This window comes from Perca fluviatilis, chromosome 2, assembly GCF_010015445.1.
Source record: "Perca fluviatilis chromosome 2, GENO_Pfluv_1.0, whole genome shotgun sequence".
NCBI classification, from domain to species: Eukaryota; Metazoa; Chordata; class Actinopteri; order Perciformes; family Percidae; genus Perca; species Perca fluviatilis.
The window spans coordinates 150,124-222,212 of record NC_053113.1 but is presented as its reverse complement, the minus strand read 5'-3'; the positions used below and the strand labels follow the sequence as shown (position 1 = coordinate 222,212).

The 72,089-nt window shown below is 41.6% G+C and overlaps 3 protein-coding genes across 3 annotated transcripts in view; 2 read left to right on the top strand and 1 right to left on the bottom strand.

The window, feature by feature from the left end:
* Positions 1–25,923: 25,923 nt before the first annotated feature.
* chp2 (calcineurin-like EF-hand protein 2) lies at positions 25,924–35,824 on the top strand. The gene is made up of 7 exons (XM_039791647.1): positions 25,924–26,051; positions 27,668–27,740; positions 28,662–28,742; positions 29,128–29,252; positions 29,341–29,402; positions 33,122–33,244; positions 34,526–35,824. The coding sequence occupies exons 1-7, from the start codon at positions 25,985–25,987 to the stop codon at positions 34,577–34,579; spliced, it is 585 nt and encodes a 194-aa protein (XP_039647581.1). The 5' UTR covers positions 25,924–25,984; the 3' UTR covers positions 34,580–35,824.
* An 11,239-nt stretch (positions 35,825–47,063) lies between these two features.
* On the bottom strand, positions 47,064–63,621 carry LOC120553352 (cytochrome c oxidase subunit 7A2, mitochondrial). The gene is made up of 4 exons (XM_039791684.1): positions 63,472–63,621; positions 50,237–50,323; positions 48,277–48,361; positions 47,064–47,286 (listed from the first exon to the last, which is right to left on the bottom strand). Exons 1-4 carry the CDS (start codon positions 63,484–63,486, stop codon positions 47,228–47,230), a joined length of 246 nt encoding a protein of 81 aa, XP_039647618.1. The 5' UTR covers positions 63,487–63,621; the 3' UTR covers positions 47,064–47,227.
* An 8,359-nt stretch (positions 63,622–71,980) lies between these two features.
* LOC120544598 (ribonuclease S-7-like) overlaps positions 71,981–72,089 on the top strand; it is a 30,678-nt gene continuing 30,569 nt past the window's right edge. The window contains exon 1 of the mRNA XM_039778471.1: positions 71,981–72,089. This exon is cut by the window's right edge and continues 203 nt beyond it. The gene's annotated coding sequence lies outside the window, so the exon portion shown is untranslated.

Sequence of the window (72,089 nt, the reverse complement as noted above, 5' to 3'; positions counted from 1 at the left end):
GTCTTGACTGCTGTATCCCTGGATGCCTTTGTTGCCGTGGCCGCGCTGCATCAGTCAAGTTGTATTTCTCTGCGTGGTGTTTTTAGTATTGTAGTGGTGATTCAAATTATAATCCTTTAACACAGCGATCTGTTCTCCGCAAACTAAGCACACGGCTTTACCTTTGACTTCAGTAAATAAATACTTAGAAGTCCACGTTTGGTTAAAAATTTGGCGCTCTGAATCGACCTCTCTTTCTTTCCCACGAGCTGACATTTTTGAGGGACAACAGCTCATTCGCGCCCATGCTAACGTCTCTCGTGTGCTCCGTGGTCCGGGTCAGACACATTGCAGTTCTTCTTCTACTAATTTGTAATTGCGACTTGCAACCAGAGAAGAAGAAGTAGCTGCATACGTTCGCACAAAAAAATAAAAAGCAACAACAAAAAACAGTCGCCTTCAAAATAAAAGCAATGCAGGTGTATTCCATGCATGATGTACACTTATTTACGACTTGAAAGATGAGAAAAAATCCTCTGCATGTTCTGCAGTGTGACTTTAGTTTGCTGTCACATAAGTATGTTGTTGCGTATCATTGCACATTTGTAAGTTGGTATATGGAAAACCTGGAGATTTCTTAGTGGGTATACGCAGTATACCTGCCTATCACGTAGACTACACCACTGTTAACAACGTGTTTAAAATGTTACCTTCTCTGGATTAGAAATGAGGATGGAAAATGCTCCTGTGGGTCGGATTAGAGCAGGGGTGTCAAACTCAACTTCACTGAGACCCTGTTTACACGTTCATGGTTATTTTTTACAAACGGAGACATTTCCCTTCGTTTACACGCAAAAGGAGAATTCGCCTCTGAAAACGAGTCTTTCTAAAAACTCCAGGCCAGAGAGGAGATTTTTTAAATCTTTCGTTTGCACGTAAACTGAGACAAACGGAGGTTTAGGCAGCCAAGAGAGAGAAAAAGAGGAAGTGATTGGTTGCTTTTGTTGCTATTTTCGGGATTCTGATTGGCTTACGTGGGCTTGAGCTTCTCTTTACACCGCCAGCTACAGGTCTTGTTACACCGCCACCTACAGGTCTCGTTACACCGTTACACTGCCACCTACAGGTCTCGTTACACCGCCACCTACAGGTCTCGTTACACCGTTACACTGCCACCTACAGGTCTCGTTACACCGCCACCTACAGGTCTCGTTACACCGCCACCTACAGGTCTCGTTACACCGTTACACTGCCACCTACAGGTCTCGTTACACCGCCACCTACAGGTCTCGTTACACCGCCACCTACAGGTCTCGTTACACCGCCACCTACAGGTCTCGTTACACTGCCACCTACAGGTCCGTTACACCGCAACCTACAGGTCTCGTTACACTGCCACCTACAGGTCTCGTTACACCGCCACCTACAGGTCTCGTTACACCGTTACACCGCCACCTACAGGTCTCGTTACACCGTTACACTGCCACCTACAGGTCTCGTTACACCGCCACCTACAGGTCTCGTTACACCGCCACCTACAGGTCTCATTACACCGCCACCTACAGGTCTCGTTACACCGCTACCTACAGGTCTCGTTACACCGCCACCTACAGGTCTCATTACACCGCCACCTACAGGTCTCGTTACACCGTTACACCGCCACCTACAGGTCTCGTTACACCGTTACACTGCCACCTACAGGTCTCGTTACACCGCCACCTACAGGTCTCGTTACACCGCCACCTACAGGTCTCATTACACCGCAACCTACAGGTCTCGTTACACCGCAACCTACAGGTCTCGTTACACTGCCACCTACAGGTCTCGTTACACTGCCACCTACAGGTCTCGTTACACCGTTACACCGCCACCTACAGGTCTCGTTACGCCGCCACCTACAGGTCTCGTTACACCGCCACCTACAGGTCTCGTTACACCGCCACCTACAGGTCTCGTTACACCGCCACCTACAGGTCTCGTTACACCGCCACCTACAGGTCTCGTTACACCGCCACCTACAGGTCTCGTTACCCCGCCACCTACAGGTCTCGTTACACCGCCACCTACAGGTCTCGTTACACCGCTACCTACAGGTCTCGTTACACCGCCACCTACAGGTCTCGTTACACCGCCACCTACAGGTCTCGTTACACCGCCACCTACAGGTCTCGTTACACTGCCACCTACAGGTCTCGTTACACCGCCACCTACAGGTCTCGTTACACTGCCACCTACAGGTCTCGTTACACTGCCACCTACAGGTCTCGTTACACCGCCACCTACAGGTCTCGTTACACCGCCACCTACAGGTCTCGTTACACCGCCACCTACAGGTCTCGTTACACTGCTACCTACAGGTCTCGTTACACCGCCACCTACAGGTCTCGTTACACCGCCACCTACAGGTCTCGTTACACCACCACCTACAGGTCTCATTACACCGCAACCTACAGGTCTCGTTACACCGTTACACTGCCACCTACAGGTCTCGTTACACCGCCACCTACAGGTCTCGTTACACCGTTACACTGCCACCTACAGGTCTCGTTACGCCGCCACCTACAGGTCTGGCGTGCTCTTGACTGCATTGACGGCATATATAGGGTACGTGTAAACGAACACTTTTCTGAAAACTGATAGCTGTGCACGATGTTATTTTTGAAAACGGAGAGGTTGTCCGTTTATGAAAATAGCCGGCCACGTTGAAACGTAGCATAAGGGCCATGGTCGTAATGACGGCGCCGTTGATGACGGCGCCGTTGATTACGGGAAGGTGTTTACGTAGGTGGAGCGTTCAATGCAGCAGGCTGTGAGAAAGTGGACATGAATCTGGTGAGCAGAAAAAGTTGTTGTTGGGCAGTACTTTCAGTCAAAAGAAGGCCATTCAAGTCCAACATGTTCAATTTGTTCAATGCCGATTCGCTCTCATCTCGCCCAATCAGGGCGAATTTCGTCTCCATTCAAACTCAATGAAAGCTACGCACACACTAGGCACTGTGCTCAGCGAGGAGCAGGTTGATGAAAGATGAGAAAAAAATCCTCTGCATGTTCTGCAGTGTGAGTTTAGTTTGCTGTCATATAAGTATGTTGTTGTGTATCATTGCACATGTTTAAGTGGGTATATGGAAATCCTGGAGATTTCTTAGTGGGCAGTACGCAGTATACCATGCCGATTCGCTCTCATCTCGTCCAATCAGGGCGAATTTCATCTCCGTTCAACTTCAATGAAAGCAAAGCGAAATTTCGCTGTGTGGAAACCTAACGTTAGAGGGTAGGAATAAACAACCAGTATTGTCATATGGGTTTGGAGGACTTGTTGACACATACCAAACATATTCATGATCTGACGAGCATATGTTGAGATATTTAGGGTTAGTTGTGACTGTGCAGGTTAACATTAATTTTCTTCAGTATGCTTAGTTTATAAAGTACTACATGGCTTGGCGCCACCCCCTCTGTTAGAGTTTATTAAATACAGACAGACTCGGATCACCAGAGCTGCTGTAAACAGGGACTGTGAGGTTCCTTTTAGAAAAACCTATTACACACTACCCCCAATTATAAGGGAATCACCCACTCTGGCCACCTTTAAGAGCCAAGTAAAGGTTTCGCTTAGAGCAGGGATCTTCAACAATGGGTCCAGGACCCCTAGGGGGTCCTCAGAGTCAATGCAGGTGGGCCTCCAAATTATTGTTAATTTCTGAAAGTAAAAAAAAAATAATTAAAAAGTCTTAACATGAATTCAACATATAATTAGCAAATATAAATCTCCACTGCTCACTGGCCTATAAGGTAGTCACTAAGGTAGCCATCCACAAATGTGATTTGCCACATGCATGTTTAACAATAAAACATGATTTATAAAAGCATGCCAACAATTATTAGGCTATTTTAATAGCTTAGTATTCTATGCCAAAAAGCATGTATAAAGGCTTTAGGCCTTCCTACATGTTATCTCAGGCCCAGTTTAATATGCAACTTCATTTTATACAATATATGTAGTAGGGGGTCCCTGCTTCAACTCTCTTTCAGTTAAGGGGTCCTTGGCCTAAAAACTGTTGAAGACCCCTGGCTTAGAGCTACCCAAAGGTGCAACCAACTCTGACTGTATGTTGTACCGTATTAGCCCAGTAGAGCATACTAATGAATTGTGTCTCCGTTTTAACACTTACTAATGAATTGTCCTGTTTTCCTTTTTGTTTCTTCCTGTTTCTCCTCGTTTTATATAGCAAATGTTACTACTGTTTATCTTTGGTGCTTTTTATTGTAACTTTAACCTGCTTAATGGACTGCAGATGGAAATTAGCCTTTGGGCTACAATCTGGCATTGTTTACGTGTACTGTTGTACATGTTCATCAAAAGTGGATTGTCCTGAAAAAAAATAAATAAATAAATCAAAAAAGAAAACTGTAACATGACAGTCACACAGTTTCTCTCTCCTGTGTTGAGCAGGAATTTTTACTCTCATTACCAGCCTGGCAGGACTCTGTTAGAAGCCGGACTGCAGAGCGTCACCTCTCATTTGTCTCTGGAAACAATGGCACAGTTATATAAGCCCATTCTCCACATACTTTCATAAAAAAATAGGTTTTAACGAGACACAATTTTTTTTTTTGCCTTTTACGCAGACTTAAGGCCAGGACACATCAAGCCGATTATCGGCTGTTGGACAGTCTGGCGAGGTCAGTGACTCGAGTCTGTTTGGTGTGTCCCGTGCCGTCGTCAGCCTGGGGGGCTGTCGGCGTTCATTTTGGCCGACCTGACATGTTCGGTCGGCGGCAGGGAAATCGGGACTCACCCGGAAATGACGAGCGGAATGAGGTGACTAGAGTCTCTCAAAATCTGACGAAAATCTATTAAACTTTGTTGATCTGAAATGAAGACAGATTCAGCAACTGCACGGCCTATTTCTCTCTTAAAATGTTTTCAGAAACATGTTTCGGTGAACTATTTTAGTCCAATATGAGATCGTATTCTGAACGAGCCGCCATGACAGTCTGGCTTTGAATTTCCGGAGAAAACAAACCATTGTGACGCGTTAGTCCAATCAGCTGCCGGTTTTCATTTCTTGGGCAACAATACAGATTAGCGCCGCCTGCTGCTATGAAGATGTATTATGTCTCGTCTCCTCTCGTCTTTTTGGTCTGTTCTGTGGCAGTTTTTATGGACCTCGGGGACGCGACTGATCATATCGACGGGGTTTCTGTCAACGGTCGCCCGTCGGCTATATGTGTCTACACCATTACTCGGTCAAGACATCAGTCCTTTCTGACATCAGCTGCTGAGTTGCGCTCAGGTTGATGTTATATATATATATATATATATATATATATATATATATATATATATATATCTTATACTTTAACACGACTGTAAATAATCTCAACTCAAAGGTCTGCCAAAGTTTATTTTCAACTTTACGGAACAAATGGAGCTACGTCACATTCTGCGTCACCTTCAAGGAGTGAAGTATCATCTGATTTTAACCTAAACTACAACCTTTTTCTTAACTTAACTAAGTAGTTTTGGTGCCTAAACCTAATCAGGACCAGGACCAGGACCGTTACGGAAAACGCTCCTGTGGGACATGTAACAGCCAAAACACACCGGGCACGGAAGCGCTGCGAAGCGCAGATAATTTAATTTCGGCATCCATGTTATCCAATCTATCCGTTCATACTGGTTGAGATCAGGCGTAGAGTGGGCATCTCCTGTATTTCTTCCGCGACCAACGAGCAAATGTGTCAAGCCAGGCAGGTAATCAACAAACATACAGGAAGGCCACAGTGCAGCTGGATACTTTACAAAGTAAAACGAATTTCAAAATAAAACACCCAGGTTCATGAGGATTTGGGCTGTCTTGACTTCTCACACACTTTAGACACATCAGAGCCACGTAAAACTGTAGATTTCCATATTTCTGGACCAACTATAGTTGGTCCACAAAACACACAATCAAACAGAGAGAGAGAGAGATAGAGAGAGAGAGAGAAACAGAGAGAGAGAGACAGATAGAGAGCGAGAAACAGAGAGAGAGATACATAGAGAGAGAGAGAGAGACACAGAGAGAGAGACAGAAAGCGAGACACATAGAGAGAGAGACAGAAAGAGAGAAACAGAGAGAGGGACAGAAAGAGAGAGAGACAGAAAGAGAGAGAGAGAAACAGAGAGAGACAGAGAGACAGAGAGAGAAACACAGAGAGAGAGAGAGACAGAGAGAGAGAGAGAGAGAGAAACAGAGAGAGAGACAGAGAGAGAGAGAGAGAGAGAGAGAGAGAGAGAGAGAGAAAGAGAGAGAGAGAGAGAGAGACAGAGAGAGAGGAGGATTGTGCGTCAGGCACGAATCTACACTTTGCGGCTATTTGCGGCGCTTCAGCGTGCGGTGTGTTGTCACTGTTAGAGGGTAGTAATAAATTACCTATATCGTCCTATGGTCGGAGGACTTGTTGCAATAAAAACAAGCCAAATTTTAGATTTCCGAAGTTTATCTTCTAAAAGTTATCATATCTGCTATTGAAAAAGCTTTGGCCACAACAGAGCCACGTAAAACTGTAGATTTCCATATTTCTGGACCAACTATTGTGCATTTAAATTAGCTTAAGCCTAATTTATGGCACTGCGTTAAATCCGACTCTAAATGCTGACTCATTATTCTGAAGCCACTCAGAGCCATTCGCAAGCCATTGTGCAATCAACATTTACTTTATAAGAACATAGCTCTATCGCCACCTTACATAATGTAAAAAGTGAGATTTTCACGTTTTGTTTGAGTATAAAGCAGGTTGAGGTGCTATATATATATGTATATATATATATATATACATATATATATTTTTTTTTTTCGTCCAATAGACGAGCGACCGTTTTCACCATGTGACATTTGTTTACAATGTTCGGTGTTTGACAAAGTGCAGTGTGAACGCAAACCTAAGCAAATGGAAAAAAAATTTGCAACTCTACCCCGAAATCGCATTGAGTCTACAGAACTATAGGAGTAAAAAAATGTCCTTTGTTGGACTGAAAGTAGTCTATATGTGCCCAGGTTGGCTCAGTAGGTAGAGCAGGCGCACATATACTTGGTGGTTTATGCCTCGAGCTGTGACGATTTCCTGCATTTCTTCCCCTTCTCTCTCTCTCCAATCGGAGTTTTCTCTCGCACGACTAAAACTACTTTTGAACGTACACACGTTCCACCAAAACAAGTTCCTTCCTGAGACTGTTTTACAGAAGCACCGTGGCTCCGTCTGGCGCTTAGCAAGCGCTTATGTTTAAAGAAATGCCAATAAACAACGTTTTTCTCCCATCCAGGCTGTGTGGACTAGCCAGACCCTCCTCCACGGCGCTGTGAAAGAAGGTCTGGCAATGCGAGACTATACTGAGGACTGAAAGTCTTTGTAGAACCTCTACCGTTGGACTCGATAATCTATAATTAGTTTCCAAGTATTGGTAGTTTACCAACAATATTTGCTGAATGTTGTTTGACATTGTAGCATTCTTCCTGATCCATGTTGTAACCTTCCCCCTGCACTCACAATACCTTTAAAATACTTTTTGCTGCACTCGGTTCAGTATTGTTTGTGTTATATCAGAGCCTAGGAGCCAGTCGGGGGAGTTGGAAGTGGGTCAAAGTTCACTCAGCCAGGAGAACTTCATTCATTTCCTATTGGCTGTCAGCCAACACACACTCTGACATTTGTTTGGTTTAATTAGTTATGAAAGTCGGAACAAAAGCCCAGTGAGGCTGAAGAGCGAAGCAAAGTTGTGTCTGTGTCGGCCTGTGATTCATAAATCCATCAACGCTGATCGCCTGTCAATCAATCAACCAGAGTAGAAGCAGCTGTGACTTTCATATTCAGAAAATGCTATTGTCTGTCATGACAGAAAGAATCTTCTTTGTCCTCTTCTAGAGTTTTTCTTACAATGCAGCTCGAGTTTTAGCCTGGTTCCAGACCTATATTTAAACCCAGTCTCAAGGCAGTTCTTGAAATGGTCACGTAATTTAATCTATTGATTCTTTTACACGGACACGTTTATCTTGGGGGTTTTTTTTCGTGCTGGTCAGCACGTTTGTTAGACTAATATTTTAAGAGTAACTACGGTAGAGAGTAGTATGAAAGGACGAAAATCCGTCCCGTTCTTCTTTTCCTAAACCCAACTGTCCCGTTCTTCTTTATCTAAACCCAACAGTCCCGTTCTTCTTTACCTAAACCCAACTGTCCCGTTCTTCTTTATCTAAACCCAACTGTCCCGTTCTTCTTTACCTAAACCCAACTGTCCCGTTCTTCTTTATCTAAACCCAACTGTCCCGTTCTTCTTTATCTAAACCCAACTGTCCCGTTCTTCTTTATCTAAACCCAACTATCCGTTCTTCTTTATCTAAACCCAACTATCCGTTCTTCTTTATCTAAACCCAACTGTCCCGTTCTTCTTTACCTAAACCCAACTGTCCCGTTCTTCTTTACCTAAACCCAACTGTCCCGTTCTTCTTTACCTAAACCCACTGTCCCGCTTCTTCTTTATCTAAACCAACTGTCCGTTCTTCTTTATCTAAAACAAAAGTCCCGTTCTTCTTTATCTAAACCCAACTGTCCCTTCTTCTTTTAAAACCCAACTATCCGTTCTTCTTTATCAAACCCAACTGTCCGTTCTTCTTTATCTAAACCCAACTGTCCCATTCTTCTTTATCAACCCAACTGTCCCGTTCTTCTTTATCTAATCCTCCCAGTCTTCTTCTTAACTGTCCCGTTCTTCTTTACCTAAACCCACTTCTTCTTTACCTTAACCCACCCTTCTTCTTTATCTAAACCCAACTGTCCCGTTCTTCTTTATCTAAACCCAACTATCCGTTCTTCTTTACCTAAACCCAACTATCCGTTCTTCTTTACTAAACCCAACTATCCGTTCTTCTTTACCTAAAACCGCCTGTCCGTTCTTCTTTCAACCATTCTTCTTTATCCAATAACTATCCGTTCTTCTTTATCTAAACCCAACTATCCGTTCTTCTTTATCTAAAACACCCAACTATCCGTTCTTCTTTATCAAACTCAACTATCGGTTCTTCTTTCCTTAACTGTCCGTTCTTCTTTACCTAAACCCCGTTCTTCCTTTCCTTCCATTCTTCTTTATCCAAACAACTGTCCCTTCTTCTTCCTTCCATTCTTAAAAACCCAACTGTCCGTTCTTCTTTATCAACCCAACTAAGTCCGTTCTTCTTTACCTAAACCCAACTGTCCGTTCTTCTTTATCTAAACCCAACTGTCCCGTTCTTCTTTATCTAAACCCAACTGTCGTATTCTTTATCTAAACCCAACTGTTCCGTTCTTCTTTTATCTAAAACCCAACTGTCCCGTTCTTCTTTATCTAAACCCAACTGTCCCGTTCTTCTTTATCTAAACCCAACTGTCTCGTTCTTCTTTACCTAAACCCAACTGTCCCGTTCTTCTTTATCTAAACCCAACTGTCCGTTCTTCTTTATCTAAACCCAACTGTCCGGCTTCTTTATCTAAACCCAACTGTCCGTTCTTCTTTACCTAAACCCAACTGTCCCGTTCTTCTTTATCTAAACCCAACTGTCCCGTTCTTCTTTACCTAAACCCAACTGTCCGTTCTTCTTTATCTAAACCCAACTGTCCGTTCTTCTTTATCTAAACCCAACTGTCGGTCTTCTTTATCTAAACCCAACTGTCCCGTTCTTCTTTTATCTAAACCCAACTGTCCCGTTCTTCTTTATCTAAACCCAACTGTCCGTTCTTCTTTATCAAAACCCAACTATCCGTTCTTCTTTACCCCCAACTATACCGTTCTTCTTTATCCAACTGTCCCGTTCTTCTTACCTCAAACCCACTGTCCCGTTCTTCTTTATCTAAACCCAACTGTCCCGTTCTTCTTTACACTAAACTGTCCTTTTCTTACTTAACTATCCGCTTCTTCTTTATCACTAAAACCACCCCTTCTTCTTTATCCTAAACCTTCCCGTTCTTCTTTACCTAAACCCAACTGTCCGTTCTTCTTTATCTAAACCCAACTGTCCCGTTCTTCTTTATCTAAACCCAACTGTCCGTTCTTCTTTATCTAAACCCAACTATCCCGTTCTTCTTTATCTAAACCCAACTGTCCGTTCTTCTTTTCCTAAACCCCACTGTCCCGTTTCTTCTTTACTAAACCCAACTGTCCCGTTCTTCTTTTCACTAAACCCAACTGTCCGTTCTTTTCACCACCAACTGTTCCCCTTCTCTCTTTACCTAAACCCAACTGTCCGTTCTTCTTTATCTAAACCCAACTGTCCCGTTCTTCTTTATCTAAACCCAACTGTCCCGTTCTTCTTTACCTAAACCCAACTGTCCCGTTCTTCTTTATCTAAACCCAACTGTCGTGTTCTTTATCTAAACCCAACTGTCGTGTTCTTCTTTTCCTAAAGCATAGCTCGTTAGCTCAGCAAGCAAGCAGCATGTCGGTAAAGGATATTTGCCGTTTGTGTAACGAGAATTTAGGAATAAAAGACCCCATTTCAGGTTCCCGGTCCATATTCCAAAAGAAGGATCCAAGAGAAGAAAAAGCATTAGCGAGCAGCTAACAGAATTAGGGCTACCGCTGTCTGAAAATCCTGGTTAGCTGATTGGATAAACCATCTGTCTATCACCACCTATGTTGGTGATAGACGCTTCTCGTTGCGTCACACCTAAACCCGCCTCAAAACCAACGCTGATTGGTCGGTCGTTTGGCGAACGGCTCCAAATATTCTCTATCTGAAGATGCCAGACTGATCTGGAGTGGAAAACTGGAGCTCACCAGATCAGGACGGTCTCACAAGGCTACCAAATAGCGGCCTCTTGGCTGAAAGTCCTGTGTTTTGTTTGACTCATCCATCCTGACTTCCTCCCTACTATGGAAGTGAAATAATAGATTCAGCATTGGAGGCAGATCCTCCTTCATTCCTATGAGAGTTGGTCAGTGGCGCATGAAGCCAAAAACCATCGTCATGGAGCCAAAAATTACCTGGATGATCCATGCTGCTTCAAGCCCATAGAGCAGGCGCACTAGTGACCTCCTCCGGCTGAGCTGGCTACTTCCTGTTTAGCACTTTGCTTACTTGAATGGGGATTAAATTATTTAACTAAAATGAACTGAAATATGGCTTTCTTTTTAACGACCTCATTTTGATTACCCAAAAATAACACGGATGGATGATTCCACACAACGTGCTTCACAAGTACATCAGAACATCGGACCTCTACTTTCATTGAATTTGGGGTGTTTTGTTAAATTGTTTTGCATTTGAAAGAGAAATTGAAATGTTTCGAAACAGTATCCTGACTGAACGTTGACCCTTCTGTGATTGTCCTTCCTTAAATATTAGTCTAAATAATTCATAATTTCAGGTTTTTTTTTTAACTCTAACTATATCAGAACTATGATGAAAGAACGTTGAAAAAAGTGACAAATGTTGGAAAAAGCTACAACGCTGAAAAAAGTGACCTAAAAACCCCAGAAAAATGTGACCAAAAAAACCCATCTAAAACATCGTCAAAGGTGACAAAAACTTCTTTAAAAAAAAGTGACAAATAAATTGGAAAAAAGTGAAAGAAATACATTGGAAAAAGCGACAAAAAAACTTGTTCAAACCAATAACAAAAACATAATAAAAAAAACGCAGAAAAAGTGACAAAAAATTGGAGAGAATGTGACAAAAAAAATGTAATCAAATTGACAAAAACGTCCAGATAAGTGTAGAAAAAGAGCAACAAAATGTTGAAATTTCGACCCAGAAAAACACAAAGTTGCACAGTCAACGGAAGTACAACACAAATGAGGTTTATTGACCATGAAATCCAAAAAGTGTAAATCTAGTAATGAGTTGGTGTTAGTGGTGTTTATACATGGTAGTGAAAAGAAATGTAAAATGGCAAAAATTGCCAAAAACATTGAAAAAAGTGGCAAAAGCGTCCATAAGTGCACGGTCCAATGGAAGACAGCACAAGGGTTAATCTTGCTGCTCTTCTTGACTTTCTAAATGTTATTGGACCGAAGGGGTAAAATTCTGATAGTGATTCATAGTCATTTCAGATGCCAAAGGTTGTCTTGTGCGCTGGTATCACAGGGCCACTGATCTAACTGCCTTATTTAATGAGTTCAAAGTGAACAAAGGTTGTACATATGTACGTATTTATGTATCACATGAACTCTGTGACACCTTATGTGTATGTCATAACCTGCCTGATCGGAGCTGTTTCATTACACTGTAGTTCTAACTGAGTGAGCCGAAGGTGTGCTTACTGTGTGGTTATGATTGCCGTGCCACGTGGCTCATTGTTTAATCTGTCACCTTTTCTACCCGCCCACGTGTCACCTGCCACCTGCCACCTGCCACCGCATACCGAACATATCTGCACTTTTATTTGCATGTCTGGAAATCCCAGAGCAGATCGAGAGCGAGAAGGAGAAAGGGCGTGGATTCTAGGAAACGGAGACAGAAAGCAGGACCAAACTAGACGCCATTATGGATGACAGAGGGAACTTCAAACAACATATCTTTGTACAACCTTAGATAGATAGATAGATAGATAGATAGATAGATAGATAGATAGATAGATAGATAGATAGATAAATTATTATTGATCCCAAAAAAATGGGAAATTCCAGTGTTCCAGAAAAATATCACATACACAGCACACATACAGAATATACATGAAATAATAGGATAAAATATACATGAAATAATAATAGGATAGAATATAAGAACAAATAATTTAAAATATATACAAGTTGGGAATAAAAATGTACAACTGTTTAACTCGTATTGATAAAGCTGTAGATAAACCTATTGTGCAAGATGCACTTATGCCACGTTGTATTTACCTGGGAACTCGGAAGCCGGAGCTGGGAATGACGTCATACCCGAGTTGAATGCGTTCTATTTAAAAGTCGGATTTTCATTGTTTTCATTATAGCCCGGTTAGCTATTTTTAGCAATACCAGTTGATAACAACGCATTACACCGTTTTTTTGTGCATGCAAACAGCATAGCAACATGTCCACAGATAGAAGTTGGACATGCCTGTGTGAATGACTGATTTAGTGAGACACAAATGAGACAGAAGTGCTCATAACTTTATGTTACTGCAGCTTTCACAACTGTTGATACAGGGTGCAGCCAAGTCTTATCTAACACTCAGTGATGAGGTGTTAAATAGTTTGATTGCCTGTGGCAGCAATGATTTCCTGTAGCGGTCCTGTAGCCTCTTAGAGAAGGTGCTCCTTTGTTGGACCAGTGTTGGGGGGGGTGGAGAGGGTGGTCGGAGGTATCCATGATAGACAACAGTTTGTTCAGTGACCTCCTCTCCACCACAGCTTCAAAAGGTTCCTGTTTGCACCCAATGACGGAGTCAGCCTTCCTGATCAGTTTGTTCAGTCTGTTTGTGACCTTGTGAAAAATACAAAACTGTTTCTCTTTATTTCTAACGTGTTGAAGAAACTGTTGAGCTACGGAGATGTTGGAGAGCCTCAAAAGAAGAAATGAGTCTAAACTCTGGTTTCATCGAAGTTTGTTGCTTTTTTTTAATTTTTTTTGTCACTTTTGTCACCCTATTCTTGCCTAACTTCCTTCCTTCTTTGTCTTTTTATAAGATAAGATAAGATAGACTTTATAAATCCCACACTGGGGGAATTCCTGTACTACAGCAGCAAAAAAAAAAACACATCAGAATAACACAAACAAATACACATTAAGTAGACATAGGAGAAAAAATATACATAAAGTATAAGAAATAGAAAAATGGAATTAGTTATAATAGTAATAAAACAAACGTATTTACACAATAAACACCCTTATATAAACAGACATTATATAAACACAGATATACAGATGAATAGAAATGACATATTGCACAGTCGGAGTCAACTTAGAGTGATAAATAAATAAATACATATGCATATTGCAGGATATTGTCCGGTGCTGGCTCATATTGCAGAGACAGCTAGCAGTGCTACATTATGATGTTGCATTAAAGAGTCTGACTGTTGCTGGAATGAAGGACCTGCGGTCAACAGATTCTCGCTCCCATCTCGTAAAATACGGACGCTTGGTCAGCTGCCTTAGTCGTTGTTATTGACGCTAAAATTCGCATTTAGTGTCATGTAATGCGTTTTAACTAAACGTGCTTGGTCGAGACTACTGGTGTCCCTTTTGAGGCAGTTATGTTAAAGGTCCCATGACATGGTGCTCTTTGGATGTTTTTATATAGAGCTTAGTGGTTCCCTAATACTGTATCTGAAGTCTCTTTTATATAGACCTTAGTGGTCCCCTAATACTGTATCTGAAGTGTACTTTTATATAGACCTTAGTGGTTCCCTAATACTGTATCTGAAGTCTCTTTTATATAGACCTTAGTGGTCCCCTAATACTGTATCTGAAGTCTCTTTTATATAGAGCTTAGTGGTTCCCTAATACTGTATCTGAAGTCTCTTTTATATAGACCTTAGTGGTCCCCTAATACTGTATCTGAAGTGTACTTTTATATAGACCTTAGTGGTTCCCTAATACTGTATCTGAAGTCTCTTTTATATAGACCTTAGTGGTCCCCTAATACTGTATCTGAAGTCTCTTTTATATAGGCCTTAGTGGTCCCCTAATACTGTATGTGAAGTCTCTTTTATATAGACCTTAGTGGTTCCCTAATACTGTATCTGAAGTCTCTTTTATATAGACCTTAGTGGTCCCCTAATACTGTATCTGAAGTCTCTTTTATATAGGCCTTAGTGGTCCCCTAATACTGTATGTGAAGTCTCTTATGACCTCATAAGATTCCTGATTGGTCCATCTGAGCTTTCATTTTCTCAAAGGCAGAGCAGGATACCCAGGGCTCGGTTTACACCTATCACCATTTCTAGCCACTGGCCACTGACCATAGGCAGGTTAAAAAACCTCATAAAGTGAAATTTTCATGCCATGGGACCTTTAAAAAGGTCGTGGGTGGGCTTACGCTTCCGTGACTCGTGGGAACGGGAAGGTTAAAGAAGAAAGCGACTGTAGGAAACATGGCGAACTCGTCCTGGGTGGAAGTCCTGTGTTTGACCCATCCACCCCCCGAACCAACCTCCCTATGCGGAATTTTTTATTCTACTTTGTCGCTTCAGACGCTAACAGCCACTGTCCAAATGTCCGTATTTTACGAGCTCTCCTTTTTGCACTGAGGGTGCAACAGTCTGCTGCTGAAGGAGTAGTTTTTGTAGTAGTTTTTAGCACTTTTTAAAAAGCATGCTCCCGGACGAAGCAGGGGGAATCATCGTGATAACTTTCACATTCCCTAACCCTTGAATATGAGGGTCTCCCTCTACTCACAGCTGGGTGTATTGCAGTACCTCTGAGGACATTGCGATGTGTATTTATGTGTAAATGGCTCCATCTGGTGTCCATGAACAGACTGACAGTGTGCAGTCAGTTTAAAACTGTGTTTCCCAACCTTTGGGTGTCACAGTATAACCGGGGGTCCTCAGGGTCCTACCCTATAAAATTTTGGACATCAGTCACTTCATTTCCTGCATTCTGGGGGATTTTTCTACATCAATTTGTAGTGCAAATATTTTTATTTATGTAAAAACATTATAATGCGTATTCAAATAACCATCACGTGTTACGAGTTTTCGTTTTTTAGGCAAGAACAAAGCTGTTGGAGAATGGAGACCTTGTTAAAGCCAGAAGCTTCAAAGTTTGCTTTTTTATTAATAAGGGAGAAAATTCCACTAATTAACCCTGACAAGGCACACCTGTGAAGTGAAAACCATTTCAGGTGACTACCTCATGAAGCTCATTGAGAGAACACCAAGGGTTTGCAGCGTTATCAAAAAAGCAAAGGGTGGCTACTTTGAATAATCTAAAATATAAGACATGTTTTCAGTTATTTCACACTTTTTTGTTAAGTACATAATTCCATATGTGTTCATTCATAGTTTTGATGCCTTCAGTGAGAATCTACAATGTAAATAATCATGAAAATAAAGAAACACATTGAATGAGAAGGTGTGTCCAAACTTTTGGCCTGTACTGTATGTTGATTGATAGTTTACGTGTTGAGTCTGTAGTGCAGAGGTTGCGATTTAGGACGCGACCTGTGTTTCGTAGATACATCTGTATGCAGTATTACTTTTAGATACAAAACTTAAGAACATGGATATCGCGTGCGCCATAGATACGTTGGAGGAAGGAAAGGCAGTGTCACAAACTCAAAGTAGACAAACAGGCCTATGAGAATCTCACCAAAGACCAACCAACCATTGTTGATTGGAAAGTAAGACTAGCGCACGAAACAGAGGTTGAAAACCTAAAAAGAATTCTCTTGGATGAAAGGTATGGGATATCAAATTTTAAAAAATCAGTTGAACGCCTAAAAAAACTCAAGGTGGTTGTGTCTGATGAGAACTATCTTCTTAATAAAGAGGTTCACAGCCTGAGAAAAGTCGTTGATGGTGCACGTTATAGGAACTTTGTTATCGACGCTTAAGAGAAGGAGCTCATGGAGCTCCGTAAAATCTTTTACACAACCATTGAGCGTATGTGAATTCAAAATGCTGTCCTCAAAGCAGAAAGGAAGGCTCTAAGAGAAGAGAATAAGCACCTTAGGGAAATTATTGAGAATAAAAGTAAGACCGAAAACAAGGATCTGAATGAGCACAGAACACAGAACACAGAAAATGACCTTCTCCCGATCCATAGCTTAGAAATTGAGAACAGTAGAGAAAGATCTTCCCTGCAGCTAGGAGAAATCCTCCCGGAAAAGCGTTCGGTTTTTAAGAAGCTTAAGGGTTTCATCTGACATGGGTCCGAGTCAAAAAGCAAAGACGAGTCCAACAGAATAGGCGCAAAAAGCAAGGTTGAGGCAGATTATGGGTTGTCGACCAGCCTGGCGACAGGTTATTCGGACATGGATGTAACCATTATGGAAATCCGAGAAAATAACCTGCTCCCAATAAATAAAAACTCACTCCAAGAAAATGACATGAATTTAAAAATCAAAGTCTTTGAGGAGAACACTAGAGAAAGGGAGACTGATCTTCCAACGCAGGCAGAGGTCTGCGCAGGACAAATCCTCAAAAACAACGGTTTGGTTTTGAATAAAATTAGGGTTTTCTTTACACATGGACTCAAAAAGATACTTAGTAACACCCAAGAGTCACACAGTAAGAACACAAACAGGAAGCAGGGCAAGTCAGATAAGGAGTTAAATAGCAAAATAAACTTCCGTGGGTCGAAAAAAATGTCTCCAAAAGCAAACGAGAGACTTGCAGTAAAGTCTTCAAGCAGGAGGAGTCAGATAATGAGTTTTCGACTGCTAGTGAGGATGAACCACAGCCAGGTTGTTCACACATGAATATCGATGGATGAGCAACCGAAAAGACCTACAAGACCTCTGAAGCCTGTCGCGGTAATATCGACAAGAAACATGAGGAGTCAGAGGAAGATTTTTTCGACAACCGGTGATGATGAAACTCAGACGGACAGCTCTCGTAAGAGTGATAAGTCAGACGGTAAAGACAGCGAACATGAGGAGTCAGAGGAAGAGTTTTCGACCACCAGTGACGATGAAAGCCAGCTGGACAGCTCTCGTAAGAGTGATAAGTCAAAAGGTAAAGACAGCAAACATGAGGAGTCAGAGGAAGAGTTTTCGACCACCGGTGACAATGAAAGCCAGCCGGACAGCTCTCGTAAGAGTGATAAGTCAAAAGGTAAAGACAGCAAACATGAGGAGTCAGAGGAAGAGTTTTCGACCACCGGTGACAATGAAAGCCAGCCGGACAGCTCGTAAGAGTGATAAGTCAGACAGTAAAGACAGCAAACATGAGGAGTCAGAGGAAGAGTTTTCGACCACCGGTGACAATGAAAGCCAGCCGGACAGCTCTCGTAAGAGTGATAAGTCAGACAGTAAAGACAGCAAACATGAGGAGTCAGAGGAAGAGTTTTCGACCACCAGTGACGATGAAAGCCAGCTGGACAGCTCTCGTAAGAGTGATAAGTCAAAAGGTAAAGACAGCAAACATGAGGAGTCAGAGGAAGAGTTTTCGACCACCGGTGACAATGAAAGCCAGCCGGACAGCTCTCGTAAGAGTGATAAGTCAAAAGGTAAAGACAGCAAACATGAGGAGTCAGAGGAAGAGTTTTCGACCACCGGTGACAATGAAAGCCAGCCGGACAGCTCTCGTAAGAGTGATAAGTCAGACAGTAAAGACAGCAAACATGAGGAGTCAGAGGAAGAGTTTTCGACCACCGGTGACAATGAAAGCCAGCCAGACAGCTCTCGTAAGAGTGATAAGTCAAAAGGTAACGACTGCAAACATGAGGATTCAGAGGAAGAGTTTTCAACCACCGGTGACGATGAAAGCCAGCTGGACAGCTCTCGTAAGAGTGATAAGTCAAAAGGTAAAGACAGCAAACATGAGGAGTCAGAGGAAGAGTTTTCGACAACCGGTGACAATGAAAGCCAGCCGGACAGCTCTCGTAAGAGTGATAAGTCAAAAGGTAAAGACAGCAAACATGAGGAGTCAGAGGAAGAGTTTTCGACCACCGGTGACAATGAAAGCCAGCCGGACAGCTCTCGTAAGAGTGATAAGTCAAAAGGTAAAGACAGCAAACATGAGGAGTCAGAGGAAGAGTTTTCGACCACCGGTGACAATGAAAGCCAGCCGGACAGCTCTCGTAAGAGTGATAAGTCAGACAGTAAAGACAGCAAACATGAGGAGTCAGAGGAAGAGTTTTGACCACCGGGACAATGAAAGCCAGCCGGATTTCTCTCGTAAGAGTGATAAGTCAGACAGTAAAGACAGCAAACATGAGGAGTCAGAGGAAGAGTTTTCGACCCACCAGTGACGATGAAAGCCAGCTGGACAGCTCTCGTTAAGAGTGATAAGTCAAAAGGTAAAGACAGCAAACATGAGGAGTCAGAGGAAGAGTTTCCCGACCCGATGACAATGAAAGCCAGCCGGACAGCTCTCGTAAGAGTGATAAGTCAGACAGTAAAGACAGCAAACATGAGGAGTCAGAGGAAGAGTTTTCGACCACCAGTGACGATGAAAGCCAGCTGGACAGCTCTCGTAAGAGTGATAAGTCAAAAGGTAAAGACAGCAAACATGAGGAGTCAGAGGAAGAGTTTTCGACCACCGGTGACAATGAAAGCCAGCCGGACAGCTCTCGTAAGAGTGATAAGTCAGACAGTAAAGACAGCAAACATGAGGAGTCAGAGGAAGAGTTTTCGACCACCAGTGACGATGAAAGCCAGCTGGACAGCTCTCGTAAGAGTGATAAGTCAAAAGGTAAAGACAGCAAACATGAGGAGTCAGAGGAAGAGTTTTCGACCACCGGTGACAATGAAAGCCAGCCGGACAGCTCGTAAGAGTGATAAGTCAAAAGGTAAAGACAGCAAACATGAGGAGTCAGAGGAAGAGTTTCCGACCACCGATCGACAATGAAAGCCAGCCGGACAGCTCGGTAAGAGTGATAAGTCAGACAGTAAAGACAGCAAACATGAGGAGTCAGAGGAAGAGTTTTCGACCACCGGGACAATGAAAGCCAGCCAGACAGCTCGTAAGAGTGATAAGTCAAAAGTAAAGACTGCAAACATGAGGATTCAGAGGAAGAGTTTTCAACCACCGGTGACGATGAAAGCCAGCTGGACAGCTCTCGTAAGAGTGATAAGTCAAAAGGTAAAGACAGCAAACATGAGGAGTCAGAGGAAGAGTTTTCAAAACCGTGACAATGAAAGCCAGCCGGACAGCTCGTAAGAGTGATAAGTCAACAAAAGGACAGCAAACATGAGGAGTCAGAGGAAGAGTTTCGACCACCGGTGACAATGAAAGCCAGCCGGACAGCTCTCGTAAGAGTGATAAGTCAAAAGGTAAAGACAGCAAACATGAGGAGTCAGAGGAAGAGTTTTCGACCACCGGTGACGATGAAAGCCAGCTGGACAGCTCTCGTAAGAGTGATAAGTCAAAAGGTAAAGACAGCAAACATGAGGAGTCAGAGGAAGAGTTTTCGACCACCGGTGACAATGAAAGCAACCGACAGCTCGTAAGAGTGATAAGTCAAAAGGTAAAGACAGCAAACATGAGGAGTCAGAGGAAGAGTTTTCGACCCCGGGTGACAATGAAAGCCAGCCGGACAGCTCGTAAGAGTGATAAGTCAGACAGTAAAGACAGCAAACATGAGGAGTCAGAGGAAGAGTTTTCGACCACCAGTGACGATGAAAGCCAGCTGGACAGCTCTCGTAAGTGATGATCCAAAAGGTAAAGACAGCAAACATGAGGAGTCAGAGGAAGAGTTTTCGACCACCGGTGACAATGAAAGCCAGCCGGACAGCTCGTAAGAGTGATAAGTCAGACAGTAAAGACAGCAAACATGAGGAGTCAGAGGAAGAGTTTTCGACCACCAGTGACGATGAAAGCCAGCGCCGACAGCTCTAAAGAGTGATAAGTCAAAAGGTAAAGACAGCAAACATGAGGAGTCAGAGGAAGAGTTTTCGACCACCGGTGACAATGAAAGCCAGCCGGACAGCTCGTAAGAGTGATAAGTCAAAAGGTAAAGACAGCAAACATGAGGAGTCAGAGGAAGAGTTTTCGACCACCGATGACAATGAAAGCCAGAAAAAAAAAAAAAAAAAAAAGAATTTTTTTTTTTATTTTTATGAAGAAAGCCTGGGCAGCTCTCCCTTAAAAGTGATAAGTCAAAAGGTAAAGCCAGCAAACATGAGGAGTCAGAGGAAGAGTTTTCGCCACCGATGACAATGAAAGCCAGCCGGACAGCTCCGTAAGAGTGATAAGTCAGACAGTAAAGACAGCAAACATGAGGAGTCAGAGGAAGAGTTTTCGACCACCAGTGACGATGAAAGCCAGCTGGACAGCTCGTAAGAGTGATAAGTCAAAAGGTAAAGAAAGCAAACATGAGGAGTCAGAGGAAGAGTTTTCGACCACCGGTGACAATGAAAGCCAGCCGGGAAGCTCTCGTAAGGAGTGATAAGTCAAAAGGTAAAGACAGCAAACATGAGGAGTCAGAGGAAGAGTTTTCGCCACCGATGACAATGAAAGCCAGCCGGACAGCTCGTAAGTGAATGATAAGTCAGACAGTAAAGACATCAAACATGAGGAGTCAGAGGAAGAGTTTTTGACCACCGGTGACAGTGAAACCCGGCGCCGACAGCTCGTTAAGAGTGATAAGTCAGACAGTAAAGACAGCAAACATGAGGAGTCAGAGGAAGAGTTTTCGACCACCAGTGACGATGAAAGCCAGCTGGACAGCTCCGTAAGAGTGATAAGTCAAAAGGTAAAGACAGCAAACATGAGGAGTCAGAGGAAGAGTTTTCGACCACCGATAATGAAAGCCAGCCGGACAGCTCTCGTAAGAGTGATAAGTCAGACAGTAAAGACAGCAAACATGAGGAGTCAGAGGAAGAGTTTTCGACCACCGGTGACAATGAAAGCCAGCCGGACAGCTCTCGTAAGAGTGATAAGTCAGACAGTAAAGACAGCAAACATGAGGAGTCAGAGGAAGAGTTTTCGACCACCGGTGACAATGAAAGCCAGCCAGACAGCTCGCTAAGAGTGATAAGTCAAAAGGTAAAGTCTGCAAACATGAGGATTCAGAGGAAGAGTTTTCAACCAACGGTGACGATGAAAGCCAGCTGGACAGCTCGCTAAGAGTGATAAGCCAAAAGGTAAAGACAGCAAACATGAGGAGTCAGAGGGAAGAGTTTTCGACAACCGGTGACAATGAAAGCCAGCCGGACAGCTCTCGAAGAGTGATAAGTCAAAAGGTAAAGACAGCAAACATGAGGAGTCAGAGGAAGAGTTTTCGACCACCGGTGACAATGAAAGCCAGCCGGACAGCGCTCGTAAGAGTGATAAGTCAAAAGGCAAAGACAGCAAACATGAGGAGTCAGAGGAAGAGTTTTCGACCACCGGTGACAATGAAAGCTAGCCGGACAGCTCGTCAAGAGTGATAAGTCAGACAGTAAAGACAGCAAACATGAGGAGTCAGAGGAAGAGTTTTCGACCACCGGTGACAATGAAAGCCAGCCGGACAGCTCTGAAGAGTGATAAGTCAGACAGTAAAGACAGCAAACATGAGGAGTCAGAGGAAGAGTTTTCGACCACCAGTGACGATGAAAGCCAGCTGGACAGCTCTCGTAAGAGTGATAAGTCAAAAGGTAAAGACAGCAAACATGAGGAGTCAGAGGAAGAGTTTTCGACCACCGATGACAATGAAAGCCAGCCGGACAGCTCTCGTAAGAGTGATAAGTCAGACAGTAAAGACAGCAAACATGAGGAGTCAGAGGAAGAGTTTTCGACCACCGGTGACAATGAAAGCCAGCCGGACAGCTCTCGTAAGAGTGATAAGTCAAAAAGTAAAGACAGCAAACATGAGGAGTCAGAGGAAGAGTTTTCGACCACCGGTGACAATGAAAGCCAGCCGGACAGCTCTCGTAAGAGTGATAAGTCAGACAGTAAAGACAGCAAACATGAGGAGTCAGAGGAAGAGTTTTCGACCACCGGTGACAATGAAAGCCAGCCAGACAGCTCTCGTAAGAGTGATAAGTCAAACGGTAATGTCGTCAACGATAGATCAGAAAATGACTCCGAAAACACAGGCGATTACGACACTAGCAGTGAGATTGAACCACAGTCAGGTTGTTCGCATATGAATATTGATAGATGGGCAACCGAAAGGATCTACAAGACCTCTGAAGCCTGTCACAGTAAAGTCATCAAACAGGAGCAGTCAGAGGCAGAGTTTTCAACCACCAGTGACGATGAAACTCAGACGGACAGCTCTCGTACGAGCGATAAGTCAAACGGTAAAGTCGTCACCGATAGATTAGAAAATGACCCAGAAAACAAAGGCGATTCCGACACGAAAGACATCGAGAACAAGCAGTGCGATTGAACCACAGTCAGGTTGTTCCGACATGGATTTAACCGAGAAGGAACCCCAAGAAAATTACGTAAATGTAAAAATCAAAGTCTTCGAGGAGAACACTATAGAAAGAGTGATCGACCTTACAACACAGAGAAAGGTCTGCTCTGGAGAAATCCTCCAAAAGAACTGTTTGGTTTTGAAGACAATGAAGGATTTCTACACACATGGAGTCACAAAGACTTCCAAAACCATCCAAGAGTCCTGCACTAAAAACATTAATAAGAAGCAGAGGGAGTCGGATAAATTAAACTCCCACAGATCTAAAAAAGTCTCCAAAAGCAAACGGGAGTCTGACGGTAAAGTCATCAAGCAGGGTGAGTCAGATGATCAGTCCTCAACTACCGAGGACTACGAACCACAACCTGATATCAATGGTGAGCCGCAACATGACTCCAAAAACAAAGGCCAGTCTCACAATATTGATCTCGATTGGGAGTGGTGGGAGTCGAGTGATTTATTCGTTACCGATGGATCAAAGACTAACGCTAAAAGCAAAGCCGATTCCACCGATACCGGCATTGACTTGAATTGGTGGGGGCAGGATGATGAGTTCAGTAAAGTGTGCCAGTTCCTCCAAGGCGAGTCCCTTAACGACATATACAAGAAGCAGGGGGAATCGAACGAGAAAAAAGTGACTACCGGTGACAACAAACACCAGCCAGAAAGCTCTGATGTGAGTATGGATGGCTAGACAGCCTACTTGGGAGGTGTCTCGAGTCTATTTTCGGGATTCAGAGGCCAAACTGTGATATTTGTGTTTCAGTAGATGGTATGTGATATACCATCTACTGAAACATAAAACTAATCTCTCTGAATTTCAACAATAGAAGAGTAGCTACATTTCTGTGTGGAGATGTTTTGGCCTCTGAGGCTACATTAACATCGCTACGTTTTGGTTTAAAAACTAATATCTTTTGCTACGTTTACACTGTGCATTCCCCCCTGTTCTGGTGTTTCCCCCTCTCATTCCCCTGCTCTGGCGTTTCAAACTCTCATTCCCCCTGCTCAGATGTTTCCCCCTCTCATTCCCCCTGCTCTGGCGTTTCCCCCTCTCATTCCCCCTGCTCTAGCGTTTCCCCCTCTCATTCCCCCTGCTCTGGTGTTTCCCCCTCTCATTCCACCTGCTCAGATGTTTCCCCCTCTCATTCCCCCTGCTCTAGCGTTTCAATCTCTCATTCCCCTGCTCTGGCGTTTCCCCCTCTCATTCCCCCTGCTCTGGTGTTTCCCCCTCTCATTTCCCCTGCTCAGATGTTTCCCCTCTCATTCCCCCTGCTCTGGTGTTTCCCCCCTCTCATTCCCCCTGCTCTGGTGTTTCCCCCTCTCATTCCCCCTGCTCTGGCGTTTCCCCCTCTCATTCCCCCTGCTCTAGCGTTTCCCCCTCTCATTCCCCCTGCTCTGGTGTTTCCCCCTCTCATTCCCCCCTGCTCAGATGTTTCCCCCTCCTCCTCCCCTGCTCTAGCGTTTCCCCCTCTCATTCCTCCTGCTCTGGTGTTTTCCCCCTCTCATTCCCCCTGCTCTGGCATTCACCCCTCTTTTGGTTGGTAATCGGCCACAAATGGAGACCTTTGGCAACATCAACATTGGCGCCCACGTTTCTCCATCCTGATTGGGTCGTTCTCTGAGACTAAAGCTACTAACGTTACCATGGCAACTATCAGCAGTGGGCGGAGTCTCCACGCTGCTTCCTGTTTATGTCCAGTATACCAGAATGATGATGAGATATTTTGGTTTGGGCGTTTTAGTGTAAACAGAGATTAGTTCTTCTACTGGAGCTAAAAACACTTTTGGCCCAAAACTCTGCTTAAAAACCAAAATGTAGCGATGTAAATGTAGCCTAAATCTGCTCGTGTTTGTGTGGGTTTACCCCGGGGTGCTCCGGTTTCCTCCTTCCATAAAGACAATGAAAATAAAAAAAAATGCTTTTTTCAAATAAAGGATGAAAAAAAATAATCTATATGTCCTCCATTTCCACGAAAGGGAAACCAGGTTTAAAGGTGCCCTGCCACATGTATTTCATTACTTTGTGGTGATGTCTGAAGGTCTACCGTGGTTACTCTGTAACCTTGGTTACCTTGTTTCAAGCCATTCTAGCGTGGTATAGAAAGCCTGCAGGAAGACTCAGCTCGATTTGTGCCAGTTCTCATTAATATTCAACAAGCTAAGCTGTTTGACTCTGATTGGCTAATAGCTAGCCAGCAACATGACATCAGACTGACCAGCTTTTGTAATTGGTCTGATTTCTCCGCTTATTTCTTTTCAGTGGCTAGAGCTGACAGAGGAGGTAGCAGTTCATTTTCACATTCACAACATAACACAGACACAAATGGACCTAACAGATTTCAAAAAGAAGTAAAAACGGTTTTGTGTAGCAGGGCACCTTTAAAAAAGGTATTGTTTAATTTATTTGGTAATAGCAAACATGTAAAACAATTGTCAAATAAGTAGAGTTAGATTAGGTATTAAGAGGCTGTTTTTATTTAAATGAATTTAAGAGAAACTGATGATTTTCAACCAGTTTTGTACGTGGACAGTACATGCAAATGAACCCACGCAGCAAATATCATGCAAGGAATGGATAACATTAATGTGTTCAGAAACACACAGAGCGGTGGGAGAAGTATTCCCATCTTTAACTGAAAGAGTTTTTTTTCAACCTGGACCCTATTTTCCAATGCATTGTGGGTTGACAGCAGCAACAATTCACTTAAACACAAGAACACACAAAGCCAGTACAAAGAGACAGGCATATTTTCTGTCACCAGTGTAGCATTAAAGAAATGGGGATTTAGCAAGCTAGCTAACTAGCCAGTCGTTAATGAGTAAAATGAAAGGTCTTGCATGTCGCAGACTTATTCTTATTCTTATAGACTTAGACTTATCACTTATTCCAGGTTAAGGACGCTCATTGCTCAGAGAGTGCCTGTTAGGTGAGTAGTGATTGGCTCAGCAACGTGTCTGTCAGACACAGAGATACAGTCCCCCTGCTCAAAGTGCAGCCAGAAGCCTCCAGGAATTAAAAACAGACATCAGGGTTGCGCTTTAGCTGCAGGATGGGCTCCAAAAGCTCCAGCTTGAACAAAATCCCGAATGCACAGGAGCTCATGCAGGAAACTGGCTGTGAGTTTCAACTTTTTTGACTTTAGTTGCTTGGTTTTGGTGTGCAAAATCTTAAGACAAGGAACAGTTTGTGGCAACTAAAAGAGAGAACAGATCAGCCCTAGTCAGTCAAGTCACTCCTGAATCATGAATCTGTTATTGTGTTTTTTTTTTTTTTTTTTTTTTTTTTTTTTTTTTTAGATATAGAATTTTTTTTTTTTTTTTTTTTTTTTTTTTTGTGTGTTTTGTAATATAAAAAAAAAAGGGGGGGTTTGTGTGGGGGGGGGTGGGAAAAAAAGCAACAGCTGTGAAACATGAAGCCACATCACAACAGATGTTTCCTGCTGCAATTTATCTGACTGAAAATGTGCATTCCTGAGTTTGCTGACACTTTTACATATGCACACATCTTTTCAATGTTTTAACTGTTCTCCTTGGGTCAAATTAGACCCGTTTACAAAAACTTTCAGAAAAGAACATTGGAAAAAAAGTGACAAATGTTTGAAAAAGCTACAAAAACGCAGGAGGAAAATCGTCAAAAACATAGCAAATGCTGACAAAAAATTAGGAAAAAAATTGGAAAAAAGTGAGAGAAAAAACATAGGAAAAATTAACAAAAAACGCTGAAAAAAGTGACCAAAAAAATCGGAAAAAGTGATAAAAAAAACCAACACCAAAGGTGACAAAAAGTTGTTTAAAAAAGTGAAAAAAATGTGAGAGAAAAAACATCAGAAAAAGTGACAAAAAACTTTTTTTATAAAATCGACAAAAACGTCAAGAAAAGCGTAGAAAAAGAACACCAAAATGTTAAAAATTTCAACCGAGAAAAACACAAAGTTGCACGGTCGACAGAAAGACAACACAAGGGTTAAGAGACAAAAACACGAAAAATAAGTTCTTATACACTAAAACAGTCTCTGGATGTGTTGTTATCTGCTGAGGAGTGTGTCTCTGGCCTCTCTGATAGCAGCAGGGGGAGTGTTGCTAAACTCATCAGCGTTTTATCTGCTGCTTATCCCAGTTTGTGTGTCAACAGCCTCAACTGTCCACACTGATCCAGATAACTGTGCTGCTTTAGCTGCAACTATCTCCAGTTGTGCAGAAATGTGTTTACTGTTCTATTAAAGCAGGGGTGTCAAACTAGCCAGTCGTTAATGAGTAAAATGAAAGGTCTTGCACGCCGCAGACAGGCTGACTTATTCCAGGTTAAGGACGCTCATTGGTCAGAGAGGGCCTGTTAGGTGAGTAGTGATTCAGCTACACTTAGGCCTTCATTACACCTTACAAAAAGCGTGGAGGTTGTCGATATGACTAGGTTAGATGCATGTAAATTGTTCTTTTTTTTTTGTTTACTGACTGGTTTTCGGCCCCCCCCACACACACACACACACACACACACACCCGGATCCCACCAATGCAGTAAAACTGCACATTTTAGAGTGGCCTTTTATTATGGCCAGCCTACAGCCTGTGCAATAATCCTGCTGTATAAACCTTAAATCCGACCTGCTGCAGTACAAACCAGTTGAATATAAAAGCTTGTGATTATAAAACATGTTCTAACTTTTCTGGTTTTGCTGATGTAATGTTGGGTTATTGATTCGTCTGTAATCAATCAAAGGTTTTCTGTGTTTCAGTCTCCGCTGCTCACATCCTTCGTCTGTACGAGAGGTTTGAGTTTCTGGACGTAGACCAGATGGGAGAGCTCAGGTCGGTGGACATCTGTGTTTTAACCTTTAATTATCACATTGGAAGCAAAATGTCCACGTGGACACATTCTGTGTGAAAGGTGTTTGATCCTGATGGGTTTGGGAAACAGTCAGAGGTTATTCAATAATTTTTTCTCCCGTATTTCTCATGTTTTATTTGACAAAATGAAGAAAAATCGGTGCCATGTCATTTCTCCGACAGTGTCAATAACCCGAAAAAGTCCCTTTGGTCCCACAGCCCACTAGTCCGACGTCCACCAGCGATATTACGAATCCAACCATGGCCACGCCAAGACCCACCCTTCAGTAGCATTTATTGGCCAGGCGTCCATGCTTAGGCAAGGTAACGTATAACCCCATGTGTTCAGGTCCTATCCCCTGACCAATCAGCTATCCTAACCTTAACCACTCGAGGTGAAATGCTTAACCCCAACCAATCAAGCTGCTTCGTAGGGCGGGTCATGGCGTGGCCATAGTGGGATTCGTAATTTCGCCACCAAAGGGTCGTCGGACTAGTGGGCTGTAGGACCAAAGGGAACTTTTTGTGTTATTGAGAGGTCGGAGCAATGGAGCGTCGGAGAAATGGACAGTCCCCGAAAAATCTGAAGTTTCTTTGAGGAACTTGCATCTGCAACATAATGAAACACACATTTGTGCACCCAGGCTAATGACCGGTGGTAGGAACTATTTCACAGATACTTAAAGTATACATAAAGTTACTTATAAAGTTACTTATAAAGGTCTAACTTCCAACATCCTCTGCAAAAATCCAGGATGAAGGTTCTGAATTAAGTTTATTCAACTTTTTTTCATAATAGCTGTTCCTAATATTCAACTGAAGTATTCTGAAATGATTTCAGACATCAGTTATGTTTCTGTATCTGTGTGATATATTCTCTCTGTTTGTGTTTGTGTGTGTCAGGCCTGAGGATTTCGGAGCAATTCGGGAGTTGTCCATGAACCCCATCGGAGACAGAATCATCAGTGCCTTTTTCTCTCCAGGGTGCAGCAGTTTGCTAATGTTACCCCATTTTTATACTGGATTAGATCAGATAATGAAATGACAACAATGTTTACTTACAAAAACGTTACTTTAATATGAACACTGATTAAGTTGCAAAGCACGCATAGTGTAAACCATCGCTGAGAACATGATTTAATTTCTGTATTGTTGTTTTTCAATCATAAAACTGTCTGAACTAACAATGCATAAATCAGAAGATAAAGTCAGTACTTTTGTGAACACATAAACTTTTAATCCTTCAAACGACAAACTGTAACACAACTGGAGTTATGAGAGCAGTTTATAGTCCATCCTGTGTTTGTTAATAACGTTGAACAGGAAACAGGAAACATTACTCATTACTCTTTCCGCTCTCTTTCTCCAGAAAGGAAACGGTGGACTTTGCCTCCTTTGTTCGGATTCTGGCTCATTTTCGTTCCACAGAAACCAACCGAACCAGAGATGGAGCACAGCCGGAGCCGGCCAACAGCAGGACCAGGAAACTCAAATGTTAGTCCACTTTGGTTTGTTCTGCTTAAACTTTTCTACTTAGTGAGATGTGATCCACTAATGTCCCTCTGTCTGTCTGTGTGTTCAGTTGCTTTCCAGTTGTATGATCAGGACAGAGATGGAAAGATTTCACGAGAAGAGCTTCTTCAGGTCTGTTAAACTCATAACTGTGTATCTGCACAACTCTCTAAATAAACACCTTGGAAACAAACAAATGGTACGACTCACACTCTGAAAACTGCTCCAGACCGATGGGTTTCAGGCACATTTATTTAATGGAGCATATGATTACTTCACTATATTAGATATTAGATATAAGAGTACTTTGCAATGCAAAAACAGTGCAACTTCAACAAAATATTTGCATCTTTCCTGTTCCGTTCATCTATATGATTAGTAATGTAGAAAAATGACCCTACATGAGGTTAAACAAATGGGGCTAACGGTGCAAAGTTTTAAACAGCCTCCTCGAAGGCATTTGATATTATTTCAAGTTACAAGACATCCACCACTAATTATCCTTTAAAGCAATCCCTTAGCACAACTAAACTATCGGTATCAATGGGAATGACAGAAAGATATAACAGTGTATCATCTGCATATACATTGAAATATATTATGTATATAGAGAAAGGAATTGGGCCCAGAATCGACCCTTGCGGCACACCACAATTATGTGTTATAGACAAGGAAATTAAGCTTCTAAGTTCCAGAGAAAAGCACCTGTCAGAGAGTGAGATTGCTTTCACACCTACCTTGTTTGGTATATTTAAAAACGTTCATATAAGCTGGTAAATTCACTGCACAGAGAATTGATGTGGTGTGTACTTGTGTCACAGGGAGAGGTGGACCTCACATTAGGAGAAGTAATGAATTCACTACAACCTATCAGTAATGCTGGTAGTCCGGTTGGTTTAGGGCAGTGTGAAAGTTCATCCCAACTCTGGTGCGGATCAAACAAACAAACTCTGGTCTGCTGAAAATCAGGGCTCTGGGTTCGCTTCCAAGTGAACTAGAATCCGGTTCACTTCAGGTGAGAACGCGATCCGACCCAAATACAGGAAGTGAACTAAAACCAGAGCATTAACTAGCCTGCAGTTTCAACCATGCATACAATTTACAGACTTATGTATGATTTAAGGAACGATAACTTTCAGATCCATAACTTGTTATGAGCACACATCGCTGGTCGTCTGGGTGACATCATCCGTCTGTGTGACATCATCATCTCTCCCTCTCTCTCTTCTTCTCTCGCTGTCTGCCAGCTGCTCATTGTTCACCTTCTTCTTAAATATTACAAACACTAAAGCAGAACCAGAAAACCCAAGACGCTATAACTTTGGTGTTGCTCCATTATTTCTTAGACCAGAAGTGTCAGCGAGTTTCGGATATTCTGTCCAATAAACAAATGACCGTCTCGATCGCGTGACGTATGTTTACAGTGTTTGGTGCGTTTGACAAATGAAAAATGCAACAGTGCTGCAACTTCACCCCAGAATTCCACAGAGTCCACCAAACTATAGTAGTGAAAGCACCCTGAGGATAATGAATAGATTTTAACTACTTAAAGGTGCCCTAACCAATGTTGGGTGACGTTACTTCTTGTTGACGTTCAAAGTATTGTCAAACAAAACGGAGGCTAGCTTGCCCCTCCCTCCTCCTCCCTTTCATGCTTCCTGAAACAGTCATGAACGCATATTGTGGAGTTAGCCTACATGCTAACGCTGCTGCGGTGATGGCTCAACCAACTCCTTATTGGCTGGAACACTGTTTGTTATGTTTGGTGGTGCAGAGGCCCGTTCCAGAAAGCAGGTTTAGTGAAAACTCTGAGTTGGTTAACCCTGAGATGAGGGAAACTCTGGGTTTTCCGTTCCAGAAAGAGAGGTAACTTAACCTCAGAGTCAGTTACTATGGTAACTGAGTCTGTGAACCTAACCTGGTCGGGAGCAGGTTTTCTTCAAGAAACCTCGAGTTTCTCTCAGTCTCCTGACTGTGAGAGAAACTGGGAAAAAAACTTGAGTTTCTCTCATTCTCCTCCCTCTCAGAGGGAGGGGAAACTCATTTCCTCATTCATTCATTCAGTCTGTATCAGGCGCATTTTAATGCAGTTTGTTATCTGCATGAATAAAAAAAACGTATTGGTTTATGTTAGGCAGACTATAAAATGTTTTTTTCTCAAACATGTCGTCCTTTTGTCGACGATCCCGTTGATGAATAAGCTGTATTAATTCACAGAGAGTTTACATCGGGAGATGATATTGAGTCCCAACTATAGATGTTTTTTCTTTTCCACATAACCGATTTGAGTGGTATTTTTTATCACAGTCTATTAGGTATGCAGATACCTTATCCTTCCACTAGTTCAACATCGTGGACAGGCTTTAACATCCCAGCAGATTCTTTGTGTCGCATTTCGTTTTTTGCAAACAGCAGTTTTCTTTATAACAGCAGCGGATCATACTGTAATAGTAAAGCCACTGTATGTAGAGCCGTCAGAAAAGTGTGATTGCTCTGAAATGTTTTTGTAGTGTTCCCTGGACACAAACCAGTGAGAGCCATTAAAAAGAAATAAATGATTATAAATTATAGTTCTGTTAATGATCATGGTCCTGCAGCCTCAGAATGGGAAAGTATAGTTTACTTTACGCCCGCAGGATTGCACCTGAATAAAATCATAGGTGTAGCCTACAATTCCAGTTTTCACCAGTAGCCTAATATTATAAGTTAACTGTGATTAAATATGAAATTAATACACTGTTAATGCGTACGCATTGACTCGAGCAGCAATTTTCTCCCACACCAATTCTCTCTCTCTCTTGCAGCAGCCGCTGTCTTGCTTTTTTAACGAAATGCATGTTCAAACTCGCTGTTTGTGCGCATGAGTATTTCCGCCGACCCGTTTGTTTGTGGTTGTTACCATGGTGAATTGTAGAATCATGGCTCCATTCATGCTGCCTTATGTGCACGCACGTAACCCTGAGTGAACCTACTCCGAGCTGATTGAACCAACTCATATAAGCTGTTCTGGAACCGAAAACTCTGAGTTTTCCATCTCAGGGTAAATCAACTCAGAGATCAGGGTTAGACTCAGAGTTTGTTAAACCTGCTACCTGGAACGGACCCCAGGTTGGCGCAGTTTGTTTTTGTTGCCGTTTGTGGAGCCTGGGCTGTCTACAGAGACCACGTTTTTTTTGTGTGTTCAGGGGACAGGCAGCTAGCAGGTAGTGAGGAGATGTTTTTTACAGTGTGTTCAGGGGACAGGCAGCTAGTGGATAGTGAGGACATTTTTTTACAGTGTGTTCAGGGGACAGACAGCTAGCAGATAGTGAGGAGATGTTTTCTGTATGTGACAAAAAATTTTGTAAGCCTAAAAAACGCATGACATCGCTTAGAGCCCCTTTACCCCTAATGTTGTCCTCGGGTCAAATTTGACCCATTTTCAAAGTTTCTATTTCAGAAATATGGGTTTCATTCAACCAAAGTGCCCAAAATTAACATTAAGAATAATAAAATGGTTGCAAAACAGTATCCTGACTGAACTTCGACATAAACCAGTTTGTGATAATCCATCAACATATGTTGCTCTTATCTTAACTATTAGTCAAATTAATGTCTGCTTTTTAAACTCAGAAATAAGGTATGATTTCATATAAATTAGGTTTATTGACTGTGAATTCCAAAAGTAAGTGTATAACTAGTGGTAATTGGCTGGAATGAAGTTGACTTAGAAGATGTAACACAGAATTGGGTGATCATTTATACTTTATGAACAGACTGGCTCAATTTTGACCCAGGAAGACAACACAAGGGTTAAGAAGCAAGTCGTTTCTGGATGCGATGATTGACCGGTTGCTAACTGTGACTGACAGGTGCTGCGGACGATGATGGAGATGCAGGTAACAGAGGAGCAGCTGCAGAGCATCGCCGAGCGAGCCATCCAGGAAGCCGACCTGGACCAAGATGACGCCATCTCCTTCGACGAGTTCAGAAAGGTGAGAGTGGTAGGGCTGTGCGATATGGAAAAAATCAAATATCACGATATTTTTGACCAAATACCTCGATATCGATACCACAATGATATTGTAGTGTTGATTATTGGTGCTTTCACAAAATATTTACATAATGAGATTTTTGATAAATAATCATCAGTAATATAGATATAATGACTTAGTGGGTAAAGGCAAATAATAGAACAGTTACAACAGTCTGGTAAGTTCAGAAAATGACATCACTTTACTGTAATGCAGCCTTTAAAACCAGGAAAAGAATAATGCCATATTACGATATCACGATATCCAAAATCTAAGACGATATCTAGTCTCATATCACGATATAATATCGATATATTTCCCAGCTCTAGAGAGTGGTCGACTAAATTAGGGACCAAAGAGAAAATTGGGGATATTAATCTAAACCTAAACACTTTAGATTTTAGATTTAGATTAAGATTCAACGTTATTGTCATTGTGCAGAGTACAAGTACAAAGACAACGAAATGCAGTTTGCATCCAACCAGAAGTGCAAAAACAAGCAGAAAAGTGCAATGTGATATACAAGTATTAGACAGGTGGGGCATAGGCAGGACAAGAAATATATTGCAGTGTTATAAGACCACAATACATATGGTTATGTAATATGAACACTGTATGGACAACATATACAGATATGTGCAATGTAGTAGCAGTGACATACTAGTAGTAATAATAATATAGATATATGCAGTGTATTAACAGAATATATAATAAGAGAAACAGTATAAATATGGATATTCTGAATGAACCATATAGACAGATATGTACAGTGTGTACAGCTATGTGCAGTGTGGTACCATTATAAGAGTAGTAAGAATAAGTATGTGCAGGATGAATAGTATGAAGAGCAGTACAATATGGCTATGTATAGGTGTAATTACAGTATGTACATGTGTAAAAACATAAATAAATAAACAGTATGGGTGGGGTAGGGTAGTGCAAATTATTTAGTGCAAAATATTTTTGTATTTAAGTAAAAGTACTTTTGTGAGGATGAAAACTCAAAGAGAATTTGTTTGCTGAATTAACTTTAACTAAATAATGAAATAAACTTGTTATACTGTTATAAATTATTATTAACATAGACGATGCTAACATCAACACAAACCAACAGCTTCCAGTGTTTCCAAATACTCAAATACTGAAATATCATCAAATTAACTTGTTTTCATCTATGGTAGGAAAAGTACTTATCATACTTTAAAATTAATATTAAAATGATTACTTTTATTTTGTTTTCAGTCAATGGAGAAAGTGGACATCGATCACAAGATGAGTATTCGCTTCCTGAGTTAAAGACAAGGCGTCAGTCGTCTTGTTGTCTTTCTAAATCCTGCTAGAGGAGACAAAGATGGAGACACAACAAAGTGTGTAGTGATGTTTTGTCTTGTAAATTCAGTTCACAATATTGTAGAAATATATTGGGTTTAGAATAAGAATGTCCTGTAGCCTGGGATGGCCTCGCTGTCTCCTCCTGATACATTTCATAAACATTTGGAACAGAATGCACCTAATGAAATATCTAAAAGTAACAGACAATCTTTAGGCCATGAGAGAAGAATAGAATGAGAGCGATCCCAAGGCTAGCGCGAAACTTCTCTATCTTCTCGGAGACAGAAAGTCTGAGTGATATCCAACCGATTGGCGGCCCAGACGCCATGGCGGGAGGAGGAACCTGAAGATGAATAAAAGAATAGGGAAAAGGAAGGTCCGGTGTAAGACCCGGAGAGACTTTGTTGGTGGCTATGGAGAGAAAGTCTTGAAGGAGCGGCTGATCCATATGCATATGGTGGTCTGCTTGCAATATCATTTTACTAAAGATTGTTATAGTTTAACTGAACGAATCCTGAGTATTCATTTCCTGGTCTGCCTTTCAATGTTCACAATAATTAAAGGTGAAAACTTGAGAAGTGACCGGTGGAGTCAAAAAGACTGGCTATTTGAGCCGGAGTAGAATCGGTCGCATCTTTTCCTACAATATGAAGAGAAACAAGTAGGACGGAAGAAATCAGAGTCAGCACGGACCATCCACGTGCAGCCCAAATACCGTATTGACCCGAATATGACACGCCCCTGTGTTGTCCGCTTTTCTGTTCACATGAGGAGAGCCATAGACCCCGCGGATCCAGGCGACTACACAGACCAAGTGTCACTCCTCGTGTGAATAGCCCCTTTATGCTTCAAAAGTATTATGACAAACTTGAGACTTTCTTCACTTCATATGAACACCATATGTGTTATTCATGGCTCAATTCAAACATTCTCTACCTGTTCACTACCGTATTCTTTTTTTTCCGAATTAAGCTCCCATCGTGGTCCACCAGGAGAGGGTGGACTTCACCTTTCTATGGGGGAGAAAATCTAATTTTTGAAAAGGTTTTCAGTCTGAGAATCTTATGAAATGTTAAAATGAATGTTAAGGTTGGAACTGTCCGCCTGTAATGAAGTATCTTTGTGGTTTTTAGTAATAACTAACCAATGCCGATGCAGATTTTGGCTCATGAATATCAAAACACTAAATAAACAAGTTGTCTCCAGGCACATGTTATTATTATTATTTCAAAGATGTCAGGACCATCAGGATGTGATTATCACTTACACATTGTCAGCTGTGTTAAATCTGAATGTTGATCACATCCCATTGGTTCTCGCCTGTTCTGGTTGGCAATCCATTTTTACTGGGAACCAACAACAAGATGAGGCAACTGCTCACTAGATGCCATCACACCAAGACCCTGGGTCTGCCGAGGATTCTTCCTAAAAAGGGAGTTTTTCCTCGCCACTGTCGCATTAGCCACTGCTAATGCTTGCTCTTGGGGGAATTGGGTCTTTGTAAATTATAGTGTGGTCTAGACCTACTCTATCTGTAAAGTGTCTCGAGATAACTCCTTTTATGATTTGATACTATAAATAAAATGTAATTGAATTGAAATTGAATCATCATCATTCAAAGCTGGAACCACTTTATTTAGGGATATAATAATGCGGGTACCGGTGCACACTTTTGAACAATGTTGCCTTTAAAGGCCTTGTGGTGAAGTGAGTATGCTTGTTTGTAGAAACCAATAAGGAAACTCCAAGGCACTCTCTTTTAGAAAAATACTAAGCCTTTATTTATGGCTTGGTCATCATAAATCTTAAAGTACTCCGACGCGTTTCGGCATACAAGCCTTCGTCAGGGAGTCAATCAATTTCCAAAGCAGGAAGAGACCTTCTTATAAGCTTTCAAACAGACCAATCGACAAACGCAACCAATCAAAAACCTCCCTTTTGGTAGAGGGAGGTTCAGAGTTGTAGGATTATAAAAAGACCACTAGATGTCCTCCTTGGTATTAAAAAATTGTAGTATTTGACTACAACCCAAGGTTACATTCAAAACATGCACAGCACAAATACAAAAAGAGAAAGAGATAGACCCAACTGACAAATAAACAATGTGGTTTTAGAGAAAAACACTCAGATCAAGTTCTTCATTTAGGCCTGGATAACTAGTAGCCTGCAGTTTATCAATCCAGAAACTTTCTCTCTGGTTTAGTTGTTTTTGTCTGTCCCCTTTCCTGAGTCACAATGGAATATGATCAATTCCACAGATCTGTACGGTCGATGGATCACTATTATGGTGTTCCCTGTAGTGCCTCGCCATAGGATAGTGTGGTGGAATTTTTCTCACAGCAGCAGAGTTTAGTAAATATCAATGATAAAAATGAAAACGAATAAAGACTGTTTGAGAATTAAACCAAAGTCTGGTCTTTGAGCATTTATTATATTTTGCAAAATATGAGAATACAGATTCAAAGGTACATGCAGTACAACTGAATGAGCATTACTAAACTAAAATCTAAACATCACATCATCATATAGTCAAAACCTCTCTCAAGCCACCCCTCTAACTTTATCTTTTAGCCTGGCCATAGTTGAAGAAAGGACATCACAAAAAGTCAAACCATCCTCACCTTCCTCCCTGCTCTCTGTTCCCTACATTAGCCTAAACAATAGTTTATCTCAGGAGGCAGTAGGAGACACGGTTTGTGGCCTTCTCGACTTTGTCTGCTAAAAAGTTAACCAAAATGAGAAGCTAGAGTTCATGACTGCAGCTGTCCCTCTCTGGTCTTTAAGAGTCTAAGAGGAAGGAACAGCATTTTGTGGAGGTTTAAAACAATCTTTAAGCAAATGGTTAAAATCATTAATCCATAATGGTTAAAATAAAATTTGCCATCACAATAGTTCATGTTGCCCGTGCGAATTGCATATTTATGTTCTACCAAACGGTCCTGTAAACGCCTCTTAGTCCTTCCTATATAGAACACTTTACATTCAGGGCATTCCAGTCTGTATATAACAAATACCGTTTTACAGCTTATGAAGTGGTTGATAGTAAACTGTTTTAGGGATACAGTATCAACAAAGGTTTTATGCTGTAATACATTTGTACAATGATTACAGTGTTGACATTTATATGACCCTTTGGGTTTAGATCCCAACCAAGTTTGTTGGCCTTCTGGTTTCAAATGGCTGCAGACCAGTTTGTCTCGAATTGTAGGACATCTCCTGAAAGTGACCAAAGGTGGCTCAGGAAAAAGCTGGCCAAGCGCCTCATGACTTTCAATAATACCCCAATTTTTTCTTATTATTCTCTTAATCTGGTCTGCCTCTGTACTATATGTGGTAACAAAAATGGGTCTATCTTTTGTTGGTTTAGGTGGATTTCTTCTAGAAGTGATATCCTATTTGCAGATTTAGCCCTGCTGTATGCTTCCTGGAGGGTTGTGTTTTTATAACCCCGTTCCTTAAAGCGTGACGTCATCTCTTTTGCTTTACACTCAAATGAATTGTCTAGGTCACAAATTCTCCTGACTCGCTGGAATTGTCCGTATGGAACATTTTCCTTCAACCACTTAGGGTGAAAGCTTCTAGCATGAAGAATAGTGTTCCTGTCAGTAGGTTTTCTAAACACTGAAGTGTGTAGGGCCCCATGATCGTCTTTGAATAAGGTCAAGGAAAGTAATATAATCTTTACTGTATTCCAAAGATAGTTTAATGTTGGGGTTAATGTTATTCAAATAAACATGGAACTCTTTCAAATCTGACTCTGAACCAGACCAAAACAAACAAACACCATCAATGTAACGTCCCCACTAGATAATGTTTTTAAAGAAGGCATTCTTTTCCTGGTTTAAGACAAAATCTTCCTCCCATTTTCCCAGAAATAAATCTGCATATGATGGGCTGTAACAGGCCCCTATAGCACAGCCTTTTATTTGTTTAAAGGTCTTATCCTGGAAGATGAAGATATTATTATTCAATGTCCATTTAGTTAATGACAATAAAAAATCAGTGGGTGGCATTTCCGACTCAGATCTCCTACTTAAAAAATGTGTCAGAGCTGCAAGACCCTGCGTGTGTTCAATATTCGTATACAATGCTTCTACATCCATAGTAACTAGATATGTATCAGAGCCTATGTTTTGTAGTTGTGTGATCTTATTCAGAACATCTGTGGTGTCTTGGACAAATGCTGGGAGTGAAGACAGACAGGGTTTAATAAAATAGTCAATGTACTTAGAGACTGATTCAGTCAGACTATCATTACCAGAGATAATAGGTCTCCCTGGAGGGTTATCCACACACTTATGGATTTTGGGTAACATGTAGAATGATGCCACTCTTGGGTTTTCATTCCACAGAAAATCAAGTTCAGATTTAGAGATCCAGTCATTGTCTTTGGCCACATGTAGTAGTTGTTTCAATTCCTCTTTAAGAGACTCAATAGGGTTAAATGTCAGTGGTTGGTAAAACTCTGTGTTGTTTAATTGACGAAAAGCCTCTTTTATGTACATATCCTTTCCCCAAATTACCACCTTTATCTGCATTGTTGTTGTATTGTCAGTTCGGAAAGTTACACAAATTTGCCAACACAGCCCCCCAAATCCAACGTCAGCAGGCTGCAGAGTTGACGACGCTGTTCCACAATCCAACAAGCACTTTGGTTGCAGCATATTGACACCTTAAAGGGATAGTTCAGATATTTGGAAGTCTGTTTATATGATCTACTTCTCCATAGTCAAGTGTGTTAGCTGCAGTAGATGGTGGTGGTGGCACGGCACAAGTTTGGAGAAGCAGGCAGGAGTACCAACACGCAAGCTAAGCAATGTCCTGCTGTGGACGGGGGCAGCAGCTAAACGCATTTTAGATACCTAAACACATCTATATCAGTTTAATTGTATGCTATATTTATAATATTTCCAGCTATTACCTTGCTGTCAGACAGCCCTTTACGACGGGGAACTGAAGCCGTTATCTCTGCTCTCTTCAAAGCCACCAATTCAATTCAATTTTATTTATAGTATCAAATCATAACAAGAGTTATCTTTACAGATACAGATACATTAGGTCTATACCACACTCATTTACAAAGACCCAACAATTCTAGTAATTCCCAACAGACTACTTTCACAAAAACAGACATTTTACCTACCTTAATAGAGCAGAATTCGGAAGTTGCTGCTCTACCGCTGCCTCCATCGGTTAGTTTTGCTAGTTCCTAACCCTTTTAAACACCAAAGTCACACAATAACAGAAACTAACTAACCGATCGAGGCCGCAGTGTTGGATGGGGTTGAGTTTCCCATACGCACCCTTTAGCCCTCCCCCAGAACATTTCATCCATACAAATAACCCCAATTGTGGATTTTTAGAGTTTACAATCCAGTTAACTGTGTTAGAAACTGTACAGAAACTATAATTTCTGTAAAATTAAATCCAATACATGGCAAAGCATGTCGAAGTTAACACTGCCAGACTCTCAAAATACTGGAAACAGCCCATAAAATACCTCCCAAATTCAAAGTCAAGTTCTTCACACCAAACCGGGAAAACCATATCTTAATGGAGCTGGCTTTGCACATGGGGACATTGTGATGTTGAAGGGGCCCAAAACAAACTGTTGGTTCAAAGTTGGAAGAACACCATTGTCTAAAACACCAAACTCAAGGCCTGGGGGCCAAATCCGGCCCATTGCAGATTTTGATCAGGCCCGCATATCAATTTAGGTTCTCAAATATGTTTTTTCTTTCTTAGTTGTTCACCAAACCAAAGAGATGGAAAACTGTCTTTTCAAACTGTCATTACATGACACTCAAAACAGAGTTTGGCAGGTTTGCTGACTTTAAGAGACTTTTCATTTTCAGGGTGTAAAAGCAGGTTGCTGTGAGTCAGCTGTGTGGTAGCCATGCTGTTAAAAATGTAATCTTTGTTTAGCTTGATTTGCTTGATTCTATGATAGCTAAAGAACCTTTTTTTGCTGACTTTGGTAGGGCTTTATGTACACGAAAATGCAGCAAAATCGTCATGGAAAAAGTAAAAAAGCACATGTCAGGCTCTTGATGTGATTCTTATTATGCAGTGTGGCCCTTAGTGAAATTGAGTTTGACACCCCTGGTCTAAAATATCATTGTATGCTCAAAATGTTTCTTTCATGGGATCTAAGAAGGTTTACAAAAGTATTGTAGAGTTTGTAGACAGGGCTGTCCACATACTTTTGTGTAATAAGTATGTGTTTTTAAAGTTGAATGTAAAGTTAATTCACGTAAAAGCATTATCACAGAAATAGTGTCCAGTTGGTGCACGTCCTGCTTAAGACCACTAGGTGGAGCCATTGCTAAACATTTCCTCTTCTTCTGGCAGCCAGCGGTAGCGGTGCGTAACAGCTGGAGAAGATCAGACACCTTAAACTGCCATCCCAAACTGTGATCCCACTTCATTTTGTTTCATTGGGAAACTGATTTAATTTGTCTTGGAGCCACATCTGTCAGCATCTATCAGGAGGTTCTTCTGCTGTGTTTGTACTTGTCACTGCTATTTGTACTGTAGGCTGAATGTTAAGATGTTGGAAATGTTTCCCTTTGTGTGGAGCCTGAGCCCTGAGACTCTGTAGGTATTCATCTCACGCAACCATGTCCTCCTCCTCCTCCTCTCCTCCTCCTCTGGATGAAGATCAGTGAGTAAGATGAGTGATCTGAATGAAAACATGCAGACTGAAGAGAATATGGACCCTAGGGGTGTCACGATTTCAATTAAAAATTTAAAATGGATCGAAATGAATTTTCGGGTTTGGACTATCAAAGTCAGAAGCAGAATTCCTCTGCTGCCACAAGCTTATCTATCGCTGCAATCTCCCTGCTGTTGAAAAGGCAGGTCTTGGCTGATTGACGGGTGTTGGCAGCATGCTCTTTTCATCAGCCCTAGGTGTCACTCAGGGTCCTGGGGGACTTTAGCAACTAGCTTAGATTGGATGTTGTGTTCGTGGCAATGGAGAGGTGTTTGTGCCCTGGGCACAATTTACACTTTACAATCATGCTGTTGACCTTTCGCGCAACTAATTTGAAGTAATAGGCCTCCGCGGTGGAGGAAATTAGGGAGGCAAAATACTTTTCTGTAGTTGTCGTCTCAACCTCAGACCTGTCCGACGTTCATCAACTTACTTTTATTTTCAGATTTGTTGACAAGAAAGGGAAAGTTGTTGAGCGTTTTCTTGCTTTTGAGCCAATTGAAAGCCACACAGGTAAAAGTTTGGCAGAATGCGTTGTTGCCATCGTTGAGAGCTTAGGCTTCGAGCTGTCAAATTGCAGAGGCCAGTCATATGACAACACCAGTAATATGTCTGGAAAGTATATTGTACTTCAAGCACATCTAAAGAAGAGAAATCCTTTAAATCATTGTGAACCCTGCGTAGCTCACTCCCAGAATTTAGTTGGAGTCAACACCATAGAGGCAAGCAGCCCAGAAGTTGTAAATTACTTTACCATGTTGCAGTCACTGTATAAAGTATAGCCAGCTCAGATGAGGAAAAAAGAGACACAGACATGAAGCAGGGGTGCTGTGTGCGTTAAGTAGAAATATCTAGAATTTTCATTTATGGCCTTTTTCTGGGACATAGTCCTTGACAGATTTCAAGCAACAAGCATAATGCTACAAAAAAGTGACATCAACATTTGGACAGCGGTGAATCTACCTGAGTCATCGCGTGAGTTTGTTTCCACACAACGTGATCAGTTTGATATGTATGAAAAACCGTCTCTGAATGTAACAGGTGTGGTCCACACCTACAAGTGAGAGCTACAGTGAAGCAAAAAATGGAAAACCTTTGGAGATGAAGGGAGTGAGCCTAAAGCCCGGGACACACAGGGCCGATTATCGGCCGTGGGACAGTCTGGCGAGGTCGGTGACTCGAGTCTGTTCGGTGTGTGTCCCGTGACGTCGTCAGTCTGGGGGGCTGTTGGCGTTCATTTTGGCCGCCCTGACATCTTCAGTCTGGGGGGGGGCAGTCGGGACTCACCCGGAAATGGGGAGCAGGATGAGGTGACTAAAGTCTCTCAAAATCTGATGAAAATCTTTTAAACTGACCTTTGTTGATCTGAAATGAAGACAGATTCAGCAACTGCACGGCCTATTTCTCCCTTAAAATGTTTTCAGAATCATGTTTCGGTGAACTATTTTAGTCCAATATGAGATCGTATTCTGAACGAGCCGCCATGACAGTCTGGCTTTGAATTTCCAAAGAAAACAAACCCACGTGACGCGTTCGTCCAATCAGCAGCCGGTTTTCATTTCTTGGGCAACAATACAGATTAGCGCCGCCTGCTGCTGTGGAGATGTATTAGGTTTCTCAAGTCGGTGTCGCCTCAGTGTGTCCCGAGGCAGTTTTTTGGACCTCGGGGACCCGACTGATCTTCTCCACTGGCTTTTCTGCCGAGGGTCGGCCATCTGGCTGGTGTGTAACCACTTTAAAGAAGAACCAAGCAACCTACATGATGGGAGGAAGAAATTCCAAATAGGCACGTTTTATGTAGTCATAGACAAACTGGTCAGCTGTCTTGATCATCACCTGTCCGCCTACAAGGAATTGACGGATATGTTTGGAGTTTTGTTCTTGCCAGAAACAAAACAAGCAACAGTGAGGTCACAAAACGCCAATGCACTACTCTGTGCATATCCATCAGACCTAAACAGCAGCTTTTGTCAACGAGCTCATACAATTCAGATCATTCATGTGTGAGCAAGACAAGTTGCCATCAAAGATGCTGAGCACCGTGTTGGAACTTGGCCTGCAATCCGTCTTCCCTGATGTGTACGTGGCCTTGAGGATGTTTCTCACTTTGCCAGTGACAAACTGTGAAGGGCAGCGCTCATTTTCCCACATGGCGAGAATTAAAAATGAACTGAGAACGAAGAAGGATGAGTCCACAACGCTTGAACTCTCTAGCAATTCTGGCAATATATTCGGATCTGGTCAGAGACCTGGACTCTACTGAAGGTCGTGGAGGAGTTTTCAAGGAGAAAGGCCAGAAAAACAGACTGCTGCATAATGTCCCAGGCAGGAAAAGTCCCTTTTGCAGATTAACTGGTGGATTTCCACTTTAACTGCCAGTAAGGAGGGTGGCCAGGATGGGAGGTGATGCAGCTGTACCCAACCTAGTAGACTGTTGATCATCTGTTTCTTCATGAAGGGAAGAGAAGGTCAGTGAGAGAAAACTCTGTTCTGTTTCGATGTGGCTCAATTTAGTGTTAATGTGACATTTCTTTGAAGAGAGAGAGAGAGAGAGAGAGAGAGAGAGAGAGAGTTATTATGGCATTGATAATATTGCTGTTGCTGTTTCTTATTGCATAGCTGATAGATGTGGAGATTGTTTAATATTACTTGTGCAGCCATGTGTTGAAATTCAGGTTGTGTTTGCTAGCAACGTGCAATGCCAGTAAACAGCCTAGCGCTGTGGAGCCACGTGCTTAGCTATTAAAGGTGTATTGCTCCATTATGGATGTGTGTGCTGTAATAGATGTATGTGGCTTATTCTCAGTTTGTGTTACTGAGCAATAATATGTTATATTTATGTTAATTATTACAGAGAAATTAATGTCATTCTTAGTATTGTTTCTTGTTATATGCTATTCATAGTAAGTCAGATGTTTATTAAAGGGCATTATACCATGGTCTGGGTGAATACTCGATTCTGATTGGCTGCAGTGTGTCCATTAAAAAGTGATGTAGGACACCTAGTAAAGGAGTTCGGTGAAACTGACTGTTTACTGTTCTAAATGAATGCGCTACATTTAATCAAAAAGGAAATGTGGATTTATTATTTCCAACTCATCCTCTGAACACCACAGGATGGCGCTAAAACACACAGGCTGCAAGAAGTAAGTTATACCATAGACTTAATATATATTATATATACTATATTATGTCTATAAGTTCTACTGGCCCTCTGGACTGACTTTGTTTCACAGAGAATAACGTTATCTCACATCCCGTTCACTGTTCAGCCCGCTGCTTCAGGCTGCGCCGCTGCAGCCGACAGTAACGTTACACATCGCGGATCAAATTCTTCGTAAAAGTCGTTATATTGTTTTGGGGACAATGACATGGCTGGATAGCTAGCTTGTCTTGTTGTTCAACATACTGTCAAATTATTTCTACTACTTTCCAACTGTACACAATGTTATTGACTTTGGATCTTGCTAGCATATCACAGTACATTTTAACTGACTGATCTGATCTGTAGGACATTTTTAAAAGTACTTTCACTCAGGGTTTGACCAGCCAACATGGCTAGTAGATTTTTAAAGTTACCAGCCAATCAGATGTTCCACTAGCCAAGTTTGTTTTTTCCTAACTAACTTCTACTACTCACTTTCAGCTCCTCTGGTTTAGCTCGTAATCTATACCACGCACGCTAGGCACGTAGCCAACGGTGGTATGACACGTCATGACAAAGTGTTCAGGGGAAATGTAGGATTAGAGCTACAAGCAGTGATGCCAGATAAAGATTACGTTTCCAAGCCAAATGCACACACAAAACCAGCCAAATGTCTTGGTGCAAAACAGACCAATATGGAAAAATAGGCCGATTCAAAGCTGCCAAAGTTAATTTTCACGCGGATTTGGGGGATTGGCTGGTGTCAATTTAAAGCCCTGCTTTCACTTTTACTCAAGTGACATCTTGCAGTTCCCTTTCCATCCCCTGCTGAACTGATCCTGGATCTGCTGTCTCTGTACTTCACAAACCATCTTCTCATCTCAGTCAGAAGCAAGTTTTAAACAACAACAAGACAATAATAAACTTGTGGTGGTGATGGTGCAATGGATATGACACATGCCTTTGGTGTGGGAACCCTGGGTTTGATTCCCACTGTGATACAGTGCCTTGCGAAAGTATTCGGCCCCCTTGAACTTTTCGACCTTTTGCCACATTTCAGGCCTCAAACATTAAGATATAAAACTGTAATTTTTTGTGTGAAGAATCAACAACAAGTGGGACACAATCATGAAGTGGAACGAAATTTATTGGATATTTCAAACCTTTTAAACAAATTAAAAACTGAAATATTGGGCGGCAAAATTATTAAGTTAATACTTTGTAGCGCCACCTTTTGCTGCGATTACAGCTGTAAGCGCTTAGGGGTATGTCTCTATCAGTTTTGCACATCGAGAGACTGACATTTTTGCCCATTCCTCCTTGCAAAACAGCTCGAGCTCAGTGAGGTTGGATGGAGAGCAGTTTTCAGTTCTTTCCACAGATTCTCGATTGGATTCAGGTCTGGACTTTGACTTGGCCATTCTAACTCCTGGATATGTTTATTTGTGAACCATTCCATTGTAGATTTTGCTTTATGTTTTGGATCATTGTCTTGTTGGAAGACAAATCTCCGTCCCAGTCTCAGGTCTTTTGCAGACTCCATCAGGTTTTCTTCCAGAATGGTCCTGTATTTGGCTCCATCCATCTTCCCATCAATTTTAACCATCTTCCCTGTCCCTGCTGAAGAAAAGCAGGCCCAAACCATGATGCTGCCACCACCATGTTTGACAGTGTGGATGGTGTGTTCAGGGTGATGAGCTGTGTTGCTTTTACGCCAAACATAACGTTTTTGCATTGTTGCCAAAAAGTTTGATTTTGGTTTCATCTGACCAAAGCACCTTCTTCCATGTTTGGTGTGTCTCCCAGGTGGCTTTTGGCAAACTTTAAACGACACTTTTTATGGATATCTTTAAGAAATGGCTTTCTTCTTGCCAGATTTGTAGTGGTCTGATACTCCTTCCATTTCAATATTATCGCTTGCACAGTGCTCCTTGGGATGTTCAAAGCTTGGGAAATCTTTTTGTATCCAAACCGGCTATAAACTTCTCCACAACAGTATCTCGGACCTGCCTGGTGTGTTCCTTGTTCTTCATGATGCTCTCGCGCTTTACACGGGACCTCTGAGACTATCACAGAGCAGGTGCATTTATACGGAGACTTGATTACACACAGCTGGATTCTATTTATCATCATTAGTCATTTAGGTCAACATTGGATCATTCAGAGATCCTCACTGAACTTCTGGAGAGATTTGCTGCACTGAAAGTAAAGGGGCTGAATAATTTTGCACGCCCACTTTTTCAGTTTTTTATTTGTTAAAAAAGTTTGAAATAGCCAATGAATTTCGTTCCACTTCATAATTGGGACCCACTTGTTGTTGATTCTTCACAAAAGATTACAGTTTTATATCTTTATGTTTGAGGCCTGAAATGTGGCCAAAGGTCGAAACGTTCAAGGGGCCGAATACTTTCGCGAAGGCACTGTACATCCACCAATGTGTCCCTGAGCAAGATGCTTAATCTGTAGTTGCTTCAGACCTCTGATATACAGCAATTGTAAGTTGCTTTGGTTAAAAGTGTCAGCTAAATGACATGTAATGTAACTTCAGCCAGAAACTACAGACACAAAAAATGAAAACTCTGCACATGTTGAGTTTAAACTTTTCTTCACACTTTTTTACATATTAATCGTTGCCATGTTGAAAGCAGGACAACTTGTGATTACATCCGATCAGAGAATTGTACACAACAAACATTAGTGTTAGACGGAGGCGAGCATTGCTCTCCACGCAATAGACGGAGCCCGTTCTTCGCTACGCTTTCTTCTGTGGCATTGAGGCAACGAGCAGCCAGTACAGAGAGTAGCAGGTTCCTGTAAAGAAGACAAACACACGCATAATGTAGCGGACTTAATGTTGATCACTTGCCTTCACTGTGTATTGATTTTTAATATACATTATATTCATTAGTTTATTTTTATACTGTTGATTGTCTCGTTTTAAAGCAACACGCCGACTTATTGGGACTTTGTCTTATTCACCGTATCCCCCAGAGTTAGATAAGTCCATACGCACCCTTCTCATCTCCATGCGTGCTGTTACTCTGTCTGACACCCCACTGCTAGCCTAGCTTAGCACAGATCCTGGAGGTAACCGGCTCCATCTAGCCTACTGCTCCCAATAAGTGACAAAATAACGCCAACATGTTCCTATTTACATGTTACAAACAAACCGGGAACTATATTCTCAGTAGGCGAAGCACTGCTACTCTCTGCTACTTGGGCGGAGTGATTTGCTCGCAGCACCTGAGAAGCCCCGTGGTGAGGAGCAGAGAGTGCAACAATGGTTTTCAGGTGTTTTCAAGTAGCAGTGCTTCGCCTTCTGAGAATATAGTTCCCAGTTTGTATACAGTTAGAAGATGGCTGTGTCTCATGTGACCTTGTTATTTGTACACGCTGTGACTATACAAATCACAACATGTAAACAAGAACATGTTGGCGTTATTTTGTCACCTTTTTTTTTTTAAAGATTTTTTTTGGGCAGTTTAGGACTTTATTTCCACAGAACAGATGAAGATTTGAAAGGCGAAAGAGAGAGGGGCGAATGACGTGTAGCAAAGGGCCGCAGATCGGAGTCGAACCAGCGGCCGCTGCGTCAAGAAGTAAACCCTCTATAGATATGTGTGCCTGCTCTACCAACTGAGCTAACCCGGCGACTTAAGTGTCAGCTTTGAGAATGTTGCAGACCAGCACATTTCAAGTAGTTGCAGGTTTCAGCTGTCTGCTTGCGAAATCTTTTGATTCTGAACTGGACTTGAGAAGAATGTCTTTCAGACCAAACTGGTGAATTTCTTCGCAGGTTACCTCCGAGAGTTAGCGTCATGGTCGCCCGGTAGAGCACGACGTCCAAGGTTCCTCCCTTGATGTGGACCGGCAACCCGTTGTCCTCCTGTAACCGTGGAAACAGGACAGGGTTAAAACGGTATGTGCTAATGTGTTAGCATGATATCACTCAGCACAGTAAGGAGCTTTAGGGAGACGAGTCTCCAGGGTCCAGCTATCATTGGATAATCAGTCATTCATTTATAATATTTTTTATTTATATAATTTATAATTAGAAAATAAAAAAAAATTAAAATGTTTCAAAAGGAAAAAACTGATCCTGGTGTCAGGATCAGAAAACGAAAAAATCTCCGAAAAAAACATCCCGTGTTTTTGTTTTTGGCAATTCCTTTCATCGTTGTTCGTTTTGGAATGAAAAAGTCTGTTGTTTGAAAGGGAGCGTGCCTATGTTCCCACATTTCTAAGATTTTTTCTCACATTTCCTTTTTCATAAATTTGTATCAGATTTTATTGATTTTATTTACTTAAACCCAACTGTCCCGTTCTTCTTTACCTAAACCCAACTGTCCCGTTCTTCTTTACCTAAACCCAACTGTCTCGTTCTTCTTTACCTAAACCCAACTGTCCCGTTCTTCTTTTCCTAAACCCAACTGTCCCGTTCTTCTTTATCTAAACCCAACTGTCTCGTTCTTCTTTACCTAAACCCAACTGTCCCGTTCTTCTTTACCTAGACCCAACTGTCTCGTTCTTCTTTATCTAAACCCAACTGTCCCGTTCTTCTTTATCTAAATCCAACTGTCCCGTTATTATTCTTTACCTAAACCCAACTGTCCCGTTCTTCTTTATCTAAATCCAACTGTCCCGTTATTATTCTTTACCTAAACCCAACTGTCCGTTCTTCTTTACCTAAACCCAACTGTCCTGTTCTTCTTTACCTAAACCCAACTGTCCCGTTCTTCTTTACCTAAACCCAACTGTCCTGTTCTTCTTTATCTAAATCCAACTGTCCCGTTATTATTCTTTACCTAAACCCAACTGTCCCTTTGTTCTTTATCTAAACCCAACTATCCGTTCTTCTTTACCCAAACCCAACTGTCCTGTTCTTTTTTACCTAAACCCAACTGTCCGCGTTTTTTTTTACCTAAACCCAACTGTCCCGTTCTTCTTTACCTAAACCCAACTGTCCCATTCTTCTTTACCTAAACCCAACTGTCCCGTTCTTCTTTATCCAAACCCAACTGTCCTGTTCTTCTTTACCTAAACCCAAGTGTCCTGTTCTTCTTTACCTAAACCCAACTGTCTCGTTCTTCTTTTCCTAAACCCAACTGTCCTGTTCTTCTTTACCTAAACCCAACTGTCCCTCTCTTCTTTACCTAAACCCAACTGTCCCGTTCTTCTTTACCTAAACCCAACTGTCCCGTTCTTCTTTACCTAAACCCAACTGTCCCATTCTTCTTTATCTAAACCCAAATGTCCCGTTCTTCTTTACCTAAACCCAACTGTCCCGTTCTTCTTTACCTAAACCCAACTGTCCCATTCTTCTTTATCTAAACCCAAATGTCCCATTCTTCTTTACCTAAACCCAACTGTCCCATTCTTGTCCCATGTGTCATGTAAACGTACCTTTCATAAGCCCACCAACGATCTTTTCCTAAACCTAACTGCGTCAAACGTGACACCAATAGTCCCGACCCAGCACATTTAGATAAAGTGGGTTTAGATCTGACGCTAAAGGAGACATTTAGCATCAATAACAAAAGCATTTTTGCGAGTTGGGAGTGACAATGTGTTGGACCCTCCATCAGGAAGTGAGGAAACACCAACAACATTATAAACTGTTTTTCTTCAGAAAAGCCTGTGTGTGTTTTCAGTGGAATTAGGGTGTCTCACAGATTCACATCTCAACAATATTGAGGAGGTTTTAAATGAAATCTGCTGTGAATATTCATCATCCGTCTTGAGTTCTCTATGACTGTGTTACCTGGAAGAGTTTCTGGGCCTCGGGGACTTTGTTCTTTAGCTGTCTGGCAGAGCTGCTGAAGGCACGGCTGGCCAGAACTGGAACCTTCTGGAAATTACAAAGAAATATGAATCTTAAGTTTGGAAGAGTGCCTGCATGAAGTGCAGTTACAAGACAGAGAAGCAGTTTAAATGCCTCCCAAAACTCTAAGGAATTCTCTGTATAGTAATATATAGTTTCCAGTCTCCTGTTTGTGTTCAGTGGAGACTTTAAAGCCATAATGTTAAAATGCACTTCCCCCGCTCACATCTATTCCCCGAAATATTCCACCAGGTTTCCATGTCTTCTGTCAACAGGATTAACAACATGATGATTTTCTAGACATCCAACTTCCAGCTCTTCCTCTGCAGCTACACTGGAATTGAGCGCTAACCGTGTCATCATGCCTAGTGATAGATTTCCTGTAAAGACTGAAAACAGCGCCAGCAGTATAGAGAGCGAAGTCACGCCTTCTACTTCCGGTCCATGGGACCTATCTTTCAAAAAATATGAACGAGGGTCAATGGAGAGATAATAATTATTTGTTGATCCCGTTTGAATTGAGCCATGGATTACAAATATGATGTTCGTCAATTTAAAACATTATTTTTCAACCGAAGAAAGTCTCCGTTTATTGTTAAACTGTTGAAGTATCAGACTGTGAAAATACGTAATTATTAAGACTACAAACTTCATGGATGACGTCCCGCTGAAGCTCCGATGTCTGTGTGTATCGTGCACGAGATGTAACATTACTCTAATGAGCCGAGGATCTCGCTTGTTCTTTTGATTCTCTGCTGAAAACCCTTGACTGGATAAAACACAGCAGTTGAAATAACGTTACAGGTGTTGTGGAACAGAGCTAAGCTAGCTAGCTAGCGAAAGCAAACCAAGCATCAAGATAGGTGAGGTAGATTGTGTGAAACGGGAGATGTAGTCCACTGGGAGATGTAGTCCACTGAGCGGTTCCACACAAAACTAAGTGGTACTACGACAAACCTACGGGTAACTGAGACTTTCTTTTAAATAATCTTTTAAATTGACCGAACATCATATTTGTAATCTGCGGGCTCAATTCAAACGCGGATAAAAAAATAATTTGCCTCTCCCCGTTCACTACTGTTCATATTTTTTCTGACTTAAGGTCCCATGATGAGGTCCACCGGAAGGGCGGGACTTCGCTCTCTATAGGTAAATGCTAGGAGCGCCCGGTAGTGTAACTTTGTCAAAAAAAAGGTAAATATAATAATCAAAAATACTGAAAAATACGACGGAGCATTAGCATTAAGAAAATTAATTAATTAATTTAATTAATTTTTTCATTTTGCATTTTGAGAATAAAGTCGAAATTTCGAGGATAAAGTCAACATAACAAGAATAAAGTTGAAATAGTTTTTTGAAAATAAAACTTGATATTTCAAGAATTAAGTCAGACTTTTGAGAATAAACCAAACTAGCTTTACCTATAGTCTGCTACAAAATGCCTTGTGAAGGTCTATATGAACTCGTGAAATTCGGTTTTAATAACAAGGAAATACTCTTCTCTTCTCTTTTAGCGCATGAACACAGTATGGTGATAAGTATTAGGACTTTGAAGAGATTGTGCCGAGCGGGTGATAATTGTGTCCGTTCAGAAGGAGAAACCACACAAACTTGGAAGAGGTGGCTGTATTCCTGCAAACTGAAATAGCTTGTAGGCTAATGCAGTGGTTCCCAACCTCTTTTCCTTGGCACTCCCCCTACTCATGTCTAAGAAAATCTGAGCCTGAAATTGAAACTGAAATTGAGGAAACTCTCGAGATAGAGTTATCAGCACTTTTACGTTTCTCTGCCATGTTTCATTTATAAAATAGTGATGCCGTGGCGGCAGGAAAAACGAGGATGATAGCAGCTAGCAGCTAACAGCTAGCAGCTAACAGCTAACAGCTAGCAGCTAACAGCTAACAGCTAGCAGCTAGCAGCTAGCAGCTGACCTGATGACAGCAAGGGTCCTAGGTTAAGAGGTCCCGGAGGTTTGGCCTACAAAGTAGCCTGCCAACAATTTTAAGTGAGAACAAAAATATTTTTTTTTTCATACAGACTTTTGTATACTTTTGTAAACGCATGGACTCCACAGCGAGACAGGTGAAGGACGAAGGGAAAGCGATCGCCGAGACTTGTATCATTTCTGCTTTTTCCAGACCGGAGGAGACCGCTGGGGGCTGACAGCTGTCACACTGGTTACCATGGTTATATATACTGTATATATATATATAGCTCTATGTTTCTTAAGTTTGACCTTTTTAATACTCTGATATGAAAGTGATTCTCTCTCTTCTCCTTTTTTTGATCACAAGAAAAGACATCATCAGGAGCCAAACTGCAATTAGTCTGACACTTATACAGTCATATATCATCATCATTATAAAACTTTTAAACTCTCACTGTGAAAGAAGTTGGAGACCAACGCGACTTTTCTCATAGCTTTGTGGGAGTTTTGCATGTTTTTATGGGTTTGGCACCATTATTTTCACATTGAGAATATAATGAATTGCATTGTTAAAATGATCTACAGCTAGAAACACAGTTATCTGGTGATGTAATCCTAACTGGGCAGCTCTTAATGCAAGTGTGAATAATGTTTGAACTGGGTCTGCTACATCAAGAACGAAAATATATAGTTTTTTTTAAATTGTTCTAACTTAAAGGTCCAGTGTGTAACATGTTTAGTTGTTCATTCTCAAAATCTGTGTTGCCCGTGTTCACCAACTTGTCCTTTTTCATCAATATTTACCACCACCATCAATTCCAAGTATTCCTATTGGGTGGAAATTTTACATTTGCGTTTGCATGATGCATAATGTCTTTGTCATGCATCATGCATCATGCATCATGCATTTTGCATCATGCATCATGCATCATGCATTTTTGTTTGGTTTTGTTTGGTTTTGTTTGGTTTTGTTTGGTTTTGTTTGGTCTTTGGTTGTTTGTTTTTTCTATGTCACTACTATGTGTACCTTTTAATGTAAAGTAGTGAATGAGCACTGTATGACTGCTGGTTGTCTTTGTTAGTCTTATGTTACCTGCCTAGGGACTGCAGATGGAAAGTAGTTATTTTAACTAATTCTGGCATATTTACATGGTGTTTTTATACAACTATGTTCATAAATATGCATGGTCCCTATCAAATAAATGAATAAATAAATAAATAAAAATGAACTGGGGTAGACGCTCCATATTCATGCTCCATCTTGATATACGTTAGCCGGTAAGGGACATACAGGACCTACTGCTCCACCTTTCACGTTTTCGCTGTCACATGATAAACTCACAGCTGCTGCTAATGCTGCTAACGAGTATCGTAGCTTCCAGGCCCCCCGGCAAGTTTGAAGAAGGAAACATGGAGGACCACACATATTCAAAATCCACATTTGAGAAACAGGAGTCTTCTTCTTCTTCGCCCAGGAAGCTACAGCTACGGCTACCGTAGCTGTGATACTTTGAACTGCGTGGCGCGAGAGAGTTGATTGCGATATATGATCTCAACACTGGCCCTTTAAGTGGATGACTCATGGTGGAGTCCATACCCCAGCTACAATAGTCTCGCATTACCAGATCTATCTCCACAGCCCTGTGGAGTAAGGTCTGGCCACACCACAGATGCATTCTGGGATATAAGGGGAAAAAAAACTCTGGGTTGTTTGCATTTCTTTAAACTAATCCCAATCGTCTTAAGTGTCTTTCCAACATTATGGAAAGTATTCCTACCAAGATAGACCTTTATATATTAAGACTAAGATACTTTTTTTGAACAAGAAACACAGCTAATCCCACCAGACTCCATTTAAATAAACCGCAATTGTACCATCATAAAACACACTTCATTCAAAGTCCACAGAAACTAAATAAAACTATGAAAAGCCATTTTGGGTCATCTGGTTTGGTTGAAATAAACACATAGTTTACCGATTTACATGTGGAAATATTCTGGCTCTATAAATGCTAAAAGTGTAGATTATTTAAATGGAGTCTGGTGAATTTAACCAGACTGATCTCATGAAGTGGCGTATGTATGACACGCCAATTCGTATGCCATTATTGGCGTGTTATCAAGACGCATAGTCACTTTTTAGCATGTTTATCAACGCCGTTTGGCCTCCATTGACTTACATTATTGCGATTGCGTGTGAATTGACGCCGTAGCGAGTAGTATGAAAGGGCGAAAACCCAACCGTCACTTTCTTCTTTTAGTATATCCAATCCCGTTGTAGTGGCTATTCAGCTTCAAAATTATAGCCACTTTCCCAGCAATAGAAGAGCGGTTTTAACGCACCTTTGTTCCTCTGTTGTTGATCCAGGCATGTGGTCGTTGTAGAAAATATCCTACCTATAGAAATAAATCTTTATCATCCTACCAAAACGTTGTAGGCTAATGTGAATCATGCGTGTGTGAATCAGGCAAAATAAAACAATACTGACTGGTTTCTTAAATTATATCAAATAAGATGAAACAGGATGACTAGATGTGTGGTTAAAAAAAAACTGTGTTTGGTCTCAACTAAAAGCTAGGACTTCCAAAAGACCCCCACACCTGTCTCCAACTTGCCTTTATCAATTATACCACACCCACAATTACCATGGTGTGGCTAATCTGCCAATCACTGGCCTAGCTGTCCATCAAAATCAGTGGATCAGAAACTATAACCAAAATATGGGAAGTCTTAAAAATAATACCTATTGCCTTTCAACATAAATAAATATGAGCAAAATCCTTTTTTTTTTTTGGCTCTTACACCCATTTTTTACACCCTTTTCCTAAACCCAACCGTGTCGTTGTTGTCCCGTGTCCCATTATTGTTTTCATAAATCCAACCGTCCTGTTCTTCTTTCCCTAAAGCCAACCGGAGCTCCAAATGCAACGTACCGTTCTAGCGGAGACATACACGGTGTAGACATACATACGGATAGCTCAAAATGCGTACAGATAACAGGCCACTTGGCTTTAGAAAGTGGCGTGTATGTTTACGCGAAGTCATGATATCACGTTGGTTTAGCAACGGAGCTCTGTTGTGACACTTAAAATTAAAAATCGGTGCACTGACTGCAGCAAAAACAACACTTTTAAGTGGAGGAAAACTGACGATACACATTTGTCCAAATAGGGTTACATTGCTGCCCAGCTGCCGGTTACAGTGTTCTCGCTCAATACTGGACCAATTTAAAAGATTTTGGATCACATTTGTCACTAAAATGTTTGCTATTAGCCAAATAAAGGAACCGATAAACTTTTAAATCTTGTTTTCTGTTTGGAAAATACATGTGGACATAGGCATATAGATTTATTTAAATTTGTTTATCCTTTATTTGATTGGTGGGAGGAAACCGGAGCACCCTGGCGTAAACCCACAGAAACACGAGAAGAATCAGAGGCCAAAACATCTCCACACAGAAATGCAGCTACTCTTCTGTTATTGTAAGTCAGATAGACTTGTTCTGTGTAGCATTAGATGGTATGTCCAACCCAGTCTCACAGCAGTTCGTGAAATGGTCACGTTATTTAATCTATTGATTTGTATAAATTTTTCGTGGTGGTCAGCACGTTTTTTTAAACTAAAGTATTTCAATGGGAAGCATGTTTCGTGATCACAGCACGACTACGATAGCGAGTAGTATGAAATGAAGAAAATCTGCGTAGGGAGGTTGGTCGGGGTGGTGGATGGGTCAAACAACACAGGACTTTCACACCGGAGACTGGGGATGGTCAAACATGGGAGAACCCTGACGAACTCCCGGCAAATTTGAGATTCAGAGAGTCTGTCTGGCCAAGAGCCCATTCAAACCCATTTTACAATGTCCCCAAAATCGAGGCACCAATCACAACCGTTGAGGCGGGCTTTACACCAATCACAACCGTTGAGGAGGGCTCTACACCAATCATCGTTGGTCTGATTGGTTGAAGGACTATCCAATTGTGTCCAGAGGCATTTGAGTGGCGTCCGTTGGTGACGCCCCTTTGGAAATGAACTGTCAATGAACCCAGACCCACTCTCAGTTACAGCTGAGAAGGGTCTGTGGGGTCAACCAGGCTAGGGATCGTCTCCCACATGTGACGTTTCCTTTCCCCGTTGTTGTTTTCCTAAACCCAACCGTCCCGTTGTTGTCTCGCGTCCGAATATATCTCATATAATATTTATATTGAATAAAGAGACCGTGGATCGTGTCCAGCGTGTGACCTTTTGTTTCCCCGTTCTTTTTTTCCCAAACCCAACCTCTGTATAGATGCTTCCCATTACGAGCTGACCACCACGGAAAAAAAAGAAAACGACATAAACGTGTCCGTGTACACAAATCAATGGATAAAAAAATGACGTGACCATTTCACGAACTGCCGTGAGACCGTGTTGGTATATCACATACCATCTACTGAATCACAAATATCAGCGTTTGGCCTCTCAAATACCTAACTTAACATATATTAGCTTTTGGCCTCTGATTCCCGAACATGAACCTGAGACGCCTCCGAGGCCTTGTATTTTCTGATCCGTCTGATCTTTTCGTCGATGTCCTTGTGGGGATCGCCTTTGCTTTCTGACTTCTCTTGGGATCCATGGGTGATGAACGTATATAAACCTTTTGCCTCCCTATCCATCCCCCACCACTTCCAGTCGATGCCATTAGCGCGGGAATCGGCTTCCCTTTCGGCGTAGCTTTTTGATCCATCGCGGCCGAATAAAGCATTCGACTCCCACCACTCCCAGTCGAGAGCAATATCGCGGGACTCGCCTTTGCTTTCAGAGTTATTCTTTGATCCATCGGCGATGACAGTGCTGTTCAACTCTTCGTCTGACTCCTCGTGTTTGTTGACGTTATCACCGTGAGAGGCTTCAGAGGTCTCGTAGGTCCTGTCGGCTGCCCATCCATCGAGGCTCATTTGAGAGCAACCTGGCTGTGGTTCATCCTCCTCACTGGTAGTCGAAAACTCCCGTTTGCTTTTGGACTCGTTGAATCCATGGGTGATCAAACCCTTCAATCTCTTCCAACGCAAACGCTTGTTCGGGAGGATTTGTCCAGCACAGACCTCTGCATGTGTTGAAAGGTCTTTCTCCCTTTCCCTAGTGTTCTCTTCAGGGACTTTGATATTTGTTTTTATCTCATTTTCTTGGAGTACGGTGTTATTCAACGGGGGTAGGTTTTCGGCCTGGAAGACAGCGTTCTTCTGACGTTCATCCTCAATGATTTTCTTTAGGCTTTTAATCTGTTTTCGGAGAGCTTGTTTGTCAAGCGCATACTTACCTTTAAGATCCTCCTTTTCTGCCTCTAGGACAGCATTCTTATTGCGTTCATCCTCTATGTTTTTGTTAAGGATTTCAAAGTTTTTTCGAAGAGCTTGATTGCTTCTCCAAACGAGTTCTAACTCGAGGTTCCTGTAGATTGCTTTCTTGTCGTCGTCTTTCTCCTCAAACTGCTGCTTGAGATCCTTGATTTTTGCCATGAATATGGAGATCTTATAACGTTGCTCGTCAATGATTTTCTTCAGACTGTCAATCTCAATTTGGTGAGCTAGTCTCATTTTCCAATCAACGACCGTCGGTTGGTTTTCGGTGATGTTTGAATGAGTGAGAGTCTCTGAGAGTGTCTTATTATCATGCTTATAGGCCTGTTTGTCTCTTTCGAGCTCCTGTAATTCTGCCTTCCCTTCCTCCAACGTATCTATGGCGCACGCGATATCCATGTTCTTTAGTTTTGTTAAGTAAAAGAAATACTTGTTGCAGACAGACGTATCTATTTAACACTGCGCGTGTGCCGTGAGTTGTGATGGTAAATCACAGATTCTTCAGAGATGAGATAAAACGTGGTGCAATGTTGAAAAGATTGTCTGACCAACAATTCCTGTCAACAACTGTGAAATGTAGCGAAATGTCAAATGTCCTTGGACATGTAGGCTAAATGTTGATTGATTGATCTTACATTAAGTCTTACGGCACTGAAAGCGTCTGACGCACGCTTTTTGAAAAAGTTTTTAAAAAAGTTTTTAAAAAACGACTAAAGAAACTGCTTTGACGCGTCTACTCCAACGTGGTTTTGATTTAAGAGCGCCCAAAACGAGAACCCAGCGCGACCGAAGCTGATTTTTTTCAGCAGCCAGACAGAGCTACTGTAGTACGCTGCGTAATGACGTGATCAGAATCTAAATGTGTATGAATTATTTGATATCCAGGCACTTTACTGCCAAAAACTGTTGTGCACGTCCGTCTCTCTGTCTCTCTTCGCCGTCTCACTGACAGACTAAAGTTAGTTAGTAGTTAGCAGGCGCGAGAGTAGCGCGATAGTGCTGCACACCACGGAGATCCCCTCTACAAACAGCCTTCTATTTATATATATGCTTTTACGGTGAAACACGAGAGCAGAGGATGTTAATGGTCGTGTGAATCGGGCTCTGAATTCGCCACGGCAGCTGAGTGTCCTAATTTTCTTTATTAAGCCTAATCCTTGTGATGGCGTAAATAAATTACTTCTTAATATCATTACAAATTTAAATAACAGGTAATATTATGACAGAAGTTTAACGCTCCCTGTCTGATATGGACCAAAGTTAAGTGCAACCACTGAAAACCTTTGCCTCAATAGCGACCTTTCTCTAAAAAATACCGCTGGTTCTGTGGTGTTGGCGTTTCGAATCCGATGCCTGCAGTGCGCCACAGAAGCATCAATGGACACGTCAATTATCGCATTCGGTGCGTTTTTTTGGACCTCAAGATCAAAGCCCTGCAGTCATCAGATAATGATGTCACACGGAATCTCACACCAACGGTAAAAAAGGGTTCCAACAGGAAGTGATGTCACGCTCTGTTGACCGTTTTTCTAAGCCCTGCCCCCCATAGTTACTGTTGCCGTGCCTGTCGGGAAGGGATGGATCCTTTAAATGAATTTCAAATAAAAACATGATTTAAGAAAAAAAAAAAATTGTGTAAATCAATGGCTTTTTTTTATGTATTATTTTTTGGCCATTTTTAAGCCTTTATTTATATAGGACAGCTGAAGACATGAAAGGAGAGAGAGAGAGAGGGAGAGAGAGTGGGAGTGACATGCAGCAAAGGGTCACAGGGCGGAGTCAAACCGGCAGCCACTGAGTTGAGGAGTAAACCTCTATATATGTGCACCTGCTCTACCAGGTGAGCTACCCAGGCACTCAGCTTCATCCGAAATTCCACACTAACATGTTATTTAGTAGCTATGTATGTCCGAAACCTTGGGATGAAACAAATTGGACGTGAATTGCATACTATTTTCGGTAAAATATTACACAAGTAAAATTTCAAGCCAAAAGGAATACTTGGAATTGACGGTGGTGGTAAAATATTCATGAAAAAGGACAAGTTTGTGAACGGGCAACACAGATTTTGAGAATGAAGAACTAAACACGCTACACACTGGGGACTTTAAAGTGAGTTACTCTGCCGGAAATATAATTTGCTTTGCCGATTGGCTTAATTTCTGCATTATATTGCATCTTGAATCCTGCGTGTGGTTTCCTACAAATGTTAAAAAAACATTTCATACTGAACACAGTATGTCCACATAGTGTTCATTTCTCAGTTGTAATGTGTGCAAAGTCTACATGTGACAAACAACATGGTCAGACTATAGCTGGTCGATAGAAGACCAAAACCCACATGACTCCACTGTGGAAATCACAGCAGGCATTTGGCACAGTTTACACACACACACACACACACTGTCTTTCCCTTCCCTGCTTCCTGATTGGTTAAAGTGTCAGGTTCAGGGGCTGTGATTGGCCGTCAGGAGTGTCACGTCCGCAGCTACCCGATGTGACCTTGGTAGACGGTTAAAAAGTCATGCAGCTTTTCTTAAAGAGACAGACTGCTGCTGCTGCACGTTGAAACTTCACGGTCAGAGGAGGAAATGACTGAGCTGAGCTGTGTCCTTCCAAAATAAAAGATCTGTCTTAAAGAAGAAGAAACAAGAAGCTGACTCTTTGAAAACACTCTCAACATAAAGTAACTTTCAGGGAGCAAACACAGGTCCAACCACAGTCAGCTTCCACACTTTTAATGAGCAAAGTCATAAACATACTGCACATATATATCTGATCCTCCAGAAAAACACGATTATGCGATTGCATAGTTCAACGCATAATCAGTCAAAGTCCGCATATTTATTTGGGGGGGCGCATTTTTTCAAATATGCCGCACTTTCGCCGCATAAATTGCCGATTTCCGCACAAAATATGCGACGCTTGCATGATGTCATAACCCCTCGCATTTTAGTTGCAAAAAAGTCCCGTAATATATCTCAGCAGAAAGTTGAAAAATGTTGAGTTTACTTCACACAAGGGCAGCCATTTCCCCCTGTTGCCATGGAAACATTATGAAGTGATGTAATTACACGATGTGAACATCATCGAAAAGCAGGATGTTGGGGGGGGGGGTCACTTTTTTTTCTCTTTTTCATCAAACCGCAGTTTTTCCAAGTTCCCGCAATTTCATCACATAAAATTGCTGGAATATCATATAGAGCATATTCCATCGCAGTTTTTCAGAAAACTTGCCGCATAATCAAGGATTTTGGCCCGCAATAATCACAAAGAAACTCCAGAATTTTTCCGGAATGACTGTATACTAGAGCTGAAGATCTTTGCCCGGGCCCAACGGGACCCGATGGGTTCGGTCTTAATTTCTATCATTTTACACGGGCTCTGGCTTGCGCTCCAGGTGGCGTGGTAAATGAGCGGTCAGGTGATGCATATTAATTAGCGTGTAAATGGATGCTGAGGAGGTGAAACGGAGGCTGGCCTCTGGAGGACTTTATTTTATTTCTTCGTTCCAACTTCCAAGTGGCCGATAGCCTCCGTTAGTCACGAATAAATCTGATATATGACAAATAAAGAAACGAGTTAAAGTGAATGAGGGGTAGGAAACATTACAAGCTTCGGTTTCATCCTGCTCCTTTTCGGACAAATTTTGAAATTAGAAATTGTAATAGTATTTTTAATATTTGTAAACACTGTATGGATATTGTTCTTTGTCCTTTGTGTGTTGCTACACACTTTTTATTTTATATGTATAGGTATGTATGTATGTATGTATATGTATGTGTGTATATATATGTGTATATATATATATATATATATATATATATATATATATATAAAAGTGTGTGTGTATGTTTGTGTAAATGTGTGTATATGTACGTGTATTTGTGTGTATACGTATGTGTATGTATTGTAGGATTTTAATCTAAAATGTGACCGATGACCGGTCTGGCCCTAAAAAGGCCAGACTTAATCTGACTCCAATTCTATGGTCACTGAAGAGTGTTCGTTTACTGGTAGATCAGAGAAATAGACTCAGGATTCAAAATAAGACTCAGGATTCGTCCAGTTAAAGTTAATAACAAGCTTTAGTGAATGATATTTGCAAAATACAATAAACTTGTGCACAAGGATCAGATTACTTCAAGATAAAACAGCCTATCGCTAAAACCCCCAGCATCTGATGCCGGCTAACCCAGGACCTTTACTTTTTATTCCCTCTCTCTGCTTCATCCGTCTAACGATATGTAACACATTGTATAAACGAATGACCTCGACTTCTCATTCCCAGCTCATAAAGACAAGCTGCTATTGTTAAATTTGAACCTCTGTGTTTTTTTAATCTCCTTCAAATTTACAGAGTTCTCCAAGAGTCAGGTCATTCCACTATACTTTGTGTCACATATCACGCGCTTACAAAACACTGACCTTGTTGCCTGTTCCCCCCTTTGATCAGAGAAGACTTTTTCATTTCAGGCATTATCTCACCCTACTTTTGTAATGTCAAATCATTGTAGAACCAGATGGCCTCTCAAAACCCAGGGAAACGAGACAACAAGGTCAAAATCAGGAACTCTACAATCCTGTTAGCTTACTCTCACAAATATATTCTAACAGTATGCATGTGTGTATATGTATATATGGGTACATACTGTATGCGTATATGTATTTTTTTAGTTTTGTTCAAAATAAAAATAAATGAAATGAAATGAAATGAAAATAAATGATGTTAAAAAATGTATAAATTACTAATTCTTGACATAAGGCAAAAGAGCTGTGTGTGTGTGTGTGTGTGTGTGTGTGTGTGTGTGTGTGTGTGTGTGTGTGTGTGTGTGTGTGTGTGTGTGTGTGTGTGTGTGTGCGTGCGCACATTTTAATAATGTCGCCCTGTAAATGGGTTCGGGCTTTTAAAAAGCTGTCAATCAAAATGTAGCCTACTTGTCGGGCCCGAACTTTTAAGGCCCGATTACAACTCTGTCCTATACACGCTAAAACTACTGTTTATTTCAATGGAGTCTGGTGGAGTTTGGTGATGTTGATTTCGGGGCTTTTCCATGTTAAACTAAAAGGATCTTACTCTTTAACAGAAAGGTCTATCTCTGTAGGGATCCTTCCCATAATGTTGTCAGACACTTAGAATAATAATCTGAGTCTTTCAGCGGCAAAAACAGAACTTTTAGTGGACGCAAAGTGAACATTTGTCTTACAGGGTTGCATTGCATCTCGGTTCACTGCCGGGTTGCAGCTTTCTCGCTCAATACTTGACCAACTTCACATATTTTTGTTCACATTTAGCCACGTAGACACCAACGCATGCAAAAGCTTGTCATAGGATTTCAGATGTAACATGTTCATCTGAAGTAAAGTATAATTACTTAAGTGCAGTATTTTGTGTAATAAAGCCTATACTTTCCCTCCAACAATGATCAACAGACAGGTATAATATTGTATTTGTCATATTTGTATTTGTGAATACCGTGCTGCAGGCTCAACAAGTTGCTGTGTGTGTCGGGTGTGTGTACGTGCGGAGCTGCATCAGGACTCGGCGATAACAGGTGAAGACAGACAGTCATGTGAGGCGATCCTGCAGCCAGTGTGTGTATATATAGTTCACATGTTTATCTCGTATGACACCAACAGACACACACACGCACACACTATAGAGTAAAATACAGCTTCTGAGAGGCCGACACAGTGAAAGTGCTACACTTCTGTCCTACCAAGTACAAAGTTCAGGCCTTATCTCCCTTTTCTTCCTGCACAAACACACACTTTGTTCTATCTTTTCTCCTGCTGATCTCGTCTTTTAGTGACCGACCTGATGCCAGGAGCTCGACGCAAGACCGACACAAACAGAGAAAGAGAAAAGAGAGGAAAAGTTTGAAAGAAAATGCAGTAGTTTTACCAGGAGGTGGTTCATGTCTGTGGCTGTGTTGTGTTTCGTGCTCCGCTGCCTCGCTTGCTTCACCCTGACAAGGACACGTGCGCACGCAACACACACACACACACAGACGTACACACACACACACAGACGTACAGTATCAGTGTTTTTGAATGTCTGCCAAACTACGATATGCTGCAGAGGCCAAACTGTGTGCGCTTGGCAACACAGGAAACAAGCCTAGTTATTGTTATTAAGCTGTTAATGTGATTTATTAGTGTCCTGAGCAGCACCGTGTTACATGCACATTTTATTTTGATGTGTTTTTAGGGTGGACTAACTGCAGGTCAGTCTGAAATGATTAAAGACCCAACAGTCTGGATCGTTTCCAGTTTCTTAAATTGTGAGAGGAGACCGAAAGAAAGAAAGAAAGAAAGAAAGAAAGAAAGAAAGAAAGAAAGAAAGAAAGAAAGAAAGAAAGAAAGAAAGAAAGCAGGGACAAAGAAAAACAGAGATACAGAAAGAAAGAAACAGAAAGAAAGAAAGTAAAGAGACAGAAAGAAAGAGACAGAAAGGAAGAGACAGAAAGAAAGGAAAGAGACAGAGACAGAAAGAAAGAAACAGAAAGAAAGGAAAGAGACAGAAAGAAAGAGACAGAAAGAAAGGTAAGAGACAGAAATATAGAGACAGAAAGAAAGAGACATAAAGAAAGAAACAGAAATAAAGAGAAATAAACAGACCCCGAGCAGCTGGGCGAGTGGGTGACTTTCCGAGGGATGGCGTTAGATCTAGACCTGGGAGTGCACATGATGACGGTCGCTCTAAACCGGAGCATCTTCGCCTCTCTAACAGTTTCTCCCTACTCAGTGATACACCCGCTGAGAAGCCAGTTCTGGTTATTGGGAGCTCTATACTGCGACATGTGAAGCCAGCGGCCCCAGCGGCTGCAGTCATATGTGTCCCCGGGGCCAGAGAAAAGCTGCTGGCTAAAAAGAACCGTAAATACAGTAAGATCATACTTCACGTAGGGGGTAGGGAGAGTGGGGACAGTTGCAACGTGTGGCAGTTGCAACATTGCTGATTTCTCCAATCAGGAATGAGCTAGAGTCATGAAACTCCTAATGCACATGCTCAGTAGGCCCCCTCCATCTTTCTGGAAGTTAACAGCCACATGCCATTGTTCCTTACGGGAGAACTGAAATTCAAGTTGAAAAAGTAACTTTTTTTAAGACCAGATTTTTTGTCATACTGTCTAAACTGTTTAAGTATTGATCTTTATCGTTATATAGTTTGAATGTGCAGTTTCTTAGCTCGTAACAGAATTAGGTACCATGTGTTAAAGCTAATGTGTTTTAGGCTAGCATTGCTAGTTTTAAGATGGCTGCCAGGGGGTGGGACAGTTGCAACGCATTGTTGCAACTGTCCCCCTATGCAACTGTCCACACATGGTGTTGCAACTGTCCCTCATGACAACAATAATGACAATTAGATAAAATTGATATAAAAGGCAATTCAGTGGTTTGATAACTCTAGTCTCAAATAAGCTGAAAAAATATTTGAATAATTATGACGAAGTATGAGTTTTATTACATCTAAATGACTGTTGCAACTGCCCCTCGGTACTGTTGCAACATTTTTCAAGGTCCATTTAAGTACAAATTACTTTCATATTATCATATGTACACATGTTGCAGCAGTATGGGCAAGTAGGTGACATATATGGGTTTAATATATAATTCTTTTTGTCTTTCTAATACAAACGGTTGCTGAGAAACTGAAGGAAATGTAAAAAATGTTCAACCGCCCCCCTAATGGTCGTAAATCGGAGATCACTAAAATTAATGTTGAGTCACTTTGTGCAAAGACAATGTCGGACTCAGTAGTGTTCTCTGGACCCCTACCAAGCCTGACCAGCGATGAAATGTACAGCCGTACGTCATCCTTCCACCGCTGGTTGTCGGGGTGGTGCCCGGCTAATGATGTGGGCTATGTGAATAACTGGAGGGCGTTCTGGGGACAGCCTGGTCTGATTAGGAGAGACGGCATTCATCCCACCTGGGACGGAGCCGCTCTCATATCAAAAAATCTGACCGAGTCTATTATCGGTCATAAACCATGACAACCCAAGTTTGATATTAGTAATCAGAGGTGCAGTGCAATGCGCCCCTCTGTGCTTCCGTTGGAGTAGTCGCCCACTCATAGTCTAATAAGCACGGTGTCTGTCCCCCGGCTCAGATCGGTTAAATCAAAGGTAAACAAAAGATGCGCTATACTTAACAACCTAATTGGAATTAAAACGACTGCAACGATAGAACAAAACAGGAAAATTAGATGTGGACTATTAAATATTAGATCTCTGTCTTCTAAAGCAGTTTTGGTAAACGATTTGATATCAGATAATAAAATTGATTTATTTTGTCTTACTGAAACCTGGCTGGGCCATGAAGAATATGTTAGTCTAAATGAAGCCCCTCCTCCCAGCCATATTAATACTCAAATTTCTAGAGGCTCAGGCCGAGGAGGGGGAGTTGCAGCCATCTTTGATTCAAGCCTGTTAATTAATCCTAAACTAAACTAAATTATAACTCGTTTGAAAGTCTTGTTCTTAATCTTCAACATCCAAAATGGAAAACATTACAGCCAATTATATTCGTTGTTATTTACAGGGCTCCAGGTCCGTATTCTGAATTTTTATCTGAATTCTCAGAGTTTTTATCATGTTTAGTCCTTAAAGTACTTATTGTAGGTGATTTTAATATCCATTTGGACGTTGACAATGACAGCCTTAGTACTGCTTTCAACTCATTATTGGATTCAATCGGTTTCAGTCAGAGTGTGCACAGGGCGACGCACTGTTTTAACCACACCCTCGACCTTGTGCTGGCATACGGTATTGAAATTGAGGATTTAATAATATTTCCGCAGAATTCGGTATTATCAGATCATTCTTTAATTACTTTCGAATTCTTACTACCTGACTATACTAAATTAGATAAAAACGTCTACACTAGATGCCTATCTGACAGTGCTATAGCTAAATGTAAGGAAGATATTCCAACAGCATTCGACTCTATGTCATGCCTTAACATAACAGAGAACCTTTATGTTAACCTTAGTCCCTCTCAAATTGATACATTTGTAGACGGTGCTACGACCTGCCTACGGACGACCTTAGACTCTGTTGCACCCCTCAAAAAGAAGATGATGAAGAAAAGGAAACTAGCACCTTGGTATAACTCCAAAACTCGCAAATTAAAACAAATCTCGCGAAACCTCGAAAGTAAATGGCGCTCCACCAAAGTGGAAGAATCCCGTTTGGATTGGCAAGAAAGTCTCAAAACCTATAGGAAGGCCCTAAGAAAAGCCAGATCAGACTATTACTCATCACTAATAGAAGAAAATAAGAACAACACAAGGTTTCTTTTCAGCACTGTAGCCAGGCTGACAGATAGTCACAGCTCTACTGAGCCATCTATTCCTCTGGCTCTGAGTAGTGATGACTTCATGAGCTTCTTTAATGATAAAATTATAGCAATTAGAGATAAAATCCATCACCTCTTGCCCACGGCTTCTAACGGTTCACCTTTAAATGCAGGACATATTTTTAGATTGCTTTTATCCTATAGACCTTCAACAATTAATGGTAAAGGTATCTTCAGCTAAGCCATCTACCTGTCTCTTAGACCCCATCCCAACGAGGCTACTCAAAGAAGCATTACCTGTGGTTAACACCTCATTACTAGATATGATCAATATGTCTCTATTAACAGGTTATGTACCACAGTCATTTAAAGTAGCTGTGATAAAACCTCTTCTGAAAAAACTAACCCTCGATCCTGAGGTCTTAGCAAACTATAGACCTATATCTAACCTTCCCTTTTTATCCAAGATCCTTGAGAAGGTAGTTGCTAATCAGTTATGTGATTTTCTACATAGCAATAGTTTATTTGATGACTTTCAATCAGGATTTAAAATGCATCATAGCACAGAGACAGCACTGGTGAAAATTACTAACGACCTTCTAACTGCTACAGACAGAGGACTTTAATTAACTTTAGTGCTGCATTCGACACTATTGACCATACCATCCTGTTACAGAGACTGGAACACTTAGTCGGCATTAAAGGAATCGCTCTAAGCTGGTTTAAGTCCTATTTCTCTGAGCGATCCCAATTTGTTAACATTAACGATAAACCCTCCAAGCACGCTAAAGTTAGCCATGGCGTTCCTCAAGGCTCAGTGCTTGGACCAATTCTATTTTCCTTATATATGCTTCCTCTAGGTAATATTATTAGGAAACACTCAATTAACTTTCACTGTTACGCAGACGACACCCAATTATATCTGTCAATTAAGCCAGACGAAAGTGGTCAGTTAACTAAACTTCAAGTGTGTATTAAAGATATAAAATCCTGGATGACCCACAATTTTCTGATGTTAAACCCTAACAAAACTGAAGTTATTGTGATGGGACCAACGCACCTCCGAACTTCATTATTTAAAGATATAGCTACTCTGGATGGTATTGCCCTGGCCTCCAGCACTACTGTCAGAAATTTAGGAGTTATTTTCGATCAGGATATATCCTTCAACGCCCACTTAAAAGAAACCTCAAGAACAGCCTTTTTCCATCTTCGTAACATTGCCAAAATTAGGAATATCCTGTCTCAAAACGATGCTGAAAAACTAGTCCATGCATTCGTTACGTCCAGGCTGGACTATTGTAATTCCCTACTATCAGGTTGCTCAAATAAGTCCCTTAAGATTCTCCAGCTGATCCAGAATGCTGCAGCGCGTGTTCTGACGAGAACTAAGAGAAGAGATCATATTTCTCCTGTATTGGCTTCTCTGCACTGGCTTCCTGTGAAATCTAGGATCGAATTTAAAATCCTCCTCCTGACCTACAAAGCTCTAAATGGTCAAGCAGCATCATACCTAGAAGAGCTCTTAGTACCTTATTGTCCTAGTAGAGCACTACGCTCCCAGAATGCAGACCTACTTGTGGTTCCTAGAGTCTCTAAAAGTAGACTGGGGGCCAGAGCCTTCAGCTACCAGGCTCCTTTCCTGTGGAACCAGCTCCCAATCTGGGTTCGAGGGGCAGACACCATCACCACATTTAAGAGTAAACTGAAAACCCTCCTCTTTGATAAAGCTTATAGTTAGGGAGTGAGGAGTTGCAGCATCCACCTAACCCGGCCCACCTGCTTCTCTTCGTAGTCATCAGTTTTATTTATCATATAATCAATAATATAGCGAGAGTAGAGGGAGGCAGGCCAGTACAGCCCAATCCGGTTGGGGAGAGTTCCAGCCCGACCAGGCACCTCTCTTTAACCTGCCTCTCTTAGTTATGCTATTACATTTCTAGACTGCCGGGGAAGTTCCTTCCTTCCTACGACACACTGAGCTGCTCTCTCATCTCTACTTGTTTCCTTTTGTATGCATACTGTCCCAGAAATGCTTGTTAATAACCTACATCCTTATGTTTCTTCTTCTTCTCTTTCTTCTCTGCAATTCCCGGCCGCGTCCTGCTGCGTCCTGCCGCGTCCTGCCGCGTCCAGCCGCGTCCTGCTGCGTCCAGCCGCGTCCTGCTGCATCCTGCTGCGTCCTGCTGCGTCCTGCTGCATCCTGCTGCGTCCTGCTGCGTCCTGCTGCGTCCTGCTGCGTCCTGCTGCATCCTGCTGCGTCCTGCTGCATCCTGCTGCGTCCTGCTGCGTCCTGCTGTGTCCTGCTGCGTCCTGCTGCGTCCTGCTGCATCCTGCTGCGTCCTGCTGCATCCTGCTGCATCCTGCTGCATCCTGCTGCGTCCTGCTGCGTCCTGCTGCGTCCTGCTGCATCCTGCTGCATCCTGCTGTGTCCTGCTGCGTCCTGCTGCGTCCTGCTGCGTCCTGCTGCATCCTGCTGCATCCTGCTGCATCCTGCTGCGTCCTGCTGCATCCTGCTGCGTCCTGCTGCGTCCTGCCATGTCCACCCATGCTCTGCAACACCACGTTACATCCCTCAACGCCCTGCTGTGATGTTCATATGCACAGAGTAGTCAGGATCCGGTATAGGAGACTGCACTACTCAGTATGACACGAGGTGCCCTGCTATGACATGAACTTCCACGATGACCTTCGAAGTCACTGTTCCATTATCTTTAACGTGACTATTATTTGCCACTGTTCATCACACCCCCAACCGGCCTGTCAGACACCGCCTACCAAGAGTCTGGGTCTGCCGAGGTTTCTTCCTAAAAGGGAGTTTTTCCTCGCCACTGTCGCGATAGCCACTGCTAATGCTTGCTCTTGAGGGAATTACTGTAATTGTTGGGGCTTTGTAATTTATAGAATGTGGTCTAGACCTACTCTATCTGTAAAGTGTCTCGATATAACTCTGTTATGATTTGATACTATCAATAAAATTGAATTGAATTGAATAGAAAGAGACAGAAAGAAAGAGACAGAAAGAAATAAACAGACAGAAAGAAAGAGACAGAAAGAAAGAAAGAAAGAAAGAAAGAAAGAAAGAAAGAAAGAGAAAGAAAGAAAGAGAGAAAGAAAGGAAAGAAACAGAAAGAAAGAGACAGAAAGAGACAGACAGAGACAGAAAGAAAGAAAGAAAGAAAGAAAGAAAGAAAGAGACAGAAAGAAAGGAAAGAGACAGAAAGAAAGAGACAGAAAGAAAGAGACAGAAAGAAAGGAAAGAGACAGAAAGAAAGAAAGAGACAGAAAGAAAGGAAAGAGACAGAAAGAAAGAGACAGAAAAACAGAAAGAGAGAAATAAAGGAAAGGAAAGAGACAGAAAGAGAGACAGAAAGAAAGGAAAGAAAGAGACAGCAGTTTGGATCGTTTCCCGTTTCTAAAATGGGAGGACTTTTCTGCATCGAGTTCTTCTACTTTTTAATACTTTAACTTGATTTTCCAGATGATACTTATATACTTTTACTGAAGTAACATTTTCAATGCAGTACTTTAACTTTTAGCAGACAGAGACATTCTCTGATTCATATTATTCATATTAACTAATAGTAAAAGTAATTAATAATGTCTGCTTTTTTTAACTAAAAAACTAAAAACTAAAAAATGTGGTATAATGTCATGTAACTTAGGTTTATTGACCATACATTTAAAAAACCACCAAAAGCATAAAACATCGTGACAAAAATGTCAGAAAAAGCTCCAAAAAGAGTTAATTTTTTCAGAATGGTGCTCTTTGGATGCTTTTATATAGATCTTAGTGGTCCCCTAATACTGTATCTGAAGTCTCTTTTATATAGACCTTAGTGGTCCCCTAATACTGTATCTGAAGTCTCTTTTATATAGACCTTAGTGGTCCCCTAATACTGTATCTGAAGTCTCTTTTATATAGACCTTAGTGGTCCCCTAATACTGTATCTGAAGTCTCTTTTATATAGACCTTAGTGGTCCCCTAATACTGTATCTGAAGTCTCTGTTATATAGACCTTAGTGGTCCCCTAATACTGTATCTGAAGTCTCTTTTATATAGACCTTAGTGGTCCCCTAATACTGTATCTGAAGTCTCTTTTATATAGACCTTAGTGGTCCCTTAATACTGTATCTGAAGTCTCTTTTATATAGACCTTAGTGGTCCCCTAATACTGTATCTGAAGTCTCTTTTATATAGACCTTAGTGGTCCCCTAATACTGTATCTGAAGTCTCTGTTATATAGACCTTAGTGGTCCCCTAATACTGTATCTGAAGTCTCTTTTATATAGACCTTAGTGGTCCCCTAATACTGTATCTGAAGTCTCTTTTATATAGACCTTAGTGGTCCCCTAATACTGTATCTGAAGTCTCTTTTATATAGACCTTAGTGGTCCCCTAATACTGTATCTGAAGTCTCTTTTATATAGACCTTAGTGGTCCCCTAATACTGTATCTGAAGTCTCTTTTATATAGACCTTAGTGGTCCCCTAATACTGTATCTGAAGTCTCTGTTATATAGACCTTAGTGGTCCCCTAATACTGTATCTGAAGTCTCTTTTATATAGACCTTAGTGGTCCCCTAATACTGTATCTGAAGTCTCTTTTATATAGACCTTAGTGGTCCCCTAATACTGTATCTGAAGTCTCTTTTATATAGACCTTAGTGGTCCCCTAATACTGTATCTGAAGTCTCTTTTATATAGGCCTTAGTGGTCCCCTAATACTGTATCTGAAGTCTCTGTTATATAGACCTTAGTGGTCCCCTAATACTGTATCTGAAGTCTCTTTTATATAGACCTTAGTGGTCCCCTAATACTGTATCTGAAGTCTCTTTTATATAGACCTTAGTGGTCCCCTAATACTGTATCTGAAGTCTCTTTTATATAGACCTTAGTGGTCCCCTAATACTGTATCTGAAGTCTCTTTTATATAGGCCTTAGTGGTCCCCTAATACTGTATCTGAAGTCTCTTTTATATAGACCTTAGTGGTCCCCTAATACTGTATCTGAAGTCTCTTTTATATAGACCTTAGTGGTCCCCTAATACTGTATCTGAAGTCTCTTTTATATAGACCTTAGTGGTCCCCTAATACTGTATCTGAAGTCTCTTTTATATTTCATGCCACATTTAATGTGCTTAATGTTGGAACATTAACGTAGACTAATGTATTATTATGTATATTTGGTTGTTCGGACTATAGATGTTATGGCTTTTCT

Excerpts from the sequence above, each read along its gene's own strand:
- chp2 (XM_039791647.1), top strand. The coding sequence starts at position 25,985 with ATGGGCTCCAAAAGCTCCAGCTTGAACAAAATCCCGAATGCACAGGAG. Across the intron at positions 28,743-29,127 it reads AGTGCCTTTTTCTCTCCAGG|AAAGGAAACGGTGGACTTTG; the intron begins GTGCAGCAGTTT and ends CTCTTTCTCCAG. Across the intron at positions 29,403-33,121 it reads CACGAGAAGAGCTTCTTCAG|GTGCTGCGGACGATGATGGA; the intron begins GTCTGTTAAACT and ends TGTGACTGACAG.
- LOC120553352 (XM_039791684.1), bottom strand. Across the intron at positions 48,362-50,236 it reads AGGCCCAGAAACTCTTCCAG|GAGGACAACGGGTTGCCGGT; the intron begins GTAACACAGTCA and ends CCACGGTTACAG. Across the intron at positions 47,287-48,276 it reads CATGACGCTAACTCTCGGAG|GAACCTGCTACTCTCTGTAC; the intron begins GTAACCTGCGAA and ends TCTTCTTTACAG.